Source organism: Mesocricetus auratus, unplaced genomic scaffold (assembly GCF_017639785.1).
Source record: "Mesocricetus auratus isolate SY011 unplaced genomic scaffold, BCM_Maur_2.0 Super-Scaffold_100004, whole genome shotgun sequence".
Taxonomy (NCBI): domain Eukaryota; kingdom Metazoa; phylum Chordata; class Mammalia; order Rodentia; family Cricetidae; genus Mesocricetus; species Mesocricetus auratus.
Window position 1 is genome coordinate 29,046,794 of NW_024429189.1, and position 71,588 is coordinate 29,118,381.

The window sequence follows — 71,588 nt, forward strand, 5'->3', positions numbered from 1 at the left end:
TGTATGATTATGCTTAGATGACAGACAAGTTTATAAAGCAGAGGTATGAAGTCAGTAAAAGCCACTAAGACTCTGTCGTAGAGAAGTAAGTTAAGAAATGGGCACTAATGAGAACAGTGTTGGCAAGAGGTAAACAAAGACACTTGAATTCAGCAAGAAGCCACAGTCATAAGGACAGATAATCGAAGGGCCATGTGAGAGAGAACTATACAGATGACAGGGGGTGAGTCTAGCTTGTTCCGAAGAGTTCTGCTAAGGCTCAGAGGTTTAAGAGCACTGGCTGCTCTTCTAGGGGACCTAAGTTCAATTCCCAGCAACCATGCGGTGACTCATAACTAGCTATAATGAGATGTGATGCCCTCTTCTGGTGCTCAGGTATACATTCAAGCACTGTATACATAATAAATAAATCTTAGAAAAAAATTTCCAAGCGACTTCGGGGGCGGGCATGGGGCACAAGCACTCGGGAGGCAGAGGCAGGCAGATCTCTATGAGTTTGAGGCCAGCCTGGTCAACAGAGCGAGTGCCAGGACAGGCTCCAAAGCTACACAGAGATACCCTGTCTCAAAAAACCAAACCAAACCAAAAAAAGAAACACACACACACACCCCCCCCCAAAGAATTCTGATTTCAGATGCTTGCCTATCAAATTGATCAAATTGTTTGCTCTGACTATTGTTAGGGAACATATAGACACCAGTATACCTATTTATATCCAAGTACAACTTAAAATGTCTTTAACATAGCATAATTTCAGTAATTATTTGTTGACAATGACAAATTATTTAAAAATTCACAGCAGTGAGTGAATCTCTCTCTTACACACACACACACACACACACACACACACACCCTAACCATTCTCAAAGAAAAAGAAAACATGTCAGTGGTTTTTAGATATTGCCTAGCATTAACTAAAAACTGCAGTCAGCAACCTGAAAGAGTGCTCAGCAGGTAAAGGTGCTGATGACCTGAGTTTGATCCCCAGGACTCACATGGTAGAAGAGAACCAACTCCCACAAGCTGCTCTCTGACCTCAAACATGCTCTGGGGGTGAGCACCCGCCACACTAAATATGTAAATAGGCTAAAAAGTCTTAAACAGTTAACATCCGGCAGCTTTGTGAAGCAGAAATCTGGCACCACACTCACCTCTCATAATATCCTCAGTACTGGGAGGAAACGCAGCCCGAATTCCACCAGGACCAGCACCATCCTTGCCAGATTTAGGGCTTCTGTAGAGAAGTTCCCTCTACCAGGTTTGACTACTACAGCTCAGGAAAATGGTGTAGTCATTCCCCTTATCACAGAACAAACTAAAAAGAAGGTGTTTAAGGAACCTATACGATGTTGTTATGTTTCAGAAAGAAAAAGTGGTGGTTTAGGCATGCAACATAACTGTGAGCAATTATGGAATGCTTGCTATGTTCTAAGAACTGATACATCTCCTCATTTAATCCTTTAAAAAACACCATGAAGTTTAGGCAGGCTTGTGGATCAGGGCTAAGCCTAATCCACAGGAAGAAGCCTGGATTAAGGAGTTCTTAGCAAGGCTAAATAATTGCTGAAGAGAAAGGTACTAAGAGGCAGGGCCGAGATTTGAACCCAAGAGTGTTATACGTCCAATCAAACAGAATGGAACAATTAACTTTATCAAATGGACAAATTAATCTCCTCAAAAGTAATCTGTACTTAATTATATCCCCTACCAGAGACTTTGTCTACATTTCAACACCCTAAAAGGCTGACGCCTGTACAAAACTAATATAAAAAAACCCTAAGTATGTACTAGCTAAAATTTATTATAGTGATGAGGGGAGAGCAATGAAACAGGGATGATTACTGACAGATATTCAACTTTGACAAATCCATATATATATATGTACATATGTATATATATATACTCATACATACACACATACATGGTATTTCACTTAGTGGAATTCCTTGGATCCAAGGAATTATTTAAAACAACAACAAACCTAAATCAAATATATAAAAGCAAGTGTCTTCACCATGTTTCCAAGTTTCAGTAAGGACTTACCGTTCAACAACTTGTGCTTGGTACATCCTCATTCAAACTGCCCATAATTTGTGGCTTTCACACACGCCTTTGTATTTATTAGTACTCACTTACATCTTAGCTTACCACACTGGCAGCGGCTCGCTCTGAAAGTTTCCTCTCATAGTCCCCAGACTACGTCACAGATTTCCTCACTCTTTCTAAATAAGTGCACGTCTGCCGCAAAACCTGTGGCTGCGCTCTCAATGCTTAACAGCATGATTTTTAAGATAGAGGGTGGCCGTAAAAATACCCCGTCACCTAAAACTTGTCTACTCCAAGGAAACTACGAGAAGGGTGTAGGAATCAATCAGAAGGCTGAGGGCGGAGGGAGAGCTGTCAAATCCTACAAGGTGGGCAGGGACGCGCCAGGGGAGGCTCGAGGGGGAGGTGGGAGAAGGCAGTGTTTTGACTCGATTCCGTGAACAGTCACTGCGCCACTCGCCAAGCGCAAAGAAACAAAATCCACCCACGCAACCAGCCGGGCGGGACCCGGAGCGGCGGGCCTGCAGGAGCCCGCGGCGGGCGCGGGCGCGGGCGCGGGAGCGGGAGCGGGAGCGGGCGCGGGAGTGAGGCGAGCGCCGTGCCCCTCACACTCCGGGCGGCGACCAGCCCGCCCGGCCTCCCGCGTTGCTCCCGGCGCCCGCACGCCCGCACGCCGCCGACCAGCTGCGGCCGCTTACCGTGGCGCCTGGCAGCTTCCCCCGAGGCGGCCCTCAACGGCTGCCGCAGTCAGAGCACCACCCCGCGGCGGGGCACGTCTAGCCCGCCCGCAGCTCCCGGCTCCCCCGCAACGCAGACACTCTCGCGAGAAGCCGGCGAGAGCGCGCAGGGGGCGGGGGAGGAGGAAGGGCGGGGCTGCCAACGGCGGCGGCCACTTCTGCGCCGCATCCGGAGGGCGGCCGCCATTGTGCTTCGTCGCCGACTTCTCTGTTGCTTTAGCCTGAGACCGAGCACACCGAGGGACGAGGCGGCGGCGTGGCTGCGGCGAGCCCGACGCTCCCTGCGCTGTGCCTGCTGGCAGAGGGTAAAGAGCGGCGGCGGCGGCGGTGGGGGAGGGGAACCCTGGAGAGCCACCCCCCTTCCCCGCGCCCGGGACCCTGGGAGCGGGGAGGGCGGACGGTGCGTGTCCCTCGGGAGCCCCACGGCGGCCTGTGGCGCCGGGCGGCGGGAGCCCAGGGTCGGGCTTGGCAACCCCACCTGGCGTTCCGGCCAGTTTCCCAGCCCCTCGGAGCCGGTGATGGTAGGTAGGCCTCTGCGTGGCCCCGCACCGCGAGTGGCGTGACACTGGCATTGAGTGGCAGAAGATGGCTCTTGAGAGTCAAGCCGGGGCGAGAGGTGTAAATGACCGGCTCTAGACGTGCAAGGTGCGAGTAGTAAAATGCTCTCTCATCTTGAAGCAACTGCGTAGTGAAGACGAAGAGCGTGCACACACACACACACACTCCCTCGAAACCACTACAATGAACACTCCTCCCTTCCCACAAAAGTAGATGTTAGTATATTGTGGGGTGGGGTCGGGGGGAATCCGTGTGGGTAATAAACGCATCCTCAAGACCAGTGTGTGAGAACAATTTTATAAGACGCGGCCTCGGGTCGTACACCATTTTGTAGTTTTTAGGTACTCTGTTTATTGTTTTAAATGTCTCCATTTCTTATTCCCTTCTACTCCTTTTGTATCCAGAATGAAGATACATAACTGAAGACAAGCGTATCGATAAATGTCCGATTTACACGTCAAACAGTAGGAGTATCACTAAAAAGATAGATTCTGTGTATTTTCACCAGATAACGAGAAATGAGGTCAATGCTTCCCTTAAAGCTCCAGCGAGTGTAAAGCAGCAGTTGTGCGGTGGTGGTGGTGGTGCTGAGGCAGTAGCGGTGGAATCAGAGGCTCTGGTCGTTACTGTGACCATAGTTGTTTAACCGCTTCAGATTTCCTAGTTGATTTGAGTTCCTCCACTCCCGAGATGGGTTTTTAGTGAGATAGTATTTATAACCAAGTATTCCAATCAGAAAAAACCCTTAAAGTTGGATTTGTGAGTTGTGTACATATGGGTTTGTTTTGTTTGCTTCAAGGGGTCTTACCTCGTACTTAATGCTGGCCTTGAGCTTACAATGCTACTGGACTGAACCCTAACTTAACTCTTGCCAAAGCCGTCTGCGGTTGCTGGACTGTGCCACTAGATCCAACAACGCAACACAGCTCTAGTTTTGCCATAAATGTTTGGTACACCATCCCTTTTCCCTCATGCCTATAGATTTTTTTCTTTATTCATTGGCAGTTTCAAATACGTATATATTGGAATTTAGTGCCTCCCCTATTATCTTAAGTTCATGGGGCCAGATGTCTTATGTAGCGTAGGGTCTCAGGCATGCTAAGCATTTACTCTCTGACTGAGCTATAACCCCAAACCCAGGTCAGGTGTCTGGAATAAGGATTGTTTTCCTACACAACTTCAGAGTTTTTCCTCTGTGTTCTACATGAAGGTGTTGGATAATCACCTTGGACACAAATCATCGCATTTATGTAGACAACGCTTAGTTCCATACCCATATCATACACCCCTTTCATCTCCTATGTGATAAAAGAGTTGTCCACATTTTAACAGATTTTAAGAATGTAATCTTTACTGTGGAAAATTTATGGAGAGTATAAAGCATTGTTTGGTTACTAGATTAGGGTTTCCCTTTGCAGCAATGAGCTTGACGCAATGTCTTCCTTTTACAACTCACGGTTTAGTCATCAGACCAATGTATAAACAACTTCTGCTAGTACCTTACTGTAAATACTATACAGAAGTACTGTGGGGGCGCAAATGGTATGCTTAGGCTTGGAAAGCTTTTAATAGTTTCCTTTTATTGTTTTTACATTCTAACCCCAGTTCCCTCTCCCCTTTTCCTGCCTCCCCACCTCCGCCCATCCAACTCCCCATCTACTCCTTAGCGGGGATAAGGCCTCCCTTAGGGAGTCACCAAAGTCTGGGATACCAAGTTGAGGCAGGCCCAAGCCCCCCCCCCCCCCCCCATCAGGCTAAACAAGGTATCACCACCATAGGTAATGGGCTCCCAAAAGCCAGTTCATGTACTCAGGATCGGTCCTGGTCACACTGCCAGCCCCTCCCTTCAACAGATCAATAAGCTTGGAAAATTTTAAGGGGGAGAAATGCTTGAATTAAACTGAAGGATAGCTACTATTTGCTTGTGCTTATGTGATTTTAGCAGGTGACAATTCGCTTCCCACAGCTGAAAGGTAAAATGAAAGAAGGTTAGAGCTTGACAAGGAAGATTTTGTGTAATACATTAGAAAATTAGTGCCCTGTGCTGTGGAATGGAGAACTGGTGTATCCAAGTAAAATTGATCTTCAGATTGTCTCTATTGACAGATTCTTCAGTGTGTGTGTCAGTAAGAAACCTGGAAACACTCAAGTAGAATGTATAGGCGTACATCAAGCCACATTTTTAAATAACAAATTAAGTAATAAGTAATGAGCTATTAAACTATTAGATCAACAGTGAGCCAAATTAGATGACTACTAAAGTTGTTGAATCATGGAAGGAGAATTCTGTTTGAGTTACTTCATTTATCTTTTTTTGTTTGTTAAATTTGTATCAGTAAAATTGCTGGGAGTGAATCCAAAAAGACTGAGCAGAAATGGTAAAATTGCTTTATAAATTAAGAGTTGACTGAGAGTTGATGTCTGATTTTAATTTTCAACACTGACGTGAACTTAATGTGGTCAAAGCTGGTTTTACCTGTTCTCAAATGTATTTTCTGTGACTACTGGTTAGACTAGATAAGTTTGAACATCTGTCACCAAATCCTCTGCACCCATTTTTTCCACAGCTGTAAAAGAGTGTAGGTTTGTAAAAGCTAGGAATCCTGTATTTCAGACTCTATACAAAACTCTAAAATGGATTTTAGTTGCTGAATGAAGATTGAATTGTGACACCTAAACAGCAAATTCACTTCAAAGAGAATAGGTTTATTCTGTCTTTAAGTGCTGTTGTACTGATAGACAAATCACAGTTATACTTCCTGATGCTGCTGCCAAGGTTTTGCCTTTTAAAAGTATTTAAGAAAACCTTAAAAGCATTAGGAATGCCTTAAGTCTATGTTAGCTAAGTATCAAGGGAGACTTTTAAAATGCCTGGAAGCCCTGTGTAGCTTCCCTACCTCTCAGTGGTGTTGGTTGACATTTGGATCTTACTATTCCGAGTGATCTTTTATGATATGATGTTTCAGGATAGTATCCAAGGAATGAAAATGGAAACTACAAGACTTACGACTTTTTCAAATAATACAGTTAGCACTTGCAATGCACATCTACTTTCAAGGGATAGAGAAGTAAAGTTGCCCATGTCCTGTCCAGACCATCCACATGCATTGCCAAGATAAGTTCATACTAGGGCACAGAAGAAATGTGTAGCTGTATTTTATGATTTACTGAAGTTTTAGGTCATTTTAAGAATACACGTTCTTTAAAATGTCACATTCTTAAAATGTCACAGTTGCAATTGCTTTAAAGCAATAGAGGAAATGGTAAAGAGGTAAGTTTGATCAAGTAATGATAATTTTTTAACGTTGTTGATTGGTATGTAGAAGTTAATTTTCCCTACTTTTTTGTATGTTTAAGAATTCAATGGAAAATTTAAGTCCTACACACCAAGTGATCTAACTCTTTTTTGTGTCTGTGACCTCATCTTAGTCTTTATAAGCACTATACTTTTTGATATTTACTTTGTGTGTAGATGCTAAGGCTGTAAACACTTACTTATGTGTTGTGTATGCTTATGTATGTGGGTTCTTAGAAGCCCCGTGTGTGTGGAAGCCAGAGATCAGTATCTGGTATCTTAGTGTCTTCCGCTGTCACCCTCCACCTATTTTTTGAGATAAGGCCTTCACAGTCTCTAAATGGTCATGACATAGATTGGTTAGGCAGTGAGCCCTGGGATCTTCCTGTCTTCCTGTCTTTGTTTCACAGCACAGAGGTGCATTACCATACCCTTGTATGTGGGCGCTACAGATCCAAACTCAGGCCTTCTTTCTTGAATACTTTACCCACTGAGCAATTTCCCTTCCCCTCATTTGTTTTTGGACATAGGGTCTCTAGCCCAAGCTGGCCTTAAGTATATGAGGATGACCTTGACTTTCTGATATTCATTCCTTTATTAGATGCTGAGATTATAAACTAGGGCAGGAAGCCTCGGCCACACCCAGTTTTAGGTATTTCTTCGTGCTAGGAAAGTATTCTGCCACCTGAGCTATATCCCTAACCCTCCCCCTCCCCCAATTCAGCAGTCTTCACAGCCAACAGGAGTTGGGCTGCAATAATTATTTTAGATCTATTCATGTATTTTACGTGTATGTGTGTATACACATGTATGTAGGAGTCCAATGAGGTCAAAGGGGGCATCAGATTCCCTGGAACCGGAGTTAGTACAGATGATTTGTGAGCTGTCATGTTGGTGCTGGTAATCAAACCCAGTCCTCTGTGAAGAGCAGTAAGCAGTCTCATTGCAGGGCCAGCTCCAGCTCCAGGTTCAGAGATACTATTAAGGTAACTAGGTTTGTGGAAGTTTCTTTGCAGAGATTGGCTTGTATATAACCCTGAGTGTTTTTGTTTGGTTTTGGTTTTGGTTTATTAAGACAAGGTTTCTCTGGCTGTCCTGGAACTCACTTTGTAGACCAGACTGGCCATGAACTCACTGAAATTTGCCTTTCTCTGCTTCCCAAGTGCTGGGATTAAAGGTGTACACCACCACCTTCCTGCTCCTGAATGATTCTTACAGTCTTTTTATTATATAATAAAGATGAATTTCAAATAATAAAAAAACCAATAGACTTTCTGAGCTATTTATGTGAAATTTCTAACTCTAGTATTATTGTTTCATAATAGCTAGTATTTGTTCTATATGTGTTATTTGAACAAATCTCACAATACACTTTGGAAAGTAGTATTATCATTTTGTAGGTAAAAAACTTAAGCATTAGAGATTAAATATAGAATCATACCATATACAGAGTTCTTAAAGCTTACATTTTACCGTTTTTTCTACAACTTATTTGAAGGTGGCTTGTATTAAAAATTAGGTAGTACTCACTTTATTTCCAATAAAACTTCAGTGTCTTGTTTTGGGAAGAAAGTAAAAGATTTTTACTAGTAAGTGTGTAAAATGCATTTGTATTAACAAATGCTTGAAAATACAAGAAAAGGTGTAGGTATAGAAACAACATCTGTTGATATGAATAGTTTGGATTTTTTTTGTTTGTCTAGTAGTATGGTTTGTGTCTTCTATGACCTGACATACCTGAATGAAATGATTATTAAATAAATGGGACAGTGATCTGCAGTGTTGTGATAGGAGAGGAAGCAGACTCAAAACTTGGCTTAATGTGACACAGCTTGTAGTTGTAGCCATGGAGGCCAAGGTAGGAAAATCACAGTTGCAAAGCCACTCTGGACAGTTTAGTGCCATCTGTCTCACAAACAGTAATAGCAAAAACAGTTGGTTTTTTTGTTGTTGTTGTTGTTTTGTTTTTTGTTTTTTTTTTTTGGAGACAGTGTCTCACTATATAGTTCTGGCTGGCACAACCTAACTATATAGACTAACCTTAAACTCAGAAGCCAGCCAGCCTTTGCCTCCAGAGTGCTGGGAGTAAAGGTGTGTGTCACCTGTGCTTGACTAAAATAAATTATTTAAAAAATTACAATTTAAGGCTATATTTCAGTGTTTACTTGGCATGTGTGAGGCCCCAGTACTGTAAGAAAGAAAGAAAAACAAGTGCTTCTGGGTTGGACAGTGACTTCTCTGCATTGTAAATTCACAGCTTTTCAATCTTGGTTAAGTGAAAATCCAAGTTTTATACTAACAGGCAATGGTGGGGGTCAAACAAAATTGTCTTAAGCAGGTAACAGATAGAACTTCCTTGCTTCAAGTGTTTTCCATTACGTAGAAAAAAATGTGTGTGCATGTATGTTTGTGTGTCTGCAGAGGCCAGAAGAAGTTGCTGGGTTCCTTGGAGCTGAGCTATGGCATTTGTGAGCCACTTTCCAATGATGTGAGTGTCTGAAGCCCAGTCCTCAAGCAGCAAGTGCTCTTAAGTGCTGAGCCATCTCCCTATCTTCTTTATGGTTTTTGATAGAATGTCTGCTGTGTTGCCCGTGCTAGCCTGGCATTCATAATCTTCCTGCCTGAGTGCTGGGATTGCAGGCATGTATTATCATTCAAAGCTTCAGTTATACTCCATATTTTATTATTAAAGGTAAGTTGGAAGAGTAGTGCTAAGGCTGACCAAGTAGCAGGTATAGTACAGACGGGAAGCATTGCCCAACTATGTTCAGAACTTTATTAGCAAAATTCTCTGAACTTTTAGTCACTTCATACTACTTTTGTTTGTTTGTTTGAGACATTTCTCTGGAACTCAATATGTAGACCAGGCTGACTTCGAACTAGATTTGTCTGCCTCTTCCTCCTGAGTGCTGGAATTAAAGGCATGCACCAAAATGTATTCAATTAAGAATTACATTTTGCTTATTTGTGTGCTATATGTGGGCACCTGTAGAAGTCAGAAAACTTTTCAAGTCAGTTTTCTCTTCCACCAGGTGATTTCTGGGAATCAAACTCAAGATCATGAGGCTTGGCAGCATGTACTTTTAACCCAAAGAGCCATTTTTTGATGTTGCCACAGCTTCCTCCTACTGTATGTATTGGGTACATTGTTGATTGCCTGTGTAAGCCAGAAAGGGTTTTAGTTTCTGGAGTTAGAGTTACAGACAGTTGTGAGCCTCCCAATATGGATGCTGGGAAGCAAATTTGGGGTCTGCTACATAAATAGTGTGCACTCTTTTTTTGTTGTTTGTTTTTTGTTTTTCGAGACAGGGTTTCTCTATTGTCTTGGAGGCTATCCTGGAACTAGCTCTGTAGACCAGGCTGGTCTCGAACTCACAGAGATCCACCTGCCTTTGCCTCCTCAGTGCTGGGATTAAAGGCGTGCGCCACCAATGCCCGGCTAGTGTGCACTCTTAATTAACTACTGAGCATCTGTCTCTCTGCCTCCATTCCTTGAAACCATCTTATCTTGTACTTTCTTGCTCCCTGTTCTCAATCTCAAAAAAGGAAAGCATTAAGATTCATTTAGTCCATTAGTATTCTGAGTAATTACTAGCCTCTCCCTCAAGTTATTAGGTCATTTCTTCTTTGGAAATGTGTATCAAATCTGCATTCTGTTCATTTCATTTCTTCTCTTTGGGTCCCCACTCAACATTGTCTTGGAGCCAGATTCTTTTCCTGTATATTAACTGGTTGCCTAGTTAGCTTTGGGGGGGGGTTGTATTTAAGTGAGCCTGTTTCAAAATCTTGAGTAACTCCTAAATTTTATAGCACCCACTTGCTAAAAGTGGGGGTTAGGCTTCCACAAAGGCAGTGAAACTAACTTTTTACGGTTAGTTTTCGAGACAGGGTTTCTCTGTAACAGCCCTAGCTATTCTGGAACTTGTGGGAATTGATTCTCTTCTTTGGACCATGTGGGTCCACAGGGTAATTAAACTTGGAGGCATGCCTGTGCTGTCTTGCTGTCTCCAACCTCAGTTTTGGTTGGTTGGTTGGTTTTGAAGGTCCTATACCATAAAGGGATCTGTCTCAAAGGCTTGTTGTACCTTTCTCAACAGTAGACTATTTTTTGCATTTTACTAACTGAAGCAAAATCCTATTTAGGAAAACATTTTTTTCATCTTACTAGTTCTTCCTTCCTGGATGGGCTCTCTGTGCCTGATTCTTTGAAAGAAGAATTTCTGTGCTTCTACTCCCCTTCCTATCTTCTGTCCATTCAGGAGTCTAGAGTGCAGTCAGATTTTGTGTAAGCCTCTGTCCTTTGTGACAGCTCATCTCTGCCTTAAATTGGTGGAAGGGCTTAGCTGAGTGGGTTTCATAGGTCCTCAGTGTCCACAGACCTTTCTGCCATCTGTCAATTCAGAATCTTTGCAGAAACTTGGTTTCATAGCCTTCCCTTAATCACAGCTTATTTCAATCGTGTACTTTTAAAGGGTGTGTAAGTTGGATAGGGTTCTTGAGATTTTCCTCTTAGGTGTAGATGGGCTCTGCCTGCATGATTACTGCTGTTAAAAACCATCTCACACACTTGCAATGACTCACAGTAGTGTACTGTTTTACTAATGAGACTGGTATTTAACAGGTAACTTGGTAGGTGGCACTTAACATCAGAAAGAGACTTAATTTTTAGATTTTAACAACTTGTGATGACTAAAAGAAAATGTAAAGATTTATTTCCATGAAATAGATGTGAATGCATTTAATGCTGTTTATGAGTATGCGTGCATGCCTGTGTTATGTGTTTGTCAGTAAAGACCCTTTGGGGAGTATATAACAGACCACCAAAAGCATGAACTATATTGTAGAGAGCTCTGAAGGGCTACCTGGGATTCTCAGATGAATAAAATTATTCACAGTAAGAAGTAGTTAATCTTTTTTAGTAGCTAGAGAAAGCTATTGATTTATAATAATATACCAATATGGTAATTGGTGCGCATAACTCTGGTGTATTTTTCAATCACTATTAAAATGACTATATCTTAGAATAAATAAAATTTTATTTAGTTATTTACTTTTAGTTTTTGAGACAGGGTCTCTTTATATATTTGGCCCTGGCTGTCTGGAAACTTACTGTGTAGACCAGGCTGCCTCAAACTCAGAGATTCTCCTGCCTCTGCCTCACAAATGTTAGAATTAAAGGTGTGCAACACCATACCTGTCCTAACATAAAATTTTAAAACTCTGAAAAAAATGCTTTAAGGTGAGGCTACAGTAAAAATACAGATGACTCAGTAAATAGTAATGAAATAGTAGTCATAGAGAGTCTTTACACAGAGACTTCATCTTGGGAACTGAGAGTTGAGTAAAGTGACACTTAGTATTAAGATTGTACTGGCTTTGTGGCTCATTATATGCCTTCTGCATTCAGAACAATTTGTAGAGGCCAGAAAATGCAGTTCCTTGTACTTGTCAGTGCTCGCTTGTTCTTGAGGGACAGGAGCACAGAATTCCTGAAGACTGTATGACTGGGGACTTCTTGTGAGCCTCAGAGTACAGTTCAGGGTGATGAAAGTTGTATACAAATTGAGTGCAATGTGCTCTGCCTGCTATTCCTGCCTATGCCTTTCCTTTTCTTTTACAGAGTTTAATAGTTGTTTATAAAGTTTGTTCTCCACCATGCTACATCTTCCTAATACATTGTTTTCTGCTCAACTTAACCATTCCCTTGTTTAAAATTAATGTGCTCAAAGTCTATTAAATGAATGGACTTTTGAAAAGTGCCTTCTAGATCTTTGGTAGACATTTTTCAAGGACTACATTTTATTTCTTACTATTTTTTCTGCTTTTGACCTACAACTTATGCAACCAAATTACATAAGTTTTCATATAACACTTACATTGTCAAAATTCAATCAGTTTATGTAGCGGCATTACCAAAAATAGTTTCTTATGGTATCAAATTATATCTCTCGAAGGACTCTGCCTCTCTGCCTTCTCTCCAGAGATTTGTTCTGGACAGACATCTTACTAAGTTACTTTCTACAAGAAAGAGCTAGGTATGATACAGTCAAAATAAATTATGAGAGGCATAATTAAGCATTGTGGTTTTTAACAAAATGAGTTGTAGACTTGTATCTTTTAAAGAATTTTGACTTCCAGTTCAAAACCCTCATCACATATACAGTCCTCTGTTTAATATTATTATTGCCACCTTGATAAAGTAACACATCTGCTTGTTAAACTACTTTGGTTTTACTTCTTGGTGCTGAAGATTCATTGATAAACTTTTAAATATTAGTGTTCATGAGTATTTTTTCTCCTAATATATGTCTTCCTTAAATTTCCAGTGCAAAATTTCACTTCTTTCTAATGAACAGTTATGTATGGATTTATCAAATATGCTCATAGATTTGGAAAAAGCAGGCGGTAGGAAGATTTCTGAGTTATGTGACCATATCCTTTATTATCTAAATCTGCAGTTTTAAAAATCAGCATAGGCACTGTTGTTAATTATCCTGGGAGCTAAGTATGCTGGCATGAGCCTTTAATCCTAGTACTCATAAAGCAGAAGCAGGCAGATGTCTGTGAGTTCAGGGTCAGCCTGGTCTACAGAGCAAGTTCCAGGACAGCTAGGGCTGCACACATAGAAAAACCGAGAGGGAGGAGGGGAGGGCGGGCCGACCTTTTGGGCTGGTTAGAGTTTCTTTGGTCAGGTCAGTGAACTTAGAAACTGTTGGCACTGGGTGCCTCTTGTACCTTACAGTGAGACTAAGTGCTCCAATAGATGCTTTCATGTCAAACAAAATAACCTCAGTCCTTGTACTTAGAGTATTGGAAACAAATCAATAAGCCATTTTCATTCTGTTTTGTTTTTTGAGATAGGGTTTCTCTGTATTGCTTTGGAGGCTTTCCTGGAACTAGCTCTTGTAGACCAGGCTGGCCTCGAATTCACAGAGATCCATTTGCCTGCCTCTGCCTCCCAAGTACTGGGATTATAGGCTTGTGCCACCAATGCCCGGCCCCACTTTCATTCTGAGTCTTATTTCTTTTGTGTGTGGGAGTGTTAGTAACCAGGACCTGGAACTAGTGGTACTTTGTTAGATATATATTATAATGATAGATGTTTGTTGGCAATTGAATTTGTACCTACACTATAGGCAATGCCATTTTGTCATGGATCCAGTAATGCAAATATATTTTGCTTGATAACACAGGACTAGAATGTATAATATTGTGCCACAATGCTAGTATCATACTGAGTTTCCTTGAGATTTCTTTTTTATAGGTTTTGGTATTCTGCGGTAGTCAATGTTTAGTTTTATGGCCCCCTAATCAGTAAGAATGTTGATTTTTTTTAAAAATATTGAAAATTTCTATTCTCATTGAAAAGAGAATTTGACCTTTTATTTTAGGTACTTGATTTTCCAGTTTACTCACCCATCATTTCTGCCACAGTGCTCATGAAATATATTTTCCACTAGATGCTGTATTTCTTCGAAGCTCTTCTTCCTTTTTCCTACTGCAGTGTGACCATTTGTTCCCTAAACTTTCCTGTTGCAGCTCTCTTGAATGCTTCCCTTTGTCATAGCTCCTACCTTCTTTATGTGGTTGTTTCATGCCTTGCACGTTCATTTTGGTAGGACATGGTCTTCACTTAAGATGTGGTGGTGGGGCTTTCCCATTGGTAGTGCTGAGATATGCCCTCAGTCCTTCTGCTCTTTGATTGGTTGTGAATGTCCTAAAGTGTCCCTTGTTCTTCAGCTCACAGTCATGGATTGGAATTTGTAGACCGTTTCTGTCCCACCTGGTCCCACAGCCGTGTAGCCGCAAATAAGCACACAGAGGCTTATATTAATTAGAAACTGTTTGGCCGATGGCTTAGGCTTCTTACTGCCTTTAATCCCAGCACTTGAGAGGCAGAGACAGGCAGATCTCTGAGTTTGAGGCCAGTCTGGTGTATAGACTTCCACGACAGGCTATAAAGAGACCATGTATCGGGGGGGGGAAGAAAACAAAATCCAAATTCCTCAACTTGTCCCTTCGTGAAAATATACAAAAAATGATAGAGCCTGTGAGATTCCCCATCCAACCCTAGTGATTAACTATTCTGTTTTTGAGGGAATGGAGCTGGGTAAGAATATGAGATTCTGTTTCTCCAAATACAGGGGTTTAAGTATTCATGTGTGTGCAGGTGTACTTGGAGGCCAGAAGTCAAACTCTGGTATCACTTCTCAGGAGTTGTACTTTGTTTCTCTCTCTCTCTCTCTCTCTCTCTCTCTCTCTCTCTCTCTCTCTCTCTCTCTCTCTCTCTCTCTCTCTCTCTCTCTGTGTGTGTGTGTGTGTGTGTGTGTGTGTGTGTGTGTGTGTGTGTGTGCGCGCGCGCGCGCGTGCACATATCACTAGGATTTGGGACTTGGCAGGTAGGCTGGTTAGGGTAGCTGGCCTGATTTAGTGTTCAGCTCCTCAGGGCTGCCTTTTTGTGTATGTACTAAGGGTTCAGTTTAGGTCCTCATGTGGTTTACTTCAGCACTTTGCCCACTGATCTGTCTCCCCAGCCCTCTCCAAAACACAGATGCTTTTGATTCAATGGAATTTTCAGCCTCATGCATGGTCTTTTTCTCTCCCACAATTTTTTTTGATTGTAGTAAAATTACATCATATAGAATTTACCATCCTAATTGTATTTAAGTGTACAGTTGATTTAACTATATGTGATGTGCAACCATTATCACTACCCATCTCCATAGTTCTTTTCATCTTATAATATTAAAGCTGTACACTTTAACAAGTCTTGACTCCCCTTGGTAATTGCCCTTCTGGTTTTTTTATGTTGTATTTATGATTTAGACTATGTTAAATAGACAAGTAAAATCGTACAGTCGTTATCTTGTGTCTGACTTATTTATCCAAGTGTAATTTCTTCAAAACTGATCAGTATTCAATCACAGAATGCCCACTTTAAAGCTTTTTAAAAATATGTTTATCTTACTTTATTTTGGATTTTTAAGAATAGGGTCTTTCTGTGATCTCTGGATGTACAAATATTCCAAGACCCTTATTTTCAGTGGGTTTGGCTTGGTGTATGCCCAGAAATGGAATTGCTGGGTTCTATGATAATTCTGTTTTTATTTTCGAGGGATTGTCATTACTGTTTCCACAGATTTTTGTTCTATAATGATAGGTTGGATCCTTTGTTTCTAGCTCTTATATCTTTCTGGGTACCTAGACTGTAGCACTCTCCTCTGCTGAGTTACTGAACCTCTCCTACTTCAAATCCTCAGTGTTCCTTTGCAATTTTTTTTACTTGTGTTTTTTATGGTTTACGGCCTTGATTGATTTATTCTTGCTTTATGAAGTTTTGAAAGGTGAGCAAAAGGACTGTTAAAGACCACCTGCTCACAGAAGTTCCTGATATGGTTGCTTTAATCACATCCGGTATTACCTTTAGCCTTATTTCTCACTTGCTGAAAATTCTTACTTGCATAATAATCTACTTGACGTGTTTTATTTATTACAGACCTATAAGGTAGCTAATATTTGCTGTTTCATAGCCAGAAACAGACTGACTTGTTTGTGTTCCTTCAGTGTTAAAATTTATTTAATAACAAATTTACAAGCTACTTAAGTTTTACTGGTTGTATTTTGCTGGTTACCATTGATTATATAAGTTCTTTATTACATTCCAATTTTAATTAGTAATATCTGTTAACACCTGATCATACATCCCATGGTTCACATAGCTAATACAGAAAAACAAAGAAAGGGTTAAAGTGGCCAGTAATGATGGTGAAGACCTAGACTGATATTAATGGTAGACACCCAAATAATGAAATAAGGGGTTAGTGTGCAGTTTAGGCAGGGATCCCATGACTAGGCTTAGCTTAGCCTTGAAGTGGGCAGACATAAGAACAGGGCGTAGTGGTAAATGCCTTTAGTCCCAGTACTTGGGAGGTAAAGGACAGCCTGGTCTACAGAGCAAGGTCTAAGACAGCCAGGGCTAAACAGAGAAATCCTGCCTTGAAAACCAAAAACAAATAGCAACAACAACAAAAAACTAGGCCATGGAAGAATCCTGTTCATCTCCGGAATCCCAATGATGAATACTACAAGCGGTATTGCCACTGTGCCATGGGCTTCGGTACCCTTCCTTTTGTGTGTTTCAGATCAGGCAGGGTCATTTTTTGGACTAATATTTTTGATAAACCTAAATGCCTGGTGGTGTTTCTGATATGATTTGATATGTCCATGTATCCCTGATTTAATTTGTGGAGTATGACTGGGGTTGTTCTTCCCATAAATTGTGTGTATCCAGTATTGTTATCTGCCTCCCAGACCAGTTACCTATCCATTCGCCTTTGCTTCTATCCTCGAAGTAGACTAGCAGAAGGGACACTGCACCCTTATAAAATGGAGTGACCTGGGCAAAGGCATGACCTGAGAAGTACTTTTCTATACAAAATGAAGTAACTTGGGCAGGGCACAGCTTTCTGTTCATCCTTTTAGTGTCACTATCTGATAAGACAAAGATTAATTCAGTACATTCTTTTGCTGTAAACTTAAGTAGAAAGATGCGGTTAATCAACTTAGTTGTTTAATTATCAAGATTGTATGCTCAAAGTGAATTTGATATTTTGTCTTGTTTGAATGGTTTAGTAAAGCAGTGTTGTACTTAATTTAAGCTGCACATCAGATAGGCAATGAAGTGACTCTGTACATTTGCCTGAATTCTAATTTGCAGGAAGGGAAAAATTAGATTTTGATCTTAAAAGTAGTGGGTGGGGGGAGTGGTATGTGCAAGTGACTGGGAGAGCCAGAGGTATACCCCTGGAGCAGTTGTGAATTGTCTGATGTGGGGACTGGGAACTGAGTCCTTAGCCTCTGTAAGAACAGTACATGCTCCTAACCATTGGCCCAGCCTTTAAATTATGTGATTGTATGTATGTGTGTGCCAAAGTACACACATGGAGATGAGAGGACAACTGGTGGGAGTTTGGTTCTCAGGCTTGGTACCTACCATCTTGCTAGTTCCAAGGTTTTTTAATTTATAAAGGCAATATGCTCGCATAACTGGTGTTGATAATAAAAGACAATCTGATTTCCATTGACAGAAGGGGAAAATAAATTATGTACACCTATACAGTGACATGCTATCTGAGAAACTAGCATGAGAGAATTGCACAAATGTTAAAGCAAATGAAGCTGGAATCACACAAGAATCTATATTCTGCTACCTTCTGATGGAGACAGTGACTCAAGAGGCAGAGTGACTGAGAAAGAAAATTTTATTAGCAACAAACCAGCATTAATAGAAGATAGTTGGCGTCTATCTTCAATGACCATCTTATCCTTTGTTCTGTGAAGGAGTCTTACGTTGTTGTTGTTGTTGTTTTCAAGAGATGATTTCTTTATCAGACAGGTGGGTTCCTCAGTTGAGCATTGGTTTGAAAAATGGATGCTTGCAGAATTTGGGCTAAGTAATCTTCACGTAGATCAGCACAAGTTGCAGGCCAATAAAAATAGAGATGTAAATGATCAAGGTTTCTATGCTGACCAAAGTAACTTATGTTTAGCATTTGTTTTGCCCAGTGTTTCTGGAAAATAACCCTTCAGTATGACCTTCTCCCATAGTTCGGGATGGGAAGTTCTTAGAGGGAGTGTGATTACAGTTAATCTAAGATTAAAAGCAAACAGGAACAAAGAAAAAATATGAAGATTTTGTATTTTGTTGTATCAGTGGGAGGGAGGGGGTGTTGTCTTGGATGCTGTTAGAGTCAGACAGAATTAATTTGTGTTAAGTGATATATGTGTATATAAAGAGCTGTAGTCTTAATGATGGCTATTGTGTGTTAAATGCTAAATAAAGAGAATTTTTAAAAAAAATAAAAAACATTGGTGGTGCACATCTTTAATCCTAGCACTTGGGAGGCAGAGGCAGGCAAATCTCTGTGAGTTCTAGGCCAGCCTGGTCTACAGAGCTAGTTCCAGGACAGCCTCCAAAACAATACAGAGAAACCCTGTCTCGAAAAACCAAGAAAAAAGAAAATTTAGAAATTTAATTCTGAATCTATAAAATGGAAAGCATGTGGTCTCACATTTTTATATGAACTGAATTTAATATTTTAGTTCCTTGGGGGGTGTATGTGGGTTTTTGTATGTAGATATAGGGTATGTATGTGTGTAGTATTTTGTATGTGTGTGTAGGGCATATAGATGGAAGTCAGAGGTCAACGCCAGGTGCCTTCCTCTCTTGTGCTCCACCTTAGTTTTTGAGTCTCTTATTGAACCTGGAATTTAGAGATTTCTGCCAGCTGCGTTTTGAGTCAGCCTTTCCAAGGCTGTGATTACAGATGTGTTTCCCATAGCCTTGCTTTTGTATGAGTGCTGGAGATTGAACTTAGGTTTTCATGCTTGCTCAGTAAGTACCTAACCAAGTGAGCTACCGTCTTAAATCACCATATTAGTGCCATCTCTGGTTTATATATTTTATAGATCTTTTCATGTAAAATATTCCTTTCCAGTATTCTAAGTGAGTTTTCTTGCAAAGTGGGGCTAATAGAGTACCTGTCTCACAGGGTTGATTTGTGGATGACTAATGAATAATCAGTAGTCCCTTACCCTCATATAGTATTTGATAAATATCAGCTATTGCTTTTATGTATGCTATAATTAAGAGATCATATTGGTGGTAAATAAAAGGAAAACATTTTGGAGACATGTTTTTCCTTATGTAATTCAGGCTAGCCTCTCTGGTTTTCCTGCCTCACACTCTGGAATGCTAGTATGCAGGCATGGGGGTGTGTCACATTCAGTTCCATATTTATTCTTTTGTTAAGATTTTCAACTTGTATGTTTCAAGTACCTGTTTTTCCCATATTGTTCAGGTCAGAGCCTGGGCAGTCTTAATAAGCTAGACTCAGCCACGTGTCCTCAACAGACCAAGTACACAGAAGTAGTAGAAACACAGGAAGGGATACACACACACACAAACACCCCTCTATCCTCAGCATCCTGACGCAAGGTATAGGTTCACTTGATTTTACTTAAGATATGTGTGTGCTAGCCCATGGAGGCCAAAAGAGGAGGGGAGGAGTGGGGTGGATACCCTGGAGCTGGAGTTAAAGGTGCTTGTGAGCCATCTTTTGTGAGTGCTGGAATCTCTGACCTTTTACAAGAGCAGGCAGCAAGCCTTCTTAACTGCTGACCCCATCTCTCCAGCCCTGAGTTTAGATTTAAGTAAGAGACAAGAGGTGTACATAATTCATCAGTCCTGATGAAAGTGTGGTCCTTACCATTTCTGACCAGTTACTGTCTCTGCTCTAGTCTTTACTGCAGGTCGTTAAAACATGTCAGAACTCTGTGGAATCTTCTGGGGGGGATACCCAGGCCTGGAGACATTCCAGTTCCTTAGGTCTGTTGTCCAAAAGGAGGGTTACAAGGGTCTGTCCTTAGAGTATTCCTGCCGGTACATTTACGTATTATAGGAAGTGGTTTAGAAGTGTTTTAAATGATCCTGACCTAAAGAAATTCATTGTTGAAAATGGGAAATAAAGTGATAAGCAAATAGCAGTCTGTGATATCTTAAGAAAAAATATGTGTAAAGTGGAATTACACAGAATAAAGATCATTTAATCTGATGGGCAGCAATTCATTAAGGAATGTCTAGACTTCCCAGATGTATAAAAACTGTGAGAGTACATTTGTTAAAAGATGTGAAAGTAGCCGGGCGGTGGTGGCACACGCCTTTAATCCCAGCACTCGGGAGGCAGAGGCAGGTGGATCTCTGTGATTTCGAGGCCGGGCTGGACCGATAGCCTCCAAAACAATTCAGAGAAACCCTGTCTCATAAAAACCAAAAAAAAAAAAAAAAAAGATGTGATAGTAGTATAAGAGGTGTGTGTGTACATTAAGAAGAATGGTCCAAAGGTTAAGGATAAATGGATGTGAGGAAAAAGTTCAGGCTTTGCAAGACAGATCTGTGTATTTTGTAGAACATCTTTATCTTTCCATGTCTGTCAGATGGGCAGTAGGAAACCTTGATTGGATGTTAGTAAGCCTCTGCCTTTAAGGATAGTTATCTTGATTATATGATCTTTTTTTGGATTTTTAAAATTTAGTTTGTATGTGCGTGTGCAGAGGACATGGGACACTTTTCTGGAGTCAGTTGTTTCTTCCCTCTTTGTTGAGGCATGAATTCACTATCTGTTTCCCTGAAGAATTGTTTACTCCAGGGTGACTGATGTGAGAACTTGTTGGTGAATTGGGGATTCTTGTCTATGCTTCCCATCACTGCTGCAGGAGTTCTGAGATTACGGTCCTTCTACAAATATGGATGGGTTCTGAAGATGGAACTCTGTTCTCAGACTTGCAAGGCTAGCAAGCACCTTTACCTGCTAATAAGCTTGGCCTGCCAGGGGTCAGTTCTTGATTCTGCTGCTTTTTTATTAATGAGACCTGAATTGTGTCTCAAACTAAATGAACATTTCAGAATAAATTGTTGTTTTATGTAGGGGGGGGTTATAAGTGCTTGCATGTCTTCCCAAATAAAATTAACACAAACTTGCATTTTGCATTTCACAGGAAACCTTAAACATGGAGTCTAAACCTTCCAGGATTCCAAGAAGAATTTCTGTTCAACCCTCTGGCTCTTTAAGTGCTAGGATGGTGTCTGGAAACAGAGGAGCTAGTTTAAATGATTCCTATCATTCTAGAGACTCTTCCTTTAGACTGGATTCTGAATATCAGGTAATATTTTACATTTATTAGATTTTTAAAAAATAGCTGTACTCGGTGAATCACAATCTTAAATGATTAAAATAGAAACATAGCTAATGATTTTCAAAATTTGGGAGCCTCAGAATTATGGATAAGATAGTATGGTCTTGTATAAAATGCTTTCTAAAATTAGAAAACTTTGCATTTGAAAACATATTAAAATAAATTTTAGGTAAAGTGGTAAGTGTGGATGGATGATTTTATCTGTAGATTAAAAACTTAATCCTCAGCAGCGTTGGTGGCGCATGCCTTTAATCCCAGCACTCGGGAGGCAGAGGCAGGCGGATCTCTGAGTTTGAAGCTGGGCTGGTCTACAGAGCAAGTTCTAGGACAGCCTCCAAAACAATACAGAGAAACCCTGCCTGGAAAAGCAAAAACAAAAAACACTTAATCCTCTTCTTCCAATCAGAATACTTATTAATCTGACTATGTATGTACAAAGCAGTGGGTGAAATAGCAATACAGCTGGTAAATACTTTTAATGTTGATTGATTAATCAGTCTGCCTCAGGGTTTCTCTCAGTAGTAGTGTATATCTAGCATCCAAGAAGCATGGGTTGGTTATCTCCTAATAATCACCTGCCTTTTAGAAAGCTACATTAGCAGCAGCCTTTGGCTTGATTAATTGAATATTAGTATTTAATGGCAGTTATTCCTTAATTTCTTTGTAGTCTGCATCAGCATCAGCATCTGCATCACCATTTCAGTCTACATGGTACAGTGAATCTGAGATAACTCAGGGAGCACGATCAAGATCTCAAAACCAGCAACGGGATCATGATTCAAAAAGACCTAAGCTTTCTTGTACAAACTGCGCATCTACCTCAGCTGGGAGAAATATTGGAAGTGGTTTAAATACAGTATCAGGTAAGAAACTACTCAGTTTCTGTTAAAAGTCACTTTATGAATGTTTTAGACCAAAGTCTTTTTCCCCCTCTGAGATTCTTATTTTTTAAATAAAATAGTTTGTATATGATAATGGATTTGGAAATACAATAGTTTCCAAAACTTTACCTTTAAGTTGGTGGTAAAAATGAACTGACTATTCAGTTTGCCTTTTTGCTTTACGACAGAGAGAGAATGGTAGTTTTTAATTAGGGAGAATAGCTGTTTTGCTTTTGGTTTGTTTGTGGTTTTTTGTTTTGTTTTTTGGAGACAGTCTCATTATGTGACCCTGCCTGGTCCAGAACTTTAAAGAGTGTGTGGATTAAAGGCATGTGCCACCATGCTCGGCTCTAACATTAGTATGTAGTCCAAATTGGTGAAAGTCATGAGTGTTCTGTTGGTTATTGTGAGAAAGAAGTTTAAGTGATATTATAAAGCCACATCTGATAAATGTTAAATTTCCTTGAGTATTTTTGAAATGATAAACATAGTATATAATACTTTTCAGAAAATGTCCAAACTCTTAATTTAGTTTAAAAATATTGGAAACTAAGAGCTTTACATAAGTACACAAGAATGACATTGAACACATTACTTAACATGATGGAATTTACATGATTTATCCATAAAGCTCTGAGCTTCCTAGCTTTATGTATTTGTGTTATTCAAAAAAACTTAGTTAGGAAAGCAGGAGATTTCCTCCTTATTGAGACTCCTCCAGTAAAATGTTAGACAATCCTTGAAGTTGTAAAAAGAGACAAAACTTGTGATAACACAGAGATAACTGTGTATATTACCAACTGAATTAGTATAAGTGATACCTTTCAGTTTTGATAGCTAGGAACTCCAAGAAAAAGACACTGGACCTCTGAAGGTCACTAGAAGTAGTGAAGTGGGTAAGAGCAGACTGACCTCAATTTTGTAAACACACATTACTTTGCAAAAACAATTGTGTTCTCTTATACTATGTGAAGATATTACATTAAACTCACCAGGCAGTTTCCCTCAATGTTGAAGAATCAATAAAGCTAGGAAAGGAAGAAAGCCAGGTGTGGTAGAGCAAGCCTTTAACACCAGCACTTAAGAGGCAGAGGAAGGCAGATCTCTGTGAGTTCGAGGCCAATCCTGGTCTACAAAGCAAGTTCAATGGCAGCCTGGCATATGTTATACAAACAAACCCTGTCTCAAAAAACAGGAAAAAAAATTCTAAAGCTAGGAAAGAGAGAAGCAAAATAGGTTTGAGAGTTAATTTAAGTTTATTTTGTAGTGAAATCATATCTAATAAAATTTGGAGTATCATTACAAAAAGTACATTAATTCTTAAATAAAGACTGAATGAAATGTGATTGTACAAATACTTCTGAGGCTGATAGAATATATGCTTAGAATATGCAAGCATTTAAGTTCAATTCCTTGCATGGGAAAGAAAAACTTTTTTCCTAATAAAATTGTATTTATCCTGTAATCGAATTGCCATAGCAAGATAGCTTTAGTTTTAGTTTTTATTTATTTAGGGATTGCTTGATTCCTACTCTGCCTCCTAGTCCTAGGAAAGCCACCATGCCTGGCTTTGGTTTTGGTGGTTTTCCAACATCACATTGACTTTATGAAGTGTTCTTTACCTTTCGCAAGTGTTCATTTTTGATCTATAGTTATTTTAACATGTTACATTGTACATGGGTAGGTGTAACAAAATAACTAAGATATTTAGCTTATGTATGCGGATAGATTTGCAGTGTTAAGTGTTTAGTGTTTTACATACATAGAGTTACCATATCTGAGGTCCTGGGCTCAATACCCAGCACCACAAAAGAAGAATGTTAAGCAGGAAGATAATTTGGAGATGATTAGTTCATTAGTAAGTGGTATTGTTTTGCTAAACTTGGCTTGTGATTATAGCTTTTTAATTGGGGATAGTTATAATGGTAGTAGTTACCTTCACTGTATTACTAAAGATTTATGAACCTCAGAAACCTTGAAAACCTTCTCTGAAATAAGATTTCTTCCATTACTTTAAGATTCTACTTGGAGGCATAGTCAAGTTCCCAGATCTTCATCAATGGTACTTGGTTCATTTGGAACAGACTTGATGCGAGAAAGGAGAGATTTAGAGAGGAGAGCAGATTCCTCCATTAGCAATATTATGGATTATAATCACCGAAGTGGTGATTTTACAACTTCATCATGTATGTATAAACTACTTTGTTAAGTATAGATTATGTGTTAGTACAAATGATCTCTCTCATTAATAAGTGGAGGAAATAAAGTAAATTTTAATTTCTTATGGAGATATCAGAACTAATTTTTTAATACCTTATTGTTTTACTTTTAAAAATATAAACAGTTTAAAACAGATGTTCTTGAGTATTCAGATTATGTCTGCCCTTAAAATTTTTATACATGAAAAATTTATATGTTAATAAAGTACTACTAGATAATTCTTGCATACTACAGTATAACTTGTCTATAACAGTTTTAATGTGTACTTCTAACTGAATTATGAAAAAATTGTATGCTTATTGCACCATTTTTAACAGTTATTCATTGTATATGGCTGTATTTGCTGCCATATATGTCTATGCTCTATTGTGTTTCTGGTCTCCAGAGAGGCCAGAATGTGACAGATCCTCTAGAATTGAGTTACAAATGGCTGTGAGCCATCATGTGGGTATGGGGAATAATGGAAGCCAAGTCCTCTGACAAACAAAGCTAGTGCTCTTAACTGCTGAGCCATCTTCTTGCCTCCAATGAACCATTTTAAGGATGATTGTTTTGATTTTAATTAAATGTTCAAGCATATACAGTTCTGTCTGTGTATGTAGACTTAAGCTTTTCAAAAACAATCACATTAAGTAAGGAAAAGAATGCTAATCAGTTAACAAAAGTATCACGAAAAAGGAGTTTGTATGTACTGTAATCAAAATTACAGGACAGGAATAGATTTAACCTGTAATAGTTTATCCTTTTCATTAAGCTCCATATATTAGCACAACAATAAATGTACCTAGTACATAAGACTTACAGGGAGTGTTTTTCACCAAAGAGTCATAGTGTTTCTTAAGTTTGAAACACCCATTTAAGGAGTTGTTTTTATCTTGTTGTTGACCTTGAGGCAAGGCCAAACTAACCCTGGAACTCTGTGATCCTCCCTGTGCCACCCAAGTGCTGGCCTTGTTCCTCCTCCCTCTGCCCCACTTTTGAAACTGCAGACAGCAGAGGCCTTTATTGACTCATAGTTCCAAGCCAATACTAAAGGGCTAAGGTGTATCTGACGAGTGACCAAAATTAAAGAAATTCTTAACTATTAGCAGGGAATGTCATAAAATTATATGGGTAATAACATTTACATAAAATAATTTTTGTATTTATTGTGTTAAGTAAGAAGAATCTCCAAAACTATTTCCCTGGGGTGGTTTTGCTTTTTTTTTTTTTTTTAATTGTTGCACTGTATTACTTGGGCTAAAGTTCTGTATCAATTTTTGAGAGTCTTCTGTTGTGTCAGTTTCTTGTTAGTGCATTCAGCTTACTTCAGCAACTTTTATAAGCGTTCATAACTTGTTTAATTTGTAGTGTTGACTTTACTTGGGAGTACTTCAGAAATAATTTTTTTCCTATAATAGTTAAGCTGTTAGTTATAAGATAGCAATATTCACTTCAAACCTAGTCTTTCAATTGGCAGTAGTCAATAAATGTACGTTTATTAATGATTAAATTATTTCATAATTGGTTACCTTCCCTTCTTTCAAAAATAGATGTTCAAGAAAGAGTTCCTTCTTCATATTCACAGGGAGCAAGACCAAAAGAGAATTCAATGAGCACTTTACAGTTGAATTCATCATCTACCAATCACCAATTGCCTTCTGAACATCAAACAGTATCAAGTTCTAGAGATTCTAGCCGAAATTCTTTCAGATCACATTTTTCCCCAAGACAATCAGAATCTTTTCGAAACAGTTCACATCCCACATTTTCATATCTTTCAAGTAGAGATGAAACCCCAATTATAAGCAATTCAGAAAGGGTTGGTTCCTCTCGGAGACCATTTCAAGAATCTTCTGACAATGATGGTAGGCGTACTACTAGGAGATTGTTGTCACGGATAGCTTCTAGCATGTCATCTACTTTTTTTTCACGAAGATCTAGTCAGGATTCCTTGAATACAAGATCATTGAGTTCTGAAAATTACATTTCTCCAAGAGCCTTGACTTCACAGTCTCGGAGTAGTGGCGCATCATCTGAAGTCAGTGATGGCAGGGCATCTGAAGCTCCTCAGGGATTTAGATTTCTTAGGCGAAGATGGGGTTTGTCATCTCTTAGCCAAAATCATAGCTCTGAACCAGATGCAGAAAATTTTAATCAGGAATCAGAAGGTAGAAGCACAGGACCGTGGTTATCTTCCTCACTTAGAAATAGATGCACACCTTTGTTCTCTAGAAGGAGGCGAGAGGGAAGAGATGAATCTTCAAGAATATCTACGTCAGATGTACCACCTAGATCTCATATTTTTAGAAGAGAATCAAATGAAGTAGTTCACCTTGAAGCACAGAGTGATCCCCTTGGGGCTGCTGCCAACAGACCACAAGCATCTGGAGCATCAAGCAGTGCAACAGGTGGCTCCACTCCAGATTTGCCTCAGGGTGGAAGAGGTACAGGAATAGCAGGCATTCTTCCTGGTTCCTTATTCCGGTTTGCGGTCCCACCAGCCCTCGGAAGTAATCTGACTGACAACGTCATGATTACTGTAGATATTATTCCTTCAGGCTGGAATGCAGCTGATGGGAAAAGTGATAAAACTAAAAGTGCACCTTCAAGAGACCCAGAAAAATTGCAGAAAATAAAAGAAAGGTAAATTGAACATTCATTGTACATTGTAAAGCTAGATCAAAGATTTAAAATGGCTCTCATTATTTGAAGTTTCTTCCTTAATTTATATGGTGTTACTATGTCTTACAGACAAATGGTGATAATAAATAAGGTATTGTTTCTCTTGATGCATAAATTACTCCCTTTATTCTATGACAAGACTACTGCAAAATAGAATTTAATTGGGAAAAGGAGCCAAATGTTAATGCATTGTCAGTCTTTAATAAATTATTTAGTTTGCCACTTATTAAAGATACATTTTACCATGGGCTATTTTCTGATTTTAAACTTTATTCTCCAAATAATGTTAGTTTTAATGCTTGGTCATTATAGAACTTTCCTCTGATTTCAAGCTATCTGAAGAATGTAGTAACTTAGATTTCTATCTTCAAAGATAGCTTTATTTATTGATCTTGACTGGTCTACAATTCTGTACTATCTATTTTGGTAGGTTTAGTTTTGTTTTTTGGTGGTATTGTTTGTTTTGTTTTAAGACAGGATCTGGTTGGCCTGGAACCAATAGAGATTGTTCTACTTACATTAAAGACACTAGGTCCTAGTTACATAGTTCTAAAAGAGCATTTATTTTGACGGAGTTTGTAGTATGTGTGTTTGTATGTTTAATATTTTGCCTTATATATGAGAATTTTAAAAATTGACCAATTAAAATAATAAACAGAAAATTGGATCTACTTAGTAAAAAGTAATTGAAACTATGAAGGGAATAATGTTAAATACAAAACAAAATGTTCAGCTTTTCAGAATAGTTTGTGCTTGACATTGTGTTTCTGATTAAGTTAGGGCAGAAAGTCAATTTATAGTCTGTGTCTCTTTCTGTCCAGGTTGTATTTCATTAGCAGTTCATCATTCAAAACTGTCAGTTTACTGAATGCCTTGTTCATGTGCTATCTGTGAACTAACAAAATACTAATTTTAACAGAAAACTTTGCCTGTTCTACAGTGATTTCAGATAAAAATGATACATGTTAGCCTGTTAAATGGAGGACAGAGGATAATAGAAAATGTTGCATGTTTTAAAAGCCTTCCTTTATAGATACTAAAATGATTTAGTAAGATTGTTGAGAGTAGAGTGATGGAGAGCTTTTAAATCTCCTATTTTTAAAATTTTATTTAGTGAATACAAAGAATTTGTCAAGTCTTGATAACATAAATGAGAAACCACAAGTCAATATGTACCTAATTCATTGAGGTAGTTTTAAAATTCTTTTGCAACTAACAAAAATGGACAAATGATGTGTATGTTACCCTTATACTATTGTATATAAAGTAATTTAGAAGACTATAGTAATTAAAATCTTAGTGATTGTAAAAAAAGTGAACTTAAAGTGTATTACCAAAGACAAAGGGAAACCATTTGAAGCTGAGTTGCTCTATGGCTGGTCTTATTTATTAACAGTTTTTATTCATCATAACATGACCTCTCAGTGGTTGCTATTGTTAATGTTTGCTTTATTGTACTTAGTACGAGTAGAAATGAAAGACAGATATTCTGTATGATGAAACATGTCCACCTAGGGGGAATTAAGACATCTCTGAAATCCATGCCTTCTTTTTCAGCCTCCTCCTAGAGGACTCTGAAGAAGAAGAGGGGGACTTATGCAGAATTTGTCAGATGGCGGCTGCATCGTCATCTAATTTACTGATAGAGCCATGTAAATGCACAGGGAGTCTGCAGTATGTCCATCAAGAGTGTATGAAAAAGTGGTTACAGGCCAAAATTAATTCTGGTAAGATTCACCCTTTTAGATATTTTGTTTTCAAATCTTTTCCCAAGAGATACACTGTAGCATGAATAATAAAAAACCCAGATACAGATGTTGGGGTTCAAGCTTAAGATAAGAAAAACAGCCAAGCCACTGCAGAGTTTGTATCTATAAAGCTCAGACCAAATATGAGACAATCCTGTCCTCAGAGTAACTGCAGACTGCAATGCTCTCCACGAATGTCAGACTGCACTGAGCTCCTCCTTGTATTCCTCTCTAGTGCTGGGATTAAAGGCGTCTCATCCCAAGTGCTGGGATCAAAGGTGTGAACTCTTTTCTCTTTTATACGGATTCACTCTCATATAGCCCAGGGTGGTCTTGAACTCACAGAGATCCATCTACCTCTGTTTCCCATAGTGCTGGGATTAAAGATGTGACCACCACTGCCTGGATTCTATGGCTAACTAGTGGCTTAGCTCTGTATTCTGATCTTCAAGCAAGCTTTAGATTACAAACAAAATATCACTATAATACACATTGTAGGCATTTTGGCTAACAATTTTTTCCAAATTTATTACTAAATTTATTCATACTTGTATACTCTATATAATTATAATTTAACCATTGGTTATGGCATGTACAGTCCTTTTGAGTAAAGCATTCTCACCACTTAGCAGCTCTGCATTTTGAGAAAGATTTATTGCCTGTGTCATTTAGCAGGTTGTCAGGGAATTCCTTTGTGTACAGGTTGGAGAGTCAGGAACAGTTCCAGAGATGGCATTTAGAGTACAGTAAACAAGACATGCAAAGCACCTGCTCTGTTAGTTGACCTACTGTACAAATGTTTCCATTTTCTTAGAGGAGATCTTTAATTGAGGGATAGATTACAGGTCTTTCTTTAGATGCTGGGAGCATAACATTCTGAGATGGATATGAAGATTTTTAGGTAACATTGATGTCTATAAAGAGATATGATAGCTGGGGGAGACATTTTATAGTGGCAGGATACTTGCTTCTCATTTGTGAAGTCCTGTGTTTAATAGTACTATTAAAATTATTGAAATAAAACACATGCTTTTGCCGGGCAGTGGTGGCGCACGCCTTTAATCCCAGCACTCGGGAGGCAGAGGCAGGCGGATCTCTGTGAGTTCAAGGCCAGGCTGGACCGACAGCCTCCAAAACAATACAGAGAAACCCTGTCTCGTAAAAACCAAAAAAAAAAAAAAAACCCACATGTTTTTTTTTGTTTGTTTGTTTTGTTTTGTTTTTCGAGACACAGTTTCTCTGTGGCTTTGGAGTCTATCCTGGAACTAGTCTTGTAGACCAGGCTGGTCTCGAACTCACAGAGATCTACTTGCCTCTGCCTCCCAAGTCCTTGGATTAAAGGCATGTGCCACCACTGCCTGACGAAACACTTGCATTTTTAAGAAAATGATTTACAGATGTGGATTGGAATACATCGAGCTTGGGTCCTTTGCTAGGTAAATAATGAATAAAATTAAAGATATATATAAGATAATTTTGACTGGGAATTAATTGGGAAAAGGCAGGGATATGAAACTCGAGTAATGTCATAGCACGGTGTGGCAATACTCTGGAGAATGGGAATTTTTCAGTTCCATCGTATTCTTAGGGGATCATTATCATGTTGAATAAGTAGTCTGTGACAGTTTGAGGAGCATGTGCTGATTTCACATACAGCTCAGGAAATAGACAGCACAGCATTTCAACTTGGTACTTTTTCTTTCTGCCCTGGCAGTTCATATATCCAGAAATGAGCTCAACCTGGAATACAGTATCTTAGGTAAAAGCCAGCTTCCTCAGCAGCCTGGGAAGCCAGTTTCTACCTGCCAGAAGAGTCAGTTCCCTTACCTCTGCCAGAAGGAACATGTGGCTCTCCATTGACATATATATCTGTATACCTGCGGTTGTCCATCAAAGCACACGCTGGTCTCCAGGCTCCTTCAGTGTCACAAGTGTCTGTTAGACATTTCAAAGCCTCCACCTGCCCCAGAGTTTGCTCCTCTCTTCATAATGGCGAGACTTTCCCCCTGCTCTTCTGTTCTCAGTATGCTTTCTCTGTGGTCTTTTCCCTTCCTTCTCCCCTCTTGCAGATTGCCCTGACCATGTTCCGCCTGCTTTTGTCACTCTCTTTGGGCTTCTCCAGATGCCTCTGGTTATTTTCTCTCTGACTCACATGAAGGCCTCCCCACTAACAATGGAGTGCTGGTGTTGGCGGTTCTTTACTGCACCCCCTTGCAGACACTTCCTTTAAGACTACCTTGCAAAAAACTATATCTAATAGTCCCAAATAGTGACCTACATATACAATTAGACAAGGCGACCTACTAAAGTGCAGTTACCAGCCTTATAGTAACTGTTGCGTGTAACAGAACCAACGTGACAAAAGCTGGGCATTGGTACGCATGCCTTTGATCCCAGCATTTGGAAGGCAGAGGCAGGTAATCTCAGTTTGTGACCAGTCTGGTCCACAAAAAGCTAGTTCCAGGACAACTTCCAAAGCCACAGAGAAACCCTGTCTTGAACCCCCCCCCCAAAAAAGTGACAAAAATACTGTGTGTGAGAGAAAATTAACCACTTTGACCATTTCACAGTGTAACTTTCTGTAGTTACTTTCAAAACTTTCATCACCAAACACAGAAAGTTTGTAGTCAGTAAGCTGTAACTCTGCTCTTCATCCTCTTCTAATCCCTGATAGCTTTTGGTCTGTTGTTCTGTATCCTGGTTGCACCATGTACATCTTCTTTACTGGCATGTCTTGGGTCAAGCCGTCTTGTAAAATATATGAGGGCTTAGTTCTACTGATTGCTAAAATGGGCTGCTTTCATCTGGACACGGGGTATCCCTTTTTTCTTCAGCAGGGTAGGCACATTGCTTAGATCACATACAAGGTCTGTCTACATGTGTATGCTGTAATACCAAAAATACTGGCCTGACTATGTGACCAGTGTTTCAGATGCTATGCCATCAAATGTTGCTTTTGTAACATGTCAACATAATTCAAGAGGAAGTACAGGTGGCATTCCTTTGCCCCATTGTCAGCATCCCATAATTACAGGGTTTTTGAATGTGTAGGATTAAAAAAGGCATCCGAATAATGGGTGGAGGCATGAATGTTACAATACAGAGCATGATATACGCATTTGTCATTGTATATTATTTGTTGCAATATTATAGTCTCATTTTGCTTATTTATTTACCCCGGTATTTTAAGCCTTGAGCTTAGGACAGAAAAGCTTTACTATTTGCTATTTGATTTTTGTCAGGTTCTTCTTTAGAAGCTGTAACCACCTGTGAACTTTGCAAAGAGAAGTTGCAACTTAACCTGGAGGATTTTGATATTCATGAACTACATAGAGCTCATGCAAATGAACAAGTTAGTATATTTTGCCTAGTTTGGTAAGTGTCTGTTGTGTGCTTAAAGGACCACTCTTGAAGAAAAATTAAGTCGTGGTCAGAAAACGTACATTAGTAATATTCTTATCATAATTCATATGATATGAGTTTATAATTTCATAAAAAATTTCCTTTTAAATAAAAGGCTAAATTAAGATAAACGGTCAGACTTTATAAGTAAGCCTAAATATTAATAAAAGTGTAGGACATTAGGCCCAAAGTAGGCACTATTACCACCTGGCACTCTGTTGTTACCAGCTTGGGATAATTCATGTTGATGAAATTATACAATATAAGGTATTTTTTTGTGAACAACTATTTTGAGACCTGAGTCTGTTCCCAGAATTCATGTTATGTGGCTCACAACTCTGGCATCTAAGGACACTTAGACTCATGCATATGTCCAGATACAGATTTAGATACATACTTATAAAATTAATCTTTAAAAGTATAGTGTGAGAATAGCACATACTATTTGAAAGTCTGTTAAAATCTATGAACTTACAGCATACAGATATAATGTATTGTTGTCTTAGACTAAGAGAAATCAGGAAGATATTTTCTTTTGCCACCTTTAGATATACAGTGTCTCTCTTAAAACTAAGTCACACATTTTTTTTTCATTAAAAGGGGTTTTTAATTTTTATGTAATCCTTTTAATGACCTGCATTCTTTTGTAATAGAGAAGTGTTAGAAGAGACTAGGTATAGCTGTTGTAAAGACAATGATAGTCGTGGTTTTACTTTACTTTATCTGAATCATGGAGTCTAGTGGGTAGAGTTATCCTAATTTTAAGTGATTTGTTTAATATCATTTTATTCCTGTTTTAATTTTATATTTTGCAAGGTGATAACCATGTAAATTTTTGTTGTTGGATTATTTTGTTTTGAGACGGGATCTACAGCATATCTCTGGCTGGCTTGAAACTTACTTTATAAACTATGCTAGCCTTAATCAGATCTAACTGTCTCTACTCCCTCTCCACACTCTCCATCCCCAAGTGCTGAGATGAAAGGTATAAGCCACCACGCCTGGTACAACCATGTAAAGTAAAAAAATAAAAACCATTTTCCCAGATACATGATTTCCTTTTTAGTTAAAATAATGTCAGAATGATTGAACATTTAAATTTTTCATTTCAAATTCTAATGATAGGTAGGATTTGATGAACAGCTTCTAAAATTAATATTAGCGTGCAATTCTTGGTTTTAGATCCAAAGCAGGTACAGTGACCTTTTCACTGTAAAAATTGAACAGATTGGGTTTTTAATCTCTGTATCCTAATTTGTGTTAAGAGCTGTGTTAATGTTGGTACAATGCTAGCCTAGTATTCTTGGGACCCTGAGTTCATTCCCCAGGACCACAAAACAGCAAGGAGGAAAAATGATAAAGTAGGAGGATTCATAACAGCTTTGAAACTATTTAGAATTTGAGTCTTCAGTTCCAGCATGACCAAAGAAAGCATGCTAATATCAGTGTGTTTGCATGTATTTTTATAAACTAATGGAATTGAAAAAACACTTGAAATACCATATTTGGTATAAATTAGAGTACACATTATAGATTTAGATTAAATGAAACTAATTTATTTTAAAGTAGACAGAGAATTATTAGTTGTTTATTAAAGGAAATCTCTTAGGAGCTTTAGAAAACCAAAACAGATGTTATCTCGCCAAATGATTTAAAAAGTAAATTTTAATAACTGATTAAAGGAAGATAGACTGAGGAAAGATAACACCTGTGTAAGGCAGCCTTTTATTTTAATAACTGACTGTCTACCTTTCTAGGAGTTGTGTCTGAATATGTTTCTTTTAGTTTACCATTAAGCAGTGACTGTCAGTCATAATCCTAATTTTCATTCTCTGTTTCTTTTCTTTGCTTCCCCATTTAAGGCTGAGTATGAGTTTATCAGCTCTGGTCTCTACCTAGTTGTCTTACTGCACTTGTGTGAACAAAGCTTTTCTGATATGATGGGAAATACAATTGAACCAAGTACTCGTGTTCGAGTAAGTAGTATTGGTATTGGGGAAAGAGGGAGCGGGGTACGATACCAGAAGAATTTGTCTTGGAAAGCCAATTGATGTATGTGTTCTTATCCCAATTCCTTTGGGGGAGTCTTAAAAATAAAAATAGTCTATATTTAATGGAAAATGCTGCCTTCTGTGACAAATACCCTAATTTTGTCATAAGCTATTTAGAGAAAGAAGTAATTTTTCAGCTCTTGCAAGTGAAATACTTCAGGCAAAAGCAGGGTCAGAATTGGAAACACTGAGAAAAAAAATGTTACTTTTAATTTATGAAAAGAAAGCCCTTAGCATTACATCTTAGAAACATAAAATTGACTTCCAGAGGCCTAAAGAATATGGAATATTAACTATTTGATATTATTCTGTTAAGGGTTACTTTTGAATTAATAATGTCACCAACTAAGAAAGGAACTAGTTGCTATAAATAATGTTTAATGTACATTTAAGCAAGCTTTCTGGGAGGTATTTGTAATTAATCAATGCTCTTTGTCTCAGTATGCTCTTTGGCCATTTTGTGTATCATTGTCTTATTGCAACATTCTAAATTCTTCCTATCTTGGAATGTGTTCATAGTACAATAAAATATATGTAATTATAAGTTTAAGTATATAAAACTTAAAAGAGTGATGTCAATATGTTTTCATCTTAAAATGATATAGTTCAAAATACATGGTGCTTCTAAGTTATTATTGTGCCTTTTCATTATATATTTAAGTGATCCAATTAACAATTACTTGCATTAAGCATAAAGAAAACTTATGTACCGTAATTATGAATGCTTTTAACTTTTCTGTTAGTTTTTAAGTACTTTCCAAGTCATATGCCCCTCTTTTCTGGAATTAATGTCATAAAATGATTTCTAAAATGGTATGTTAACTCTTGTGAATGAAGAAACCATATAAAGGTTATAAGTAAGGTGTATCGTATTCAGCCATTCTTTAAAAAGATGTTAATCTTAAGAATGCAGGAGAAGTCATTCTTAGTATTTTATTTTACAAGTATTGAGTTATATATAACTCTATAGCTATCAAGTTTAGGCAGGCAAACATTAGTTTATTTGGGCCCAGAAAACTTTTTGTCTCCCCACTTGATTTCATAATTTTTTTGAAAGTGTTAGGAAGACAGTATTATTGGATACAATTGCTTGATTATGTCTGCTCCCAATTTCATGATACTGGTTTCCCCATGATTAAAACTAATTATATCAGACATGTAACATAATACCCTTAATGTTTATAGTTTTTGTCGTTGGGAAAGAAAGACCCCTGTTTTAAAGGATTAAAGTGGTGTTTGACTTTTAAAATAGAAATAAATCTCCTGTAGTGATTCTCTTTAGATCCATTTGCAACATTTAAACTACTGTATTTCTTTCTGCATTGTTTCTAGTTTATTAACCTTGCAAGAACTCTTCAGGCACATATGGAAGATCTCGAAAGTAGGTGGAATTTCCCCTCCCCAGACTTGTTGAATTTACTTTTGCAAATTAAAACCACAGAAAAAAACCTAAATGTATTCTTTTCTACCAAATTGAGTTTTGGTTATAGGCCTTATACTACCACAGTTACTGATTTGGATACTATGGGTTGGATAGTAGACTAGTTATGTTTAATGTATGGAAGGAGGTAATTTTAATCACTAATATTTTCAAATAAACCACTCTGATTTTACTACTTGTGATTAAAAGGAAAACATAAAATTAGCTACTAAATCCTATCTCTGAAGGTTTTTTATTTTTTAATATATGAAAAAATTTTACTTTTTATTCAGTTCCAGGTCATGAAAGGTTTTCTTTAGGTTCCTGGAAAATAAAGATGAGAGTCCTGAGCCTGTAACAAAAGGGCTTTGTTTGTTCTTTGTTTACTTGCAGATAGTTCTTTATAGACCTTTAATACATAAGCAGCTCACATTTCTTAGGATCACTTTGTCAATCTCTGTAGTTGAAGACACCTAATCCCAAATCTTACAGGCATTTTGCACAACCTGCTATCTTCTAATTTATTATAACACATCTGTGGTGCTTAATGCCAGGCAGGGACAATATTGGCCTTAGAACAACTTCTGGGGAAGTTTAAACCCATCTGATTCCTACCTGTTTACTCTTCACCCACAGCAACAAGTTTCCATCTCAGTACAGTCTCCAGTGTTTGAGATGTGCATTTTCATGTTGATGTGCACTTACCATCTGTTACCTAGAAAGATGTGTAAGATTATTAATTTTAAAGGAAGTCTGGCATCCTTTGAAGATAGTGTGAGAAGGATTTAGTCCTCATAAAAACCTTTTACTTTCTTAAGTATTCTAAGACCTAGCTTACACCTGTACTAATTTTAGGTTTTAACAGGATTTGAGATACAATTGAACAGGACATGTTCAAGTTTATTGGCATATGTGAAAGTAAAGGAGCCAATTGGAATTAACTAACTATTCACTCTGATTTTTTTTATTTGTCACATTCATAAAAATAGCTCATTGGCTAAAACAAAAGTTCAGCTTTTGTTTCTAAAAATTATAATCTATGTTTTGGTAGCTACTATTGTGGTTATTTGTTTCAGTATATTTTTTCCAAGATTTCTCACTTGAATTTTTTTCATTTAAAATATTATTCCCAAAATATAGCATGGTCCTTTCCCTTTATGCAAGAGAGAAGAAAAAGTTAGAAATATAGACTACATCACCTGACAGTGGAAGGTGGTGGTGCCGCAAATGAATTTCAAATGACTGGAGTATTGCCACATTCTGAAAACTACCTGAGTTGTATTTTCAAAACTGGAATCAGTCACTAGAAAACATGACATCCTCTAAAAACACTATTTAGTGTGACAGAACATAGAACTTCACAGCAAGGTTTATGTCAGTTATAAAATAGATATCACTTATTTCAAGTAGATTTTATCCATAATGTTAACATTTTTCCTTCTCTTTGTCTGGTGTTTATCCAGTATTCTAGAGTATATACATCAAGCTAGAAGATTAGCTAGATGTTTATTTTAAAGAACTTAATTTCCCTAATATATGAAGCAGATTATGTAATACATAGCTTCTTATTACCTTGGCTATCCCTGAGATATTTCAGGATGCTTTATATTAAGTCTTGTGTCACTAATGGCCATCAGGAATGTTAGAAAAATGATGTTTCTGACAATTTGGAGACATGGGGATAAATCTCAGCAACAGGGTTTTTGTTGTTACTAGTTTTGTTTTATTCTTTGTGAAGCCAGTTATTTTAAGTTAGGCTGTGTCTATATAAAGCTTTACTTACTCAATAGAGCTTTTCCTTGGCATTGTATAGACATAGCTTTGATGTAAATTTGCAAGAACGTCCATAACCTATTATTCTATGTACATTTTTTTTCATTCTCATCGGATGCACCAAACATGCAGCGGTAATAAGCCAGATTCTGCTCAGGTGTGTGAGAGCACTTGCCTTAATTCACTTCTCCTCTGGTGTATGTTTATATACATATCATTAGCTACTATGAGCACAGGCTGGTCTCAGAGACATTTTAAAAGATGCTCTTTAAACCACATTCTTAAGCATTTTCATGATATGAAAATTATATAGCATCACAAAAAAGATGTGGGGGTGGGGACTTTGTGAATGGGCATCAACCACAATCAAACCACCCTAACACTGTCATGATAACTTACCATTTTGACCAAACAGTATACTAAATTGGGATTTTTGTTTTTACAAGTCATTGCTGTTCTGGCTTCATGTTTACAAATTGCATTCTCGTCACCCTTAAAATCCTTCTTGATCATCCTGTCTTCTCTCAACAGCTTCAGAGGATGATTCTGAAGAAGATGGAGACCATAACAGAACATTTGATATTGCCTAACTTCATTTAAGACAAATGGATGATCTGTGAACATGTTTGTTAAAACTGGCAATTAAGTATGAATAATTTTATGGGGGAATGCCTAGTAGATATATAATACATATATATAAAATGAATATATATACATACATGTACAAATGTAAATATATATTCATTCTCAAGTGTTGCTGAACTGAAACTCTTCAGCTGGACCTTGTATTGCCGGCCAGCACATCTCATGTTTGTAAAACGTAATCAAAAGCAGTCTTCTTTTCTTTTAGATGAGTGGGAAAGCATTACCCTCCTTGTCTTAAATATCTAAGCAATGCTCATCAACTTTTCTGTGTTACAATTATTGTAGTCATATTTATGAAAAAAATGTTTGTATTAGTCTCTTGCTAGTGAAAAAAGTCAGATAAAATGTACTTTTGAAATAAAATGCCAGTGGCACCTAATTAGTTTTCCTTTTAAAATGCCTTAAGTTACAGCCACATTTTGATAATCATTTACTTCCAGTGTTTAAAATTTTTTTAGAAGAATGGGAAGTTTGAAGAGCATAATTACATTAGGTTTCCAAATTTAATTTGAATTCTAAATTCACTTAGCAATAAGACCTAATTTTTAAGAAAAAAGTATGTGAAAGATGTAGAAATGATGGATAACTTTTGTATTGATTTGCAAAAATGCAGATTATATTTGATAGGCCATGGTATGTAGGTATTCCTTTCGGGAATATTACAGCTGTAAATTATATCAGAATTGCCAGTCAAATGATATTTGGTTAAAAATTATTGAAAATCTCAAGTTAACAGAATATTTTTTTAAAGCCCACATTCAAAGTTTAAAACACTGGTTTTCAATGTGTTTTTTAGTGTTGTCACTTCTTTATAGAGAAATATGATAAAAATAACCTATTTGGATCCTGGTCATTTTTAGCTGTTCCTTGGTAATTCTGAGCATTTATTTGATGATTGTTAATATTTTTCACAACCTTTGCAGAAACAGATGAATTACTTATTCAACATGAATGAGTTTGCACTTAGAGTCATGAGTTGTGTAAACTTCCATAACAATATCCACTGTCAACACCCTTAGGATTCCACTTTCAGGTGGTTTCAGATTAATCCAATGTTGTGGCAACAAACAACTTTTTCAGAATCTAAATAGGAACCATGTAATTTCTCAAATGTGAGTGAGCAGTTTGCCTACGCTTAGTTTGTTGGTATTAATGTAAAACCTTGGCTTGAAATAAAGTGATACTGATTGATTTATTTTAGTTTGAACTTTTTTCTTTTTAATTGGTGTCCAATGAGAAATTTTGAACCCCTTAAAAATAATTTAAATTTCAAATCTTATTGCATGCAATGATTTTTCAACTATTTTCTCGACTTTTTGTGTGTGAGCATTTTGCCTACACACATGATTCTGTGCTGTCCTTGCAGTGTCTCCAGAGGCCAGAGAATGTGCCATGTGCGTGCTGATAGTAGGACCTAGGCCTTCCGCAAGAATAGCAAATAATCTTAACCCCGAGCCATGCCTTCAACCCCTGAACATGGCCTCAACTTTTACTATCCGTGCATTGTCTTAAGTAAAGACATGTTTTTGATTTTCAAGACAGGGTTTCTTTGTGTAGCCCTGACTGTCCTGTACTTGTTCTGTAGATCAGGCTAGCCTGGAACTCACAGAGACTCACCAAATCTCAGACTGCACTGAGCTCCAGTCTCCTCCTGCCTTACATTCCTCTCTAGTGCTGGAATTAAAGCCGTGAGATCCCCAGTGCTTAGATCACCTTTGTGTGAGCTCTGTTTTTCTCTTAGATTGGATCAATTTTGTGTCTCTCAGGGTGGCCTTGAATTAACAGAGATCCATTTACCTGTCTCCTGAGTGCTGAGATTAAAGGTGTACACCACCACTGCCTGACCTCTGCAGCTGACTAGAGTGGCTAGCTTTGCACTTTCATTTTCAGGCAAGTTTTACTTGTTAGATCAGAAAGAAACAAAGAATCACCAGAGAGATGCACTTGCCTCTACCTCCCTCCCGGGTGCTGGGATTATAAAGGTATATGCCACCACTGTCCAGCAAAAAGGATCTTCTTACCCCACAAAACATCTTATTTCAAAATGATTTTGACACAGTAAAATGTTCTACAGTTCATTCACATATAATTTGTTATTAACTACCGATTGTTAAGTAGTAAAATATGACCATCTATGGATAAATGGTGGGGCTCAGGAGGCAGGAACCCAGTAAATAGTGTTTGCTGTGAAAGGCATACCTATAAAAAGCCAGGTGTGGTGTGGCCCCATGTGTATACAGAACCCCAGTGCTGTGAGGAGGTGATGTTGGGAGGATTACTAGGTATTTGGTTCAGTGACCTAACACACCATACTTGTGCTGCTCAGACATCTGCACATGGGCCTTCACACTGGCGTATATACGCCACACATTACCAAAGAAAGAATAAATAATGGGGAGAGAGTCATTGGGTGCTAATTGTAAGTTTAAAAAAATCAAGAGACCAAACAGTGAAAATGTAGCTTAAAATGTTATATACATGTATCTACCTAAAATAAAGGCATGTGCGGACTTGGAATGTAGGTCAATCATGGAGTGCTTGCCTAAATAACATGCTAAGACCTGGCATCTGTACTTCTGCCACTAATCCCATTGACATTGTGTGGAAGATAGCAGTTTCTTCATTTTGAATGCACGAAACAAGGCTGTCTTAGTGAAGGGCAAATACTGGCTCTGGTGGTTCGTCTGTCTACCAATAAATACATAATGCCCTACGGTAAGTGTCTAAAGAAAATTAAGGGCCAGGGAGACTGCTCTGTATAGCATGATTTGCAGATCTCATTTGTTCTTATTTAAAAACTGGTCTTTGTGGCACATGGTATGTCATTATTATTTCAGTGCTGTGGGGTCAGAGGTAGGCATATCCCTGTCTCTAGAACTCAACTTCCCAACCAGACCTATCCTATCTGGCTTAAAAAACAAAACAAACAAAAGCCTACATGAGGGACTACATCCAAGGTCCTCCTGGCCTTGCACATGTTATGCCAGCATACATAAACATACACACAAAATTAAGATCTAGTGTTTGCTACTACCAAGGGCTTCTAGGCCAGTTGAAAATTAAGTCATACATACTTGAAACTGAGTTTTTTTAGAATGCCATTAAGTAGCAGTTGTCTAAATTGAATTGAAAGGTTGATTTTTGTAGATGCACTGTTGGGTGATACTTTATGATAAAACGCTCTGCGGTATGTTTGACTCCATATGGCAGTAACAAACCACGTGTGATTTGAGCACTTAAAATGCAGCTAATATAATTGAGTGGATGAGTTTTAAACTGCGTTTCATCTTAACTCTAGTAGCCTCATGCAGGTAGGAGCCAGCTGGATGTGCTCAAGCTATAAAGAGTTTTCAGGAGGTAACAGAATTTATACCAGTTCTTAAAAGAATGGCATTAAGAGGAGGAGGGAAGAACCGGCTGATATTCCCTGTTAGTAACGTGAATAGCTGTCAGTAAGGTGGATCCCTAACAGAATACTTACAGCTAATGTAAACTAGTATAACACTTGCTGTTCTAGTGACACATGCTCTTGGTAGGTTATCACCAGTTTGTGGTTAGGAGAACCATTAGATGCCATAGTCCATCATGCCTATAGTGTTAGCAAGTGGGATGCAAATTTAAGCTACCTTGTGCTACATAGACTGTCTCAAAAACACAGATTTATTGAAATAAATAATCGAGATGAAAGGTTATTTCTCATTCAAAGTAGTCAGTGAAAACATGTAGCATATGAGTTTTCCAGTACTGTTTCTGACATATAAAACTTCTAACCCTAACCCTACAGCTGATAAATGCCTTCAATAAAGTGGCAGGATACAAGATTAACTCAAAAAAAAAAAAAAAGCCCTTGTATATACAGACTATAAATGGACTGAGAAAGAAATCAGAGAAACATCACCCTTTACAATTGCCACAAACAACATAAAATATCTTGGGGTAACTCTAACCAAACAAGTGAAAGACCTGTATGACAAGAATTTTAAGTCTTTAAAGAAAGAAATTAAAGAAGGTATCAGAAAATAGAAAGCTCTCACATGCTCTTGGATAGGTAGGATCAATTTTGGAAATCAGTATGGTGGTTCCTCAGGAAAATGGGAATCAGTCTACCTCAAGATACAGCAATTCCACTCTTAGGCATATACCCAAAAGTTGCATATTCATACCACAAGGACATCTCTTCAACTATGTTTATAGCAGCATTATTTGTAATAGCCAGAACCTGGAAGCAACCTAGATGCCCCTGAACCAAAGAATGGATAAAGAAATGTACGTTTACACAATGGAGTACTACTCAGCAGGGAAAAATGAAATCTCGAAATTAGCACACAAATGGATGGAACTAGAAGAAACCATCCTGAGGTAACCCACACACAGAAAAACATGGTATGTACTGACTCATAAGTGGATATTAGACATAGAGCAAAGGATAACTAGCCTACAATCCACAACCCCAGAGAAGCTAGGAAACAAGGAGGACCCCAAGAGAGACATACACGGACCCCTCCCCCCCAGAAGGGGAAAGTGACAAGATCTCCTGAGTAAATTGGGAACCCTGGGGGGGGGGGCACAGACATGAGGGATCAGGAAGGTTGAGTTGGGGGGAGAACAGAACAGCAAGGAAAGAGATACCTTAATAGAGGGAGCCATAGCCGGGCGGTGGTGGTGCACGCCTTTAATCCCAGCACTCGGGAGGCAGAGGCAGGCGGATCTCTGTGAGTTCGAGGCCTGGCTGGACCAACAGCCTCCAAAACAATACAGAGAAACCCTGTCTCGTAAAACCAAAAAAAAAAAAAATAGAGGGAGCCATTATGGGCTTAACGAGAAATCTGGTACTAGGGAAATGTCCAGGGATCTACAAGGATGACCCAACCTAGGAATCTAAGCAATGGTAGAGAGGCTACCTTAAATGCCCTTCCCCTATAATGAGATTGATGACTACCTTATATGCCATCCTAGAGCCTTCATCCAGTAGCTGATAGAAGCAGAAGGATAGATTCACAGCTAAGCACTGAGCCGAACTCCTCAGAGAGAGGAGTGATGAGCAAAGAAGTCAAGACCATGCTATGGAAACCCACAGAAACAGCTGACTTGAGCAAGTGGGTGCTTATGGACTGAGCCACGCACCCTGAACATGGGTGTCAGTTGGGGGGGTTTGGGCAGTCTATGGAGCCTCTGGCAGTGGAACCAGTATTTATCCTTAGTGCACAAATGGGCTTTGGGAATCCATTCCCTATGGAGGGATACTCTTTCAGCCTAGAAACATGGGAAAGGCCTAGGTCCTGTCCCAAATGATGTGACTGACTTTGATGATTCCCCATAGAAGCCTCATCCTCCTCGAGGAGTGGATGAGGGTGAGATGGGGTGTTGGTGGGGAGCAGAGAAAAGGGAGAGGGAAATGGGATTGGTATGTAAAAAAATTGTTTTTTAATTTAAATAAAAATCAATATAAAAAACAACCTTAAGGAAATCAAGTATTGAGCTTTCTTCAATTTTTATACTGTTGATGACTCTTTATAAGTATGGTAAGGATACCAAAAACTGAATATTATCCCTAGACTTGTTCTAGTTTTTCCTCAGTTCTGCATGCATATTTTTTGTGCCATCAAAGTGTTGGAGAGGGTTCTACCTTGTGTAGGAAAAGATAAAGGTGATCTAGGCAACCTTTGTTCAAGGCACACACATAGGTTAGCCTGGCTCGCCAATCTCCATGACTTCTTAGCTAGAGCTGGAGTCCTTTCTTTTTTTATTATAATTAAATACCTCTTATGCCAAATGTTCTATGAAACAATGTGCAAGAGTGGAGTATGAGTATCAAAATCTGTAAAATGTCTTTAAGGGAAACCACAAAGGAATTGACTATCTCCATAGTAGTGAGACAGCTATTGAAAGGACAGGCTCTGTCCAGCTTTTTCCTGGTGTTAGCCTTGAGTAGAGGTATTTATGTAACTAAATGGAAGAAGCAATAAGAAAACCTGGCAGTGAGCGGCATTTTATCAGCTTTATTGTACATAGAGGTTACATTTACTTAGATGAAAATTACTCAAGAAAACTTGTTAGATCTACAGTTCTTCCTTGTCAAAAACCTGCTCTTTTGTTTTAAATGAACCAAATTATTTCTCACAGTGAGTACATGAAAATATGAGAATAAGGAATATCATAAAAGCTTCTGTTTTCTATGACAGTTTTTATATGAAAACTTTGCACCAGAAATCATTGTCAATGTGTTTGATATGCTGGTTTGATAGTATCAAAGTCTCAGTCCAGTTGAACAGCATACTCATCTTCTGCAACTACCAAAGCACAGCCATCATTGTAAGGTGATTGTGGTGCAGTTGAAAAAATGGTGAAGCCCGAGCAAGCATTCCTTTTATAGAGGAACCAAATGATTGCTCCCAAAACTGTGAGAATTACTGTGCTAGCAATTACCAGAGTTGATATTAAAATGTGGTTATCTGAAAAAAGAAAGACAAAATACAGGCAATCAGTATATGAGTTGGAAACATTGCATTTGGAACAGTCATTTCATCATCTCATGTACCGATGAGAAAAAGCATTTTTTACTAGAGATTGGTCCTTGGGTGAAGGTTCTTGCTGCCAAGACTGATAACCTGAGTTTGATCACCAGGCTCACAAGAAGGGGAGAGAACTGACCTCTTCAGGCTGTCCTCCAACCTCCGTGTGCATGTCATGGTGCACACTTGGGTATACACAATAAAAATTAATTAATGAAATAATTTTAAATTTGCATTCATGGGAAAACTAGCCACACTTGAAATTTCCATTAAAATACTGCAGTTTTACGCTCTACAAGTATTGTCTATGGTCTTACTTATGTCTTTTCCCTTCCTTTCTGAACCAAGATTTTGGAATTCACACCTACTGTTCTCTTGATGATCTAGTGGGGCCTGATGGCCCATGTGGCTTTAATATGTATAATTTACTTCGAAGAAATAGCACTAAGCTATAGTACTGTGCATTTTTGTTCCTCTTCAAGTAGTACTGTATTTGTGGATTCCCTGGTTTACAAATGTGTACAGCCTTTCAATTCTTGCCTATTCAAAACTCTTAGGATCTTTCTTACAAAAAATACAGTTTAGCAAATGCAGTAATTGGGATGGTAGGTGTATTAAATGTAATAATAGAGTCAATTATTCACAACTTCATAGCAGATGGATTTTTACTGAAGTATGCTAAATGTTTCAACTGGTGCTTCTCAGAGTGGGGCCTAAAAGGGTTAAAGGTGAGGGGGGTAAACCTGGCCAAGTGTCTTACTAAGGTGGGGAAGATGGTATATAAAAACATTAAGGTCAGCATTAGAGGTCAACTTGTACCTCAAAAAAAGCCAAGACTTCTGAACTGCGAATTCAAATGATAGCTGTTACAATTACATTAAATGTCCTGGAATCTTAAAGCGCTTGGCCCTTTAGTGATTACATGCTCACAGAAATTTAGAGATAATCACAGACTTAACCAAAATTAAAAGGCCTTTTAATTTAAGCATAGTACAGCAGCCAAGATAAATGGGACACAGTATATATTTACAAGTTCTGCAAGTGGCCTGTGAGTTGCAAGACTTTTGTTGTTGTTGTTGACTAGCTGGTACTTCTATAATGTGCCATTTTCATACCAAAATATACCATCATTGAGGCCAAAACATTTATTTACAAAACATCATTTACAATTATTGAAGTTCAAGTTGTTATCTACTGTACACAGTTCATTCTGGGCATGACTTAAGTAAATTGCCCAAATCCTAAGCATTAGCAAAAGCTCCAAACCTGTGTTGTACCCACTGGGATAGGCTATATCTCCTGTGTAATAAATATATTTAATCGTTTGTGATCTGGCTGTCCTGGTTCATCTAAAGTAACCAAATGCATCCCTCTGCAGCTCTTGCTCTCTTCACAACATTCTTAAGACCCTCCGTCTCACTTTTTGCATAGAGAACTCCTTGTTAACTAAGTTTGCTGCTACAATTCTGTTTTCCTTGCTTCAACTCTGTTCCTGTTACTCACTGAATTCTGACAAATCCTATCAATGCATCAGGCAGTTTTTCCCCAAATCTTTCTGTTTTGCTACAGCCTTATGTCTGAGGCCTAACTTGCACTTTCCCTGGAATCTAAACCAAACGCACACTAATCTAAATCTGCCCACTATTCTTTGCATGGTTTTGAGTTCCATGATTGACCTGTCTACGCTTTTCTCCACAGATTTAACATTATAGTCTTCTCTTTTTGTAAATGTCTATACAGCTAAAAAGTTTTAGTTGTAAGAAATCTGTAGAAAAAAAAAACAAAGTGGCTGAGTACCTGAATGAAGAATGTTTTTAAGTTAAATCATCTGAAATGGGAAGATCCACCTTTAGTCTGGGCCACACCTTCTGGTGGCAACCCCTAGAAAGGATGTGGAAGAAGGAAGCTCTTCCTCTTTTGCTTGCCCTCATTCGTGCTGACAAATCTGTTCCTTCAGTGGCAATAGTGCCTGCTTCTTCGGGATCCCAGGTATACAGCTGAGACATCCAGCCTTGTGGCCTGAACAACTACTGGATTCCTGGACTAGGTGAACCACATCCTGACTGGATAAATACGGGGACTGAAAAAACATACTGTGCTTCTAGTCCACTGCTCAACCCAATATCCATTCCTCAAAATTAACTGCTAGTTGTCTTTGTGTTTCCAAATAACATGCTTTAACTGCTTTTGTTTTATAAGTTAATAGTAAATACCTAAGTGTAGCTCATTATCACTAAATATAGTCAACTGGGCTGGCACCACCATCCGTCTATAGACATATTCTGAGGCTCAGACTCAGGAAGTCTCCTTTCTCTAGCTCTGACATTATAATAAAAATACACATATATTCATTCCAGGTTTGTCTGTGAAGTTCATTATTGAGTGCTTTATATAAGTGAAACCGCTAAGAAGGACACACTTGCCTTGGGATTGACTTGCATTAATCTTGTGTCCTCTAGACTTGGATATTTTGTATCATGTGTCAGAACTTAATAATAGTTGGTATCTCTTACACTTCACTCATCCATCTGTTGATGCACACTTGCGTTACGTCCCTTTTTTGACAACTACAAATATGGTGTTGTAAAAACAGGTGTGGAGTCTCTGATTTCCTTAGTACCATGGCTGCACCATCTTATAGTCCATGCTACTGCACAAAGGTGGTCATTTCTGCACATCGATGCTAACAGTAGCCATTGTCTTTCAGGAGTCAGATAACAGCTGTGATGTGGTCCCTTTGTTTTCCTATATAAAACTGAGGCTGTAACTCACACACATCCTGATGATTCAGATAATTGTATGATAGCACACCAATAGAAACTAAGCATGAAGTAAATTTTGCATATAAAGAGTTCAAATGCATAAAATTCATTTAAAGACATGTCCATTGATAGGAACAACCTAGTAATACTATGGTCAAAAAACTTGACCAAATATTTCATAAAAGAAAATATAGAAGTGCCTGGCAACAGGAGAATGAAAAATCAGTAAGTTTAGTATACAACTACATCAATGACCAAAACCAGAAATTGACACTACCATCATGTGCATATAAAGCACATAGAGCTCCCAATGCCTCACTAATGGCAGTGTGACAGGGTTTTATCACTGAAAAGGTAAATGGTTTCTAATTAAACATTAACTATCATGTTACGAGACATGTTTGGAGATATATTTTAAAACATTGATCAAGAAAAGAGAATGCTTATATATAACTCCATTCATATTCATTCCAAAGTAGAAATTAAGTCATTACATAGTATCTATAAAAATAAAAATAATTTTAAAAATTAAAGAGTCTATAATACAGCTAAGCAATATGAAAAATTAAAAGGGTATATGCAAACAAAATTCCAGGGTGGAAGAAGCCATACTAATACATGATGTAACTGAGGAGGCAAAGGCAGGTGGATTGATGTGAGTTCATGGCCAGTTTGGTTACATATTGAGTTTCAGGGCTTCATGGTGAAACCTTGTCTTATTAAAACGAAATGCAACAACAAGAAGTCCACATACTCTAGACCATAGTGAAGTTCAAGAAGAACTATGGTGTTAGGCATTGGAATGGAGAGGAAGTGTTGAGAGAAATTAACCAGACGATATTGTATTAATGGGAGTTATAGAAAGGGCAACTACTTGTGATCAATGAGCAATATGCATGTATAGAAATGATGACACAGCAAAGCTGTCCAACTGATGTGTCAACAGAACCCGATGGTGGGTGGTGAAGTGGGCCTTCCCATGGAAGGATGATAGCCTGAGTGGTGGAAATGTTTACTATCTTGATTTGACTGAGAGTTCTACTGGTGGATGCATAAACAGAGTGCACATTGCCCTGTTAAATATACCTAATGGAGCAGAGGTTAAAAAGGACTAATTGATGAAAATCTGAAACTTTCACAAGTGGTACTCATTGCTACTGGGAATGCAAAATAGTACAACTATCAAGACTAATATGGATCAAAGTTATAGACTGCATTTTCAACCTTGCAGACTCTAGATAAATATACATTTGTGCTGGGTGAATTGTTTGTTGAAGCACTGTTTATAATAGTAAATATATGGAAACAACCAAATGGAAATTTCACACTGGTTAGTTTATATCTACATCCTGGCAGGGAATGCAGACCAGTTTATATATAGGTAGTAATGTGCAAAATATCACTAAGCTATTAATGAATAAGAAGGGCAAAATAAATCATTTCTCAACTTGCTTGCATTACTGTCAGCCCCCACCCCCACACCTGCTTCTCCAACTTACAAACAGAAGTTAAACTGCGTAGAACGGTGCCCAGTAAGGAGAAAGATACAGCAAGGTAGATGGGTGCCAATGTCTGCCTTCTATGGTTTTGAATTCAACTTGTGTAATATTTGCCCCTCTTTAGAAATGCAGTTAAATTCCAGCATAAGCTAGCCTTTATGAACTGTACTTATGACTGTGGGGTCTAATCTCTAAACAAACAGCATGTAGCCTTTTTCCACAAAAACATAAGTGCTCCACAGGAAAAGGACATTGTTTAAAAGGGGTCCTGTCATGCATGCTATATTACTTTTAAATGTCAGGGTTTTTTTTTTAATTTTTAATTTTATGTATATGGTGTGTTTGGAGCAGATGTGTGTTTGAGTCCCATGCACATACCTCATGCCCATGGAGACCAGAAGGCCTCATCAGATCTCCTGGAACTGGAGTCACAGATGGTTGTGAGTCGTGTGATGCTGAAAAATCAAATCAGGGTCCCTGGAAGCACAGCCAGTGCCCTTAGCCACGGAACCATCTCTCCAGCCCCTAAAGCAATGCCTTACCTAGACCTTTCCATATTCTGGGGTAAAAGTTCTTTAGGTTACATAATTTTTCTGTTTGTTTTATTGTTTTCAAGATAGGTTACATAATTTTTCTGTTTGTTTTATTGTTTTCAAGACAGGCTCTCCTAGAACTCTCTCTGTAGGCCAGGGTGGCCTTGATCTCACAGAGATCTGCCTGCCTTTGCCTCTCAAGTGCTGGACTTAAAGGCTTGCAGCAATATAATATTTTTAAATGGGTCTACAGTAGTATCTTAACATGCCAGAATTTAAATATGTATTTTAATGTATAGAAAATGTTAAGATCAGAATGTTACTTACCTGATAAATATTTCTTGTCATATGGGACTAAAATGCAAAAGAAAATTAAAATTAAAAATGTAAGGATGCCTTATAAGATTTACTTTATATACAGTTGTTTAAAATGGATACTCTATGAGATTAATATCTCCATCTTTATTGCTTCATCTAGTCTCTGTCTTAACTGTTTTGAATTTAGTTTTTTTGTTTTGTTTTGTTTTCATTGTTTTGAGACATGGTTTCTCTGTGTAGCCCTAGCTGTCCTAGAACTCACTGCATAGACCCGTCTGGCCTAAAACTCAGAAATCTGCCTGCCTCTGCCTCCTAAATACTGGGACCAAAGGTGTGTGTCACCAATGTCTGGCATCAAATTTATTTTTTTTCAAATCAGATGTTTTGATCTGATAAAATGCACTGGCTTGGTTTCTGGGAAAAGAATAAAGGAGCTTCATAAAAAATAATAGTAGATGAGAGAAATAAAATTATTCTGGTTTTAGAGTGTGTATAAAACATAAAATTAATGGCTGTGAATTTGCTCATTGTTGTTTTAGTTAATAGTTTTAGAGTTTGTGCATTTGAGTGTTTTGCATGTGTCCATGTGTAATATATCCCATGCCTAGTGCCCATGGAGGTCAGAAAAGGTATCCGAATTCCCTGGAATTGGCCATGTGCTGGGAACCAAATCCAGGACTTCTGCAAGAGCAACAAGTGCTCTTAATCTCTGAGCCATCTCTCCAGACCATTTCTGGTATCTTTAAGTTAGTGCTTGCTTTATGTAATGGTGTCCTCAAACTCAGTATACAAATGGAGCCAAACTTCATATGTGTGTGGGGTGATGGGTGGAGGCCAGAAGACAGTGATTTTTATTTTTATGTATTTTTAGTTTTATGTTTTTTATTTTATGTAAATGAATGTTTTGACTGTATGCATATCTCTGCACCATGTTTCTGGTAACCTTGAAGAGCAGAAGAGAGCATCTCCTAAGATTAGATCCCCTAAGATTAGATCCCCTAAGATTGGATCCCCTAAGATCGGCGTTCCAGACATTTGTGAGCTGCTTCTGTTGGTGCTGGGAATTAAACCAGGATTCTCTGGAAGAGCAGTCAGTGCTCTCAACCACTGAGCCATCTCTCCAGACTCAACTCACAACACCCATATACATAGGGTAAAATAAAGTGAAAATATTTGAAGTTGGGATGCTACTCCTATAAAATTACAACAAATAATAGTATCCCTACTAACACTATTATAGTCAAGGACTGTGCTATCACAAGTAAAAGTAAGAGTAGTTTTAAGAAATGGGAAATACTCTGAGCTAGACGTACAGTTTGCTTTATAGTTAAGGAAAGACTGTTAAGGATTGGATTTGGGGCCAATCCTTGGTGACTCACACACAGGAGGCAGAGGCAGGTGGATCTTTGTGAGTTTCAGGCCAGCCTGGTCTACAGAGCCAGTTCCAGGACAGCAAGAGCTGTTATATAGAGAAACCCTGTCTCGAGAATGAAAACAAAAAAAGAATCTGAGATGGAGAACAGCTGAGTCATGTTTTAAGCATACCATAACATTTGTAGTTTGTGTTTTTCATCTGCTTACTAAGAAAATGGTTACTCAGGATTTTAGAACAAATTATATTCAATACCTAACAAGTAGCATCAAAATGTTATAGAACATGTTAATTTTGCTTGTTAAAATAAACTTTGATAGATCAGAAAAAATATATTTTAATACAAAATAAATCATGAAGCACAATGCAATTTTAATACGTCATTATGTTTGCCTAAACAAAGGATATAAGTTTTGTAGGGACTCTAATTCCTTAAAATAAGGTAATTTTTAGCATTTTAAGTTTATTCATTATTAATATTTTCTACTCAGTCAGATCACATGCAAAGAGGATATGGAAATTGGTTTGAAAAAAACAGAAGAACTGTATGGGCTCTTAGGAATTCCAAAGAGTAGGCCCACAGAACTAAATTATGCCTGGTTCACATGATCTGGCCCCACATCTGAAATGTAAGAGGATTATTTGACTTTCCAGAGACTGCAGCACATCATCATGCTATATTCCAGTCTTAATCCCTCGTTTTGTGAGACCTGGTACGTCTAAGAAAAGTTTTCCATAACTAAGCCTGTGTTCCTCATCCCCCACGATGGAAAAAGACAGTTTTACTTACTAGCAGCTTTGCAAAGTGTTCCCTCCACAGAAGAAATTTCACAATTCCCTTTCTTCCATTCACCTGTCTTGGTGTACAGAAAACCACAGGTGTCAACTAGGTCCTCACCATCTTGATCTGCCCACTTGTCAAATGTCATATTTGAATTATCAAACCACTTGAAACTTGCATCTGTCAATTAAGGAATAGTTTCAACATTATGCCAGTTTTCAAAGGTGTTATGACACAAAGGAAAAGATTTTGATTACAGGTAGAAACTTACATATTTATGATCTAATTTTTGGTTGTAGGAGTAAAAGTTGCAGAAGGAACACTATATCCTATCAAAAGGTATTGAATTAAAGAGGATTCTGGAAAAAGGTGTCATTTTTGTGAAGAAAAACATTTTGGTGAAAAATTTAAAAATATTTAAACAATAATACTCATTTCATGACATTTCACTAAACAATAATACTCATTTCATGACATTTCAAAATGTGACTAATATCTCTATATAAGTGTATATACATGCTTTATATATTTGTATATTATAATATAATATATAAATTATATACTTATGTAGACACTATAAAATACATATGCTTTATAGTATTGCATACTAATAAAATTTACATTCCTATTATGTAACCTGGAAAAGATAATTTATCTTTACCCTTTCAGTAGCAAACACTAATACTTCTTATAAGTCATGGCATCTTAAGAAAATATTAATCCTATATCCAGACTTTAAGTCAAGTAAGAGGTTCAAGTGTGTTTCTCATTTGTGAAGCACTTGGAGTGACTCGGGAAACACTGTGGATAATAGTCGTTGGTGCACACTGAAAAAACGTGACACCCAGAGACACAGTTCATTTAGAGCAGTGGTTCTCAATTTGTAGGTCACAACAAGTTGCCTAAGACCACCAGAAAACACAGATATTTATTTATGTTATGACTTATGACAGCAGCAAAATTATAGCTATGAAGTAGCAACAAAAGTAATTGTATGGTTGGGGTCACCACAGCATGAGGAACTATATTAAAGGGTCACAGCATTAGGGAGGTTGAGAACCACTGATGTAGAGAATTAAGAAACCAAACATCTTAAGTCTGTCTAACATTTAAGAAACTCATGTCTCACAAGGCACACACCACTTACCATCAGTGTCGTAAAACATGCCTAGCAGGAGATCATCCGGGCCTTTCCATTGCTTTTGTAACGTGTCCAGGATAAAAGCATTTTCTTCCTCATTGTGTATACTTATCATGTCTGCTCCTGAAACAATTTTAATAGAAAAGCAACTCCAAGAATCAACTGAAATCATGAAGTATATAAAAATTGTCAATTATGTTTTACCTTTAGATATTTTAAAATAGGTTGGAGTTGGGGTGGTTAGCTACAGAAGGAAAAGGGTCTGTGGTCCAAAAGTCGAAGCATACCGTGGACCAACATAGATGGTTCAGTAGGTTAAAGGCACCTGCTGCCAAGCCTGGCTGAGTTCAATTCCCAGGAACCACACAATGAAGGAGAGAACCGGCACCTACAAGTTATCCTCTGACCTACATATATGTCCAGTGGCACACGCATACCTGTGTTCATACACATGATACATATAAAAAATAGTAAATTTCTTCAAACATACTTGCGGTGGTTTCAATAAGAGTGGCCCCCATAGGCTCATAGATTTGAATGCTTACTTATCAACGAGTGGCACAGCCTGAGAAGGATTAGAGGTGTGGCCTCATTTGTGTAGGAGTGGCTCTGTTGAAGGAAGTCTGTCATTGGGCATAGGTTTTGAGGTTTCAAAAGCTCAAGTGTCTTAGGATTTTTATTACTGTGAAGAGATAACCATAACAACGGCAACTCTTATAAAGGAAAGCATTTAATTGAAGGGCTCATTTACAGTTTCAGAGGTTCAGTCCATTATCATCATGACAGGGAGCATGGCAGCATGAAGGCAGACGTGGTGCTGGACCTGAGAGTGCTGCATCTTGCAGGCAGCAGAAAGTTGACTGAGTGTCACACTGAGAGAAGCTTGAGCAAAAGAAACCTCAAAGTCCACACCCACAGTGACACCTTCCTCCAACAACGCCACACTTCCTAATAGTGCTACTCCCTATGAAGGCCATTTTCTTTCAAACCACCACACCAACGTAGGCCCGTCCTCTTCTCTCCTGCTGCCTACAGACCTGGATTAGTACTCTCAGCTACCTCTCCAGCACCATGTCTGCCTGCATGCCACCATGCTTCCCACTGTGATAACACACTAAACCTCTGAACTTCAAGCCAGCCCTAATTATACGGTTCCCTTTATAAGACTTGCCACGGTCATGCTGTCTCTTCACAGCAGAAAGCCACTGACTAAAACAATCATCAAAGAGGAGAAGCAGAAACTAAGCAGACTATTATAAGATAGAAGCAAACACGTTAATAGAAATAGAGTTAAACCAGACAGTGGTGGCGCACACCTTTAGTCCCAGCACTCACGAGGCAGAGGCATATGGATCTCTGAGTTCAAGACCAGCCTGGATTATAGCGCAAGTTCCAGGACAGACAGGGCTACACAGAGAAACCCTGACGAGGAAAAAAAAATGTTAAAAAAGTCAACTTATCACAAAAAGAAATATGACACAAGAAATGTGTGAAAAGTTGTCGCTGGTAACAAAAAAGAAAAATGAAAATTTGGGATCTGGGAGCTCAGCAGGTAAAGTGCCAGCTAACCCTACAAGCCTGATACCCTGAGTTCAATCCCTGCACCTCACATAAAAGGTCAGATGTGGTTACACACACCTGTAATCCCTGCATGTCTACATAGAAATGGGGGGTGCACACAGGAGAGCTGGCTGGCAGTCTGTGGACCGCACCTGTAGTATGAAGTACAGCAGCAGAAATAAGAGAGATCCTGCCTCAGCAAGGTGAAAGACAAGAACCAACTCCCGAACATTGTCCTCCAAACACAGGAGTACGCATGGTGCATGTGCTCCCACAAGCATACATCCATGCAAAAGGGACATGTTTATGAAAGATGAAAATTAAAATTCCAGATTTGGAGACTAGCCAGTGTACTAGCATTTGTAGTAGAAAACCAGGAGCTGATAAATGGACCATCAGTAAAAATTAGAACAACTTTTTGGGGAAAGTTTGGTGAGACATATCAGACCACCTAAAGTATATACTCCTTGAGCAAGCCTTCATAGCTTATTCTATGTTAATCACTGACTGCCCATTCCAAATAGGCACAATGATTAATCACACATTGAACTGTATACATATTGCTTTTCCCAGGCATAATCACTACAGCTTATTCATGACAGTGAAAGATGGGGCCAGTTACCAAAATGTTAACAATGATTATCTCAGGATGGTCCAATTCAGGCTTTGTTTTTTTTAAACTATTTACATATGTTTTTCTAAGTAGTATTTGATGATAATTCATTGTGTGATTATGAAAGGGCTTTTATACAAAAACTGAAATCTGACCTTTAATAAACTATCTTTAAAGTCAGACGGAAGCAAGGCTTTCTAAGTCCCCCCTTTTTAATCTCTTAGGCACTTCCACTATGTAGGTAAAATAACTGTGGTGGTTAGACTGAGAAAGCCGGCCCACCATAGGCTCATGTATTTGAATTCTTGGTCCAAAGTTGGTGGAATTGTTTGAGAAGGACTAAGAGGTGTGGCCTTGTTGGAAGAGATGTGTCACTGGGGGTGGGCTTTGAGGTTTCAAAAGCCCACGTCATTCCCTGTTATCTCTTTGCCTCTTGCTTGTGGATTAAGGCGTAAGTGTTCAGATACTACTCCAGTGCTATGCCTGCTTGCCTGCTGCCTTCTTCTCCCCCATGTTTGTCACAGACCCTAACCCTCTGGAACCATGAGCCCCAAAATTAAACACTTTCTTTTATAAGTTGCCTAATCATGGTGTGTTGTCACAGCAATTGAAAAGTGACTAAGACAGAAGTTGGTACCAGAGAATGAGTAACTGTGACAGGCCTGACATGTGGGTTTTTTGCTTTTTGTTTTTTTTTGGAAGAATATGGAAGACTTTGGAACTTTGAACTAAGAAAGCAGTTGAACACTAAAAGAGGAACTGAAGGGGCCATCCTAGTAGGACCTTGGAAGACAGTAATGTTAAGAGCAATTTGGACTATGGAGGTCTAGCTCAAAAGATTTTAGAGGTGAACAATATTAGCAACTGGGCTGGAGATCATTCTTGTGATATTTTGGCAAAGAATGTGACTTCTTTTTATCCTTGTTCTAAGGATATGCCAGAGGTCAAATAGAAAAGTTTTGGACCAATTTTATCAGCAGGAATGATTTCCCATGTTGTTATTAGTAATCCCTCTTGTATAGGTCTACAATGAAGAGGATAAAGCAGGGCATAAAGAAATACAAAATGTACAGTTTGAGGAGCAAAACACCACCAGGAAATGTAAAGTCGGAAGTAAGAATTGTCCTGAAAGAGATAAGGAGAGGCCTGATGTGAAATGGAGTAAAGAGAGTGGTTCCCTCAGGGTGAGATGCTACCCAGCTAACCGTCAACTGGGAAAGCAAAGGCCTGAGGGATTTTCTTATCTTGAGGAGCAACAACAAACCACAGCTTATGCAAATGTAATTCAAGGAGTGGACCAGGTCCCATCCCAATCAGACTAACCAACTTGGTGTGGTCTTAAGTCATGAGGGTGCACAAGAGAAGGGGTTTGCAGTTCCTCCATGGTTAAGAAAAGCTGGAGGACAAATGTGTGGCAAGAGAGTCCCTGCTTGGAGGCCCTGAGAAGTCATTGCTTTACGCTGTGAAAATGAAGCCTGGATTGCACTGGAGGCCCCAGCATATTGGAGGTGCCATAGCTGTGTGAAGTCTGCCAAGGAGTGCTGCGTACAGGGAGTAGAGTCAGCCCAAGGGAGAGAAGTGTGTGAGGGCAGCAAAAGCTGGAGGGACAGAGCCTCTCAGCCCTCAGAATGCTGACCTCTCAAACCCTGCCTTAGGGGGAGGCAGCCTGTGCACAGGAGTTAAAAAGCTTGCTTTAATTAATTTATTTGGCCATGATGATTTGGGTCGGTAGTCTTTTGCCTCCCATTTTTGGGATCAGCAATACCTCTTGTACTGGCTAGTTTTACGTCAACTTGACACAAGCTAGAGTCATCAGAGAGGAGGGAGCCTCACTTAAAAGAATGCCTCCATAAGGTCTGATTGTAAGACATTTTCTTCATTAGGGGTCAAATGCAGAGAGCCCCGCTGATTGTAGTTAGTGCCATCCCTGAACTAGTGGTCTTGGGTGCTATGACATAAATAAAGAAAACAAAAATAGGCACCTCTCCATTGCCACGGCATCAGCTTCTGCCTCCAGGTTCCTGTCCAGCTTGAGTTCCTGTCCTGACTTCCTTCGACAATGAACAGTGATATGGAAGTGTGAACCAAATAAACCCTTTCCTCCCCAACTTGTTTTTCACTGTTGTAATCGAAACTCTTCACTAAGACACCTCCATATGTTAAATAGTTCTCCTGAGGATTTTCCTAGAGTAGTAGTTTGGTTGCACTTCACCATTAAGTACTAGTATAAAATCATTGTAAGTACATATGGCATTTAATATCATCAGCTGGCACTGATTAAAAAAACTACTTTTTTTGTAGGTTGCTTTTATAACATTTGTTAAAACATTACTATGGATTGATAGAAATAGTAAAGAAGCAAAGAATTCAAGTGCAAGCTGTGTAAAAATCCCAACTAAAAACCAGAAGTGTCTAATGTATTCATTCACTAGCTTAACTAAAAGCCAAAGAAACACTATTCTCAGCATGGTGAAGTACTTCGTTGGCAATTTTCAGTTATGAAAACTGTTGATTTCATATTTTCTATCCCTTTATTAATCAAGATAGAACATTTTGAATGTTATATAATACACATATAAGATATAAAATACATTATAAATTTGTAACAATAGCTGGAAATATAATACATGTTTCTCATAGACAATACGTAGGATGCTGTGGTGGTTTGAACCCCATAGGACCATATCTTTACTATCTGGTTCTCAATTAGAAAGTATTAGGAGATGTGGCTTTGTTGGAAGAGATGTGTCTCTAGAGGGGTTGGGCTTTGAGGTTTCAAAAGCTCATTCTGTTCCCAGTCGGCTTGCTCTTCCTCTTGCTTATAGATCAAGATGTAAGCTCTTAACTACTGCGCTAGCACCGTGCCTGCCGTGAGAACCATGAGTTTGGGGATAGAGTTCTGGTTGTCAGGCCTGCAGAACAAGCAAGTGTCTTTCCCTGTTGACCCATCTTTACTATTCACTTGCTTCACTAAATGAATAATACTAGCAAAAATAAAGTGAATTAGCACAAAGGCCTGGGAGTACTGTAAATATAGCTCTCTATGGCCCCTTCAAAAGTAAATGTTACTTACTTCCTATAAGCCCCAATAACGGGTTTAAGATAGGACTTTTGTGTGACAGCATTTTTTCCCCAAATTAGCATGGTAAACAAACACCACTGTGGCCCAGAGTAAGAATACTAATATTTTTATCTTTCTGATTCACCTATTACATGGGAATTTGTAGGGTGGAAATAAATGAGATTATTAAAGAAATACATGGGGTTATTAGAAATGTACAAGGAGCTTTAAAACAAACAAATCAATAAGACTTTATGTTTAACCTAAAATCTTGTACTACATCTCTAGCCCTGAAATGAATACACTTTTAGAGCAGAAAAAGACATCATATATACAAGACAAATTTAAAAATTCCCAAATAGGTTTGTTGCTCCACAAGAAGCCCAACAAAGAGTTCAAAACAAGTAATAGGAATCAGGCTACAAAACTGTTCAGTGTTTTAAATTCAATTTTACCTAATTTGTTCAAGAAATGCATTTGAGTAATAGAGGAAGCCAGTCAGGGGTCAGTTTTGCTTGTGTACAATAAGCAATTGCTTATCTGGCAAATATAAATGTATTTTTCAATAAGAGGGGGAAAATAGGCTTGACAGTGAGCTAATACAGGATCGTGTATTTTTTCATGGCTTGTAGCCTCCAATATAGTAAATGCTATTGAAATATATGTTTATGTCTAAATTTAACTACTGTAAATTCCGAGAAAGATGAAGCTATCAGACACAGTTGTACACATCTGTAACCCCAACACCTGGGAAGCAATGGCAGGAGAGTCATTAGTAAGAGGGGACTGGGAGGCCAGCCTGGACTTTACATATAGGCTATGTGGAATGACCTTGTTCGAAAACAGATGTAGAGACTGAGGATGGTTTTCAAGGAAAACTCATTTTAAAAACTCCTAAGAAAATTGCTCTTCCACCCAGTTGCCTTGAAATAAACCCATATAGGCATACTAGAAATTGTGTCTCCCCCCTCCCAAAAGCCATCATGTCAACACTAGTTAACAGCTATGAACTTTTCGAGCAGAAATGTGATTATGTACAGTGTGTCTAGGCACTCTTGGCATGCACCTGTAATCCCAGATCTCAAGAGGCAGAAACAGGAGGATCAGGCCATCCTGGGCAATGTGCATAACGAAAATCACCACAGCATCCTACCTATTGTCTATGAGAAGCATGTATTATATTTTCAGCTATTGTTACACGTTTATAACGTATTTTATATCTTGTTTTACATGTGCATTATATAACATCTGTGGTACATCTCTATAGTCCCTGCTACAGGGCAGGGGGACACCTGGTGTGTGAATAGTGAGAACCTGTCTCAACTTACTTGCTAACCATGAACCACAGGGCTGAGGAGATGATTCAGTGGGTGAAGTGCTTGCCCCACAAACATCCCCAGAACGCCCTAACGTTGCCACAGCACTCCTAGGATAAGTTAGGAGCCGGAGACAGAGTCCTCCAGAAGCTCACCGGCCAGTCAGCCTGGCATATGAAGCAGTGGATAACAAGAGACCCCGTGGAAAAAGATGAAGGCGAGGACCCACACCAGAGACTCACTGCGGCGTTTGCTCACACTCACACACGTGACCAATCGAGCCAGCTATGAGGTTTGTGGACTTTTGTTTGCTGTTCTATAAAATATCCCAATTTGTAGCACATTATGAAATTGGAATACAAAGAAGGTAATTTGCCAAGACACGTAAAAAGCATTAACGTTGCTTTTAGGAATCCCATGCTTTTTTGTTTTGTTTTTACAGTGAGTTGACATTGTGAGTAAATTGTAGGTGAACGTTAAGAACTGAACTATAGGATTAAGACAAGCTGATGCTATTTCTGCCGCCATAAGACTCATTCTTGCTGGGCATCATTGTTCTTCTTTCTGCAGCTGCAGCCCTCATGTCCTTGGAGTTTTCACTGAGAGATGAATTACCTATATGCGTTTTTCCAACCTTTCTTCCTGCTTTTTTTTCTTTCTTCAATCTATTTCAGTTAGGAATTTGTTCTGAGGTGCAGAGAGATTTCTGTGTAAATCACAAATGACATCCACATTCGTGCACCCAAAGATGAGTTCTTGACTCCCACCTTGCCGAGCTGGTAGCAGCATTGACACAGCTAATTACTCCATCTTCCCTGGAGCAATTTCTTCTCTTGGCTTCCGAAAATTTACTAGTCTTCCTAAGGTCTACATCTCAGGTGTCCCAGAACATCACAGGAGTTGCATTTAATTTACCAAGCAAGTCACAAAGACCAACCCAGAATCATGGGCAGGGCAAAGAGATTTTAAGGTGTAAGTGACTGATCAGGAAGGAACATATTGCTGGCAGTTGCCTTTGAAGACTGTCACATCAGATCCTGGGTAAGGGAGGGCAGTCCTGACAGAGAGAGATGGAGGCAGAGGCAGCAAGGACAAATGAGCCCTCCTGTGCAAACACGCGTACCAGACCTAGGTCGAATCTTGGCTTCCGTTATTATCAATCTGTGTGATTTTCAATAAACAACTGAGTTTAATTTTGATAAATAAGAAGAAATATATGGATCAATAGGTTTGTTATGATAGGTAAAGCCACGGAAATACAAAGTGCGTATGCACCATGCCAGGCACGGTATACTGTGGGGATGATGAATTTTCTGGAAAATACATTTTGTAGTTTTGCTTTCACTAACTGAACTTTTACCCAGTCTTGTAACCAAGTTCATCACATGCTTTGAGGTCATTTAAAACCATGTACTCAGTCTGTTTACATGTACTCAGCTTGTTTAACTTTTTTTTTTTTGAGACAGGATTTCTCTGTGTAGCTTTGTAGACCAGGTTGGCCTGGAACTCACAGAGATCCACCTACCTCTGCCTCCAGCATTCTGGGATTAAAGGTGGTCGACACCAATGCCTGGATTTTTTAAAAATTTAACATTCACTTAAGAAGACAATATAGGGGCTAGGAATAAGGCTCATGGGTTAGAGCACTTGTTGCTCTTGTAGAGGATTGGGGTTCAATTCCAGCACCCATGTGGTAGCTTATAAACCATATGTATCTCCAGTTTCTGACGCTCACTTCTGACCTCCTCAGACACCAGGCACACGTGTGGTGCACACATGCAGGCAAAATATTAATACACAAAGTAAATAAATAATTTAAAAAGTACAATCAATCTTATTATGCCTGGGACTCTCTGTGTCATCAACTTTTACAAGCTAAGTTGAAGGGATATCTGTGATTTTAAAAATTTTCCCCCATCTCTGCCTTCCATGTCCCGGGTCAGAAAAGTGTGTGTGTGTGTGTGTGTGTGTGTGTGTGTGTGTGTGTGTGTGTGTGTGTGTGTGTGTGTGTGTGAGAGAGAGAGAGAGAGACAGAGAGAGAGAGAGAGAGAGAGAGAGAGAGAGAGAGAGAGAGAGAGAGAGAGAGAGAGCAAGCATGGTTAACTCTAATATCACAGTTGAAAAAAGGTATGTTGAAAGCAATCATCACCCACAACAGATGTTGCAAATGACACGTGGATGTGGGTTGACAACATCTGTATTAAAGGGTGGGAGCATTGGGAAGACTGAGAACCACAGTGTCTTTCATGGGGCACTGACACCACACATACTGACTAGATAGTGATGCGGTTATGGTCCTGTCACTCCAATGTGAGCAGTGTTGTCCAACAACTGTCTTCCAACCAGGGAGAAAATGTATGGCCAATTCCACTGTCTGCACATCAATTCTAGGAATTCAGTTAAAAGATACTAGGACCACAACTATTTTTAAAGTTCCTTACCATGGTCAATACACTGATTTCGGACATCTTCTATGGTTTCCACGTTGATGGTTACTTGAAGAAAAGTGTAACAGCTGCCTTGGAACTGAACCCAGGTGGATGAAGGACAGTCTATTTGGGAAAAGAAAAATAATATTATTATGAGTTTCTGATGCTAAGGATATTGAATATTAAAAGTCCACACATAGACACAAGTCATTTCCCTTGTTAAAATAAGAAATCAACCAATGTAAAAGGAATTAATTTTTCTCCATTTTACATATAGAAAAAAAGTGCCAATGATTCCCTTCTGACCTCACGGTGCAGTTACAAGTATGTTGGTTGTTTAGAAATTCAAACATGCAAAATTAAGCGCCATCTCCAGACCAACCGGCTATGAAGGAAACCAACTAGTTAGAAATTAAAGCTTCTCTCTGAAGACTATCTATGTCATATACAATAATTTTAGAAGTCTTAAGAGTTCTGCAAAATCCTTTTGTTCATATTCTACTTTGCAAGAACAGAAAACAGTATCTAGATTATGAATATTCAGGCAAACTTTAATATTGCACAAGCAAACAAGACTGATGTTCATGTTTTCTTTTTCTTCCCGTGTGTGTGTGTGTGTGTGTGTGTGTGTGTGTGTGTGTGTGATGGGGGCTAGGATTTGGACTTAGGGCTTTGCATATACTTAGCCATGTGCTCTCCCACTAAGCTATGTTTATTCAAGCCCTGTATGTTCTTAATTCAGCATCTTATCAATAGAGATCCTATGAGTCTATGAAGCTTAACTTTAGCTTTTCTGCTCCTGCTATTTAGGAAGAACACCTTTATCTCTACCTTGGTTTCTTGTGTTCATTATGAAGATATAAAACTTTTAAGCTTAGGACCCAGAAGATCATTATTTAGCATTGTATGCAAAAATAACCCCGTAAGAACTTGATTTCACTGAAACAAACAGGAGGAACAGAAGGGAATTTATTAATTTTAGTGGACAAAAGAACAAAAGATAGATAGTAAGCTTGTCTGTGTCTGTAAGTTGACATAAAACCAGCAATACCTCACTTATATAGTTTTACTTTAAAGTTCTGTATGTGTTATAGAAGAATAGAAGCAGGCACTCCTGTAAAGATCAGCTACACTAAGCTCAATTAATTCAGCATCTTGATTTTACTGGGTTTGAACTATGATGTAAGTTGCCCCTGGTACTTAACCTTGTCCTCTGACCGCACAGAGTACACTGCCACAAAAATAGATTATTTCCCAGTTTTCTGGTGGATGAGGGATGAGCAGAAGTCAGTCAAGAAAGGACAATGCTTCTCATACCCTATTTCTTTTTTCCTGTTGGATATACTACATTAGCTACCATGTAGCCAAAGGAAGTACCATAGGATGACAGAGTAGCAAGACGGATAGTCATATCATACTCACATTGGATTAATCCATTAATTCAGACCAATCATATGTCAGCTAGGACAAATTAATGACTATTTCACTTAAAGTCATCCCAAGTGTGAGTTGCATGTTGCCACTTTTAATAGTGAAACCATCCAAAATATACTAGGTCGAGGAAGTATCCTAAGATTCAATTAATTTTATATAGGGTAGTTTTGCTTTCCTTCCTATTGCTTTTGTTTATTTGTTTTTGTTTCTTGAGACAGGCCCTGGATGTCTTAGAAGTCACTCTGTAGACTAGCTTGGCCTTGGAGATCTGCCTGCCTCTGCCTCTTGAGTGCTGCAACTAAAGGTGCGTTACCACGCCTGGATATCTTTTTTTTTTTAATTAACTACATTTCCTATCAGTGTGTGTGTGTGTGTGTGTGTGTGTGTGTGTGTGTGTGTGTGTGGTGTGTTCAAACACACGTGCACAAATCCATGTATGCCACAATGTGGAGGTCACAGGACAGCCTGTAGGAGTCCGTTTTCTCCTTCCATATAGGTCCAGGGTATCAAAACTGGGTTTTTAGGCCCAGTGGCTGGCACATTTCTTTACCCACTGAGCCATCTCACCAGTCCCTTTTCTACTGTTTTATAAACATTTGCATTACACACTGTGACAACCTGGGGCATGAGCCTAAGATTATCATCCAGAAAGATTGAGGGACTGGAGACAACAGATATGTGCAGGAGGAGAGCTGAGGGGGCCTGGAGACAAGGCACTTAGTGGAAGACTGTGCTGGAGCAGCCAGGAGCCTTCTCTTCCTGCAAAGCAGCACTGAGACACCTCTGCTTCACCCTATGCCTCTACACCTACGGATATCTGGCCGTTTAAAAAAGAAAGACGTTTATGTCTTTAAATCTACTTCCAGGCCATGAACCACTTTCCTTATTTTTTCATCCTGGTAGAGCCAGACGCTTTTTCTGTATCGCCTCTGTGGGGACACCAGACCTTGAGCAGAAACCCACTTCCCCTTCGGCCTGGGAGCAGGCATCTGTGTAATGTTTACTGAAAACAATTCAGTGCTTTAAAGCTCTTCATAGGGCTGAGATAAGGGCTTGCTCACTGAAATACCATGCCTTTCACACCTCCTACGGCTAGATGCCTCTTCCTGTTTTCCTGTGGTGTCTCCCCGATTCTGGGGCCAGAGATTAGACCACCAGCCAGGAGAAAAGAATGGTATGTAAATGGATGGCAAAAGTCCTTAAAAAGGGAAACTCTTTTTTCTTGGAGAGACTTCTCCAGAGATTTCGCCAGAGACTTCTCCTGAGATCTTCTCCTGAGAGCTCTGCTAAGCGGACTGGGGTCTCCTCCTAAACTGACTTGGGAAGATAAAGTTTTCTTAAAGCAACCGACCGGTCTCTGTGTCATCTATCCCGACCACCTCACTACATTCTCGGATGCAGGCCGCACAGCAGGTGCGACAATTGGAGGATCCCACCGAGATCATGAAAGCGAGGTAAGTGAGCGGGTTCGTTTCTTTTTCTGGCCAGGGACAGATTGGGGAAAAAAGAAAAGAAACCATGGGGAATAGTTCTGGGAAGCTCGAATTACAGTATCAAGTTAAAAAGTTACTTGAAGGACATGGGACTACAGTAAAGTCTAAAACCTTGGAAGGCTTTTTAAAATGGATTGAACGTGCGAGTCCATGGTTCATTACTGGGGGGGAGACTTAAATGTCCCAGATTGGAAGGATGTTCACTATGATCTTTAGAGTCGGGTGTTGGTGGCATATGCCTTTAATCCCAACACTCGAGAGACAGAGGTAGGTAGGATGGAGGCCATCCTTGTATATAGAGCAAGTTCCAGGACAGCCTCCAAAAGGATAGAGAGAAACCCAGTCAAAAAAAAAAAAAAAAAAAAAAAAAAAGGAGGGTAAAATAAGAAATCTCCAGTCTTTCACCTGATCCACTGAGGTCAGGAAAGTAAAGGAAAACTGAGAGATTTAAAAGACTGGCCAACAAGTAAGGCTGTAAGTAAGTATGTATTAAAAAGGGGGTACCAAGCTAGGGGTACCGGATGAAATCTCCAGGCCTTCGCCTGACAAAGGTCAGGAAAGTAAGGGGACCCTGAGAGATTGCCCTCAGTTGGAGGGGGTATTGGATTAAATCTCTAGGCCCTTGCCTGAAAAAGGTCAGGAAAAAAAAGGGAACCTAAGAGATCACCCTCAGTTGAAGGGTGGATTAGATTAAATGTCTAGGCCCTCACCTAACAAAGGTCAAGGGAACCTAAGATAAGAAGTTGCCCTCAGTTGGAGGGTGGATTGGAGAATCATCCTCAATGGGAGGATAGATTAAAGATGGGTAAAAAAAAAATGGTAAAGTTAATAAATGAGGTATTAGTATTCAGTAAAAGACAAAGGTATATAAAATAAAAATGTTTGGTTACATTTATATAGGGTAGGTTATTGAATTTTGTGAGTCATCTCTAAAAACTTTTGGCAAAAGCCTGGCCTTTCCACTTTGCATCTACAGAATTACAAGGAGTGGGTATGGCTGTAGCCCCTGAGTGTAGCTCAAAACTTCTCTAATGAAGAAATGACGAGGGACATACAGGACTTTTTCAACCTTTAGTTTTAATTAAAAGATTGACTGGAGTTGTTCTGTTAAAGAAGTTTCAGTTCAACAAACTAATCATAACCTAGGCAAGGAGAGATATGTATGCATGGTCTGTGTGTATGGACGTGGCCACGTCAGTATGTATGAAGTGTGAAATGTAAATGCATGAATGTTGACAAAAGCAACTGTTCTAATTGCCTTGGATATGATTAAAGGGATACTTAAATCCCTTCAAACAGTTAAAAACTACCTAAATCGATTTAGATATAGCCAAAAGAAACATCCAGTCAGTCGGTTAATATTTTAACAAAAAATTCAAGTTAAGCCCTCAGAGCCAGTCAGAGAGAGAGAGAGAGAGAGAGAGAGAGAGAGAGAGAGAGAGAGAGAGAGAGAGAGAGGTTTTTTCAGGGAACTGTCCTGCCGCTTTGGCAGGCCCCCACCCCCAAAGGTGTCTGTGTAGATGCAAATTAGGCCTTGTCAGCTCAGATGCAAATGAGGCCTTGTCAGCTAGTGAGAGCTACAGGTTAGAAAAAAAAAAAAAAAAAGGACTATTTGGGACATAGTATAGTTTACAATCCTTAAATGATTCTCAAAGGTACTTAATGGTTATGTCCCTTTTAAAGGACATCTACTATACTTTAAATAGTGATCCCAATTCACCTAGATAGTTGACTAAGGAGGGTAGACAAATCCTTCTACTGTTATGGTCCAACTTCAACAGTTCAAACAAAATTTAAAAATAAAAGGGAGTAATGTCCCCAGTCTCCACATGATTCATTAAATAATCCACTCCTCATTTAAATATTTATAAAATATAAATGCCAGTGAGGAATCTGCTTCAGACAGATTCTGACATAATAAAAGTTAAATAACTATTACTCAGGCCAAATGGAAACATCCATACACTAGACAGTAGAGAAGACCCTAATTTGGGGTCGAGGGCATGTTTGTGTTTTCTTACAGGAAAAGAATAAAGCTTCAGTAGCGGTCACAACATCTGGTGAGATGCATGGAGCAGAAAAAACTGGACCTGAGACCGTGGGAGCCTGCTCAAGCCAGTTCGAGATCTCCTAAATCAGTGCTCCTGACCCTTGATGTCATCAAATCTACAGCCCGAGAAAGAAATAAAACAGTCAGTTCGAGATTTCCAGTGTCTCATCAGGCTTGCTACATCAACCTCCTGGACCCGTGAGTTTTCATCCCAAAGCCAACAAAACTGGAAGATTAGCAGCTAGCCTTTGATACACCTTAAAACAACAGAATTCATTTTGCCAGCTTTTCCCTTTGGGGGAAAAAAGACCCATTTAAAACATTTGGACATTGGTATGGACTGTGATGAATGACAAAAGCCTCTTTTCAGTATTTGAACAGGACATGGTCACTTGAAATATCAGACTCGGTAGTTCCTGTTTTTGGAATCACAATGTGTTTTTCTGGAGAAATATGGTTTGTCCTGGTGCGACAAAAAGACTTTGACTCGGGTTGCATGTTCGGCTGATACTACTGACATTAAATCGACAGACTACATCACCACAGGAATTGGTACTCTGTAAATAGTGCAACAAGCCTCTTGTTCCTATTTTTTATAATGCTACATGTGTAACATCAATGATTGTACCTAATGTATCTGTGCAAGTGCACTCTCTAATGCTTTCCTAAGTAGATCTTAAAATAATTGTAAACTTTATCACTGTTTTGACCTTCAAATTGTAACTATAAATCACCCTTGTAGCAAAGAAAGGCTGGTGGTAGAATGCTATGGCCCAGATCGGGGGATGGGCAGGTGACAGAGAGGTGCTATGTCAGTGGGGGTCCTAGGAATGGTAACAGTGGCAGTAGGCATTCTGGCTTCATGCTGAGTTCAAAGTGCCTTAGCCCATGGCAATCCCGATAGCCATAAAGCCTTATTACAAATGATTTTAAGGGTGGGGCTACTTCAAAGACGGGCAACCTGTGGGGAAGACCCACTCCCACCTAACAGGGGTTCAAGGTCCCCCAAAGACGGGCCAGGGAGGGTGACCCTACTTGACCTAAGACAGGAGTGCCTCATTTAAAAATAAAAAGGGGTGAATTGTGGGGACACCAGACCTTGAGCAGAAACCCACTTCCCCTTCGGCCTGGGAGCAGGCATCTATGTAATGTTTACTGAAAACAATTCAGTGCTTTAAAGCTTGATAGGGCTCAGATAAGGGCTGGCTCACTGAAATACCATGACTGTCACACCCCCTATGGCTAGATGCCTCTTCCTGTCCCTGCCCCCTGTGGTGTCTCCCCGATTCTGGGGCCAGAGATTAAACCACCAGCCAGGAGGGTGAGAAGTGGAAAGAATGGTATGTAAATGGATGGCAAAAGTCCTTAAAAAGGGAAACTCTTTTTTCTTGGAGAGACTTCTCCAGAGATTTCGCCAGAGACTTCTCCTGAGATCTTCTCCTGAGAGCTCTGCTAAGCGGACTGGGGTCTCCTCCTAAGCTGACTTGGGAAGATAAAGTTTTCTTAAAGCAACCGACCGGTCTCTGTGTCATCTATCCCGACCACCTCGCTACATTCTCGGATGCAGGCCGCACAGCAGGTGCGACAGCCTTCTTTAAGATATCAGCACTGGAGTTTATTCCAGCTCTCACTCGCAGTTTTACCACACACATCTTTCTCTCCTACTCTACCATCCATTGACGATGCAAAAGAGCAGACAGAGCAAGCATTAGACATCAGAACAGAAAGAATTTCATCTTGGACTGCTTATCTTGTTTCCTGTGTTTTCTGGAGGATAAAAGGGATAGAGGTCTTCTTGGTTGGTATAGTGGTTTGAATATAAGTGCCCCCCATAGGCCATTAGGGAGAAGCACTATGGCACTCTTAGGATCTGTGGCTTTGTTGGAGTAGGTATGGTCTTATGGGAGGTAGTGTGTCACTGGGGTTGGGTTTTGAGGTCTCGGATGCTCCCGCTAGGACCAGGGTCTCTCTCTCTCTTCCTGTTGCCTTTGGATCTGGGTAGAACTCTCAGCTATCTCTTCAGCACCTCTGCCTGAGCGACACCACGCTTCCCAACATGAAGATAATGACTAAACCTCTGAACTGTAAGCCATCCCCAGTTAAACATTCTCCCTTTGAAAGAGTTGCCATGGTGTCTCTTCACAGCAATGGAAACCCAAACTAAGACAGTTGGATTATTGTTGCTAACATGAGATAAGGTGTGCCAACCATATAGTACAATGTCTAACATGAATGAGACAAGAGTCTCAAGATGCGTAGCTTTTATCAACCACGGTCACTCTTGATGCATAGGGCCCTACAGCAAGGATTTAAAATACCTGGCTGAGTGAATAGGCCCTCTTCTTCACCTTCGTATACCCATTCATTTCCATGTTCTTCAAATGCTTTGCCTTGAGTTCATCTGCCCCTTTCTGAAACTCCATAGTTTCTTATATCTCCAAATTGAACTAAGTCACCCTTACTGCCAGTACTGATACCTTACTAGTATACTTTTTAAAAAGTAAACTTGTCATCAAACACAACATACACAAAAAAGTACAAGCCATAACTGTGCAGCTTGGTAGATTTTCAAAAACAGAACACACCCACACAATCATCAGCAAAATGAAGAAACAGAACATTACCCTCCTTTGGTTACCACCCCTTCTCAAAATGGAATCATTTCCCTAACTCAGAACACCATTGGTCAGCTTTGCTTGTTTTGGACTTTACAGTGATGAAACCAGGCACAATGAACTCCTGTGTCTGCCTTCTTTTGATAAACACTACTTTTATGAGTCACTTGTTTTGTAGATTGTAATTGTGGGTTATTATTTATCATTGTTATATAATGTGTGCATCTATCCATTGTTTCACGGGTGAATGTGTAGATAGCCTCTTGTTCAGAGGCTAATGGCAATAGCAAGCAATGTCTCTCCGAGCCTTCTCTGCATGGTTCCCTGTACTGCATGGTTCACTCTAGGAAGAGCTGAATTGGAGGACGGTATGGTTCTAATGCCTTCCCCCAAAACTCATGCTGAAATCTTTTGAAATTTTATTGTTGCTTTAGCAGTATTAAGAGGTAAGAGCACACAAGATGCGAGAGGTCTGGTGAGTCCTAGCCTGCCAGGGCTACATAAAAAGCCTGTGTCAATCAAGGAGCCATAGCTAGCTAGCTATTCTCATTCACAAGAGACTATGTTACCATGTGAAGTCTTGAGCAAATTCAGGATTGTTTTATATTGTAGTTGCGTATTCCCCAGCTTTATCATTAATTGCAAGACTTAAGAGATTCAGTCTTAAACCTAATCATATCATCAGTACTGTGCTGTCTGGAACACAACTCAGAAAAGCACCAGCAGGAGTGAGGCGGTGCCTGGCTCTGGGCAAGCAAACTAGGTTGTCGAGAAAAGTGTGATTCCAGCAGATTTCTGGTATGTTATTTATGCTGGCCTCTGCTCCAGCTTCTTTTATTTGTAAATCAGTGCCTATCTAGGCGCTTGGGAATTCCCCAGTGAACCAAAGGGAAGGGAGGACCAGGTCTTCTTACAACATGTAATTTAGTGGGGACTGACAAAAACAGCAGAAGCAAAATAACAGATGAGGTCTTGTAGTTTCCTGTCCTGACAAAATTACTCTGACAGAATTAACCTAAGGCAGAAGGGGTCTCTGTAACACAAGTAATAAAAACCCAGGGACAAATTTGGGGTTCAAGCTGAAGATTAGAAAAGCAAAGCAGTCAGTCAGTAGCTCTTACCTCTGCCCAGGCTGGGGAGATCCTATATTCCCTGTGACTAGAAACAGAATCTCACATGAGACTCTTTGCTTCTTCCTTATATACCTCTCACTTTTAGACTGATTCACTCTCATGTAGCCCTGGGTGGCCTTGAACTCACAGAGACTCATCTGCCTCTGTCTCCTGAGTCCTGGGATTAAAGTTGTGTGCCACCACTGCCCAGCTTCTACGGCTGGGGCTAGCTCTGCATTCTGATTCCCAGGGAAGCTTTATTAGATCATAAACAACATATCACCACGGATCTATTTCCAGTTCAAAAGTGTAGTTCGTCATGATGGGTTAGTCAAGGCTGAAGGAGCATGGAGCAACGAGCTAGCTGTCACATCGCATTCACAGTCAGAAGGCAAAGCCATCAGTGCATGCTACTTCTTAACCCTTTCTTCACTTACACAGTCCCAGTGGGAAGCAACAGAACCACCCACGACAGACAGGTGTGAATCTTCCTCCCTCAATTAATGCAATGGAGATTATCCCCAGAGGCCCATGTCTCAGGTAATTCTAGATTCTGTCAAATTGATACTAACCATCTAAGGTAGTACTGTGTAACAAATGATCAGCTTAAAGCAAGAAACAGAATCTCATCTGGTGTCTCTGGTTAAGAACTGGGGACAGCAGCTTGCTTGGGTTGTTTGGCTGGGGTTTTCCCATGCAGATACAATCAATGTGTTGGCCAAGGCAGCAGTCATCTGAACACTCAACTACAGCTGGACTATTGGTCCTGAGAAGGCACATTCCTATGAACGGT

The 71,588-nt window shown here is 39.1% G+C and overlaps 3 protein-coding genes and 1 long non-coding RNA gene across 11 annotated transcripts in view; 2 read left to right on the forward strand and 2 right to left on the reverse strand.

The window, feature by feature from the left end:
* Positions 1-2,902: 2,902 nt before the first annotated feature.
* Positions 2,903-39,389, forward strand: Marchf7 (membrane associated ring-CH-type finger 7). 8 transcript variants are annotated; one of them, XM_040745424.1, is made up of 11 exons: positions 2,905-3,088; positions 21,193-21,357; positions 22,058-22,253; positions 24,290-24,457; positions 26,024-27,116; positions 28,713-28,882; positions 32,146-32,255; positions 34,168-34,281; positions 35,689-35,737; positions 37,682-37,706; positions 38,081-39,389. In XM_040745424.1, the coding sequence occupies exons 2-11, from the start codon at positions 21,205-21,207 to the stop codon at positions 38,091-38,093; spliced, it is 2,091 nt and encodes a 696-aa protein (XP_040601358.1). In that variant the 5' UTR covers positions 2,905-3,088; positions 21,193-21,204; the 3' UTR covers positions 38,094-39,389. The 8 variants fall into 8 exon arrangements, 5 of the variants coding, with proteins under 5 accessions (XP_040601361.1, XP_040601359.1, XP_040601360.1 ...); XR_005877146.1 differs by lacking the exon at positions 37,682-37,706 and having other exon boundaries at positions 2,904-3,088; positions 32,146-32,278; positions 38,081-38,173; XR_005877147.1 differs by lacking the exon at positions 38,081-39,389 and having other exon boundaries at positions 2,904-3,088; positions 32,146-32,278.
* Positions 39,390-44,178: 4,789 nt separating this feature from the next.
* The window catches only part of Ly75 (lymphocyte antigen 75), a 134,054-nt gene continuing 106,644 nt past the window's right edge, over positions 44,179-71,588 (reverse strand). Inside the window, exons 35-39 of the mRNA XM_040744842.1 lie at positions 62,104-62,214; positions 53,119-53,235; positions 51,981-52,151; positions 49,828-49,854; positions 44,179-44,646 (exon numbers count right to left, since the gene is read on the reverse strand). Coding sequence (XP_040600776.1) covers positions 44,450-44,646; positions 49,828-49,854; positions 51,981-52,151; positions 53,119-53,235; positions 62,104-62,214 — 623 coding nt within the window. The 3' untranslated portion in view covers positions 44,179-44,449. The remainder of the gene's footprint in view (positions 44,647-49,827; positions 49,855-51,980; positions 52,152-53,118; positions 53,236-62,103; positions 62,215-71,588) is intronic.
* Cd302 (CD302 molecule) overlaps positions 44,179-71,588 on the reverse strand; it is a 35,436-nt gene continuing 8,026 nt past the window's right edge. The window contains exons 2-6 of the mRNA XM_040745428.1: positions 62,104-62,214; positions 53,119-53,235; positions 51,981-52,151; positions 49,828-49,854; positions 44,179-44,646 (exon numbers count right to left, since the gene is read on the reverse strand). Of these exons, the coding sequence (XP_040601362.1) occupies positions 44,450-44,646; positions 49,828-49,854; positions 51,981-52,151; positions 53,119-53,235; positions 62,104-62,214 (623 nt within the window). The 3' untranslated portion in view covers positions 44,179-44,449. The remainder of the gene's footprint in view (positions 44,647-49,827; positions 49,855-51,980; positions 52,152-53,118; positions 53,236-62,103; positions 62,215-71,588) is intronic.
* Positions 71,119-71,588, forward strand: part of LOC121140359 — a 62,506-nt gene continuing 62,036 nt past the window's right edge. The window contains exon 1 of the long non-coding RNA XR_005877149.1: positions 71,119-71,335. This is a non-coding gene — a long non-coding RNA (uncharacterized LOC121140359). The remainder of the gene's footprint in view (positions 71,336-71,588) is intronic.

Bases quoted from the DNA above. Each gene is read 5' to 3' on its own strand.
- Marchf7 (XM_040745423.1), top strand. From the start codon at position 21,205: ATGGAGTCTAAACCTTCCAGGATTCCAAGAAGAATTTCTGTTCAACCC. The intron at 22,254-24,289 runs GTAAGAAACTAC...CATTACTTTAAG, and splicing joins TGGTTTAAATACAGTATCAG to ATTCTACTTGGAGGCATAGT. The intron at 32,256-34,167 runs GTTAGTATATTT...TCCCCATTTAAG, and splicing joins GAGCTCATGCAAATGAACAA to GCTGAGTATGAGTTTATCAG.